The 72,089-nt window shown below is 44.1% G+C and overlaps 1 protein-coding gene across 1 annotated transcript; it reads left to right on the forward strand.

Moving 5' to 3' along the window:
- The first annotated feature begins 2,390 nt into the window (after window positions 1-2,390).
- LOC147423507 (aminoaldehyde dehydrogenase ALDH10A9, peroxisomal-like) lies at window positions 2,391-59,351 on the forward strand. The gene is made up of 15 exons (XM_086502345.1): window positions 2,391-2,607; window positions 31,321-31,463; window positions 31,672-31,752; window positions 50,658-50,806; window positions 50,881-50,973; window positions 51,073-51,196; window positions 51,270-51,335; window positions 57,775-57,841; window positions 57,928-58,004; window positions 58,098-58,211; window positions 58,329-58,406; window positions 58,494-58,645; window positions 58,795-58,855; window positions 58,935-59,041; window positions 59,116-59,351. The coding sequence occupies exons 1-15, from the start codon at window positions 2,490-2,492 to the stop codon at window positions 59,204-59,206; spliced, it is 1,521 nt and encodes a 506-aa protein (XP_086358471.1). The 5' UTR covers window positions 2,391-2,489; the 3' UTR covers window positions 59,207-59,351.
- The last annotated feature ends 12,738 nt before the right edge of the window (window positions 59,352-72,089 follow it).

Below are 72,089 nucleotides of genomic sequence, written 5' to 3' on the forward strand. Positions count from 1 at the left end.
CTCATTTGGTCAAACAAGGCTTTCGTAACAGTCCAACAAAAAGCACATTGTATGTAAAGCGTAAGGGTGATGTACTTCTCATTGTGGTTCTCTATGTGGATGATTTGCTGATCACTGGGCCAAATGAAAGAAATATTTCTAAATTTAAGATTGATTTGAATGCTACTTTCAAGATGAAAAATTTGTAGCTGTTGGTATCATTACTTGGGTATACAATTTAAGGAGCGATGATGGTATTGCCTTGTGTTAGAAAAGTTACATAGAAACATTGCTATGTAAGTTTGGACTTGAGGATTGCAAACCTATTTCCACTCTCGTGGAAACAGGCTTGAAATTGAGTCTTCATGATGCTCGTGATTTTGCAGATGTCACTCTTTACCAAACTTCTGGTGGATGCCTCATTTATGTATGCAACACGAGGCCGAATATTCAGTTTGTAGTCTCAAGGTCATCAAATTTATGCATAGCCTAGGGTCTAAGTATTGGCAGGCTATTAAGAGGATTTTTCGCAACTCGAGTAGCACTTTACATCTTGGCTTGTTTTATCCCAAGGGGGGGTTATTTTCGCTAGCTTTACATGTTTTTTCGAACTCAAATTGGGTTGGCTGTTTTGACACGCAAGTGTCCACAAGTGGTTTTTGTTTCATGCTTGGTAGTTCATGTATCTCATGGTTGAGCAAGAAGCAACCTATTGTGGCCATTTCCAGTTGTGAGGCTGAGTATAGGGAAGTCTTCACAGCTACAATTGAGTGTATATGGCTCAAACGCCTTATGGCTAATTTGGGTGTTGGACAGAACACTTCCAACACTATCTACACTGACATTCAGAGCGCATTGGCAGTTGCGAGGAACCCAATTTTTCATGCTCGCACAAAGCACATTGAGGTGCATTACCACTATGTCAAGGAGAGGCTCTCAGTAGGAGAGATTAACTTGGCTTATGTGCCAACACAAGACAACCTTGCATATCTTTTCACAAAGGCATTGTCTCGTGAGAAGTTCGAAGCTTTCCACAAAGCTTTGGGCTTACTCCCCTTTGTGGATTGATCAAATCCTCAAGGCATGGAACTTCCCTATACTTTATGTGCGAGCTCTTGTCCACCACATCACTTCCAAGGGGGATTTGTTACCATATACATGTGGTAGTGGTGTGTGTGAACACACTTAGGACCTCCGGGGCATTTTCCCCCTCACTAGGAGGTTTTTCCCCCCGTGCATTTCATATACGTCCATCACTCTAGGGCTATTATATCTTTCCATTACACACTAAGTAATACACTCTTTGTTGTGTGCCTTGAGCTTCTTTCGTTTTCTCCAAGCTGTGCGTGTTTTCCTGCAACACTTATTCCAACAATATATATATGTGTGTGTGTATGTGGTTGTTTGTTTGTTTTTTAATCCATAACTTTTTTTATTTTCCCTTAAATTAATCCTATCCTTATATTGTCAAAAGGTAATTTACCTTCTCTCACTTTGCATATACTTAAAAAACCTTATAGGTTCCGTTTCTTCTAGGTTTCCAAAACCCACATAAATTTCAATAGGTAAATCTCAAAATTTGTAGGTGGGATTACACGGGTTTTCTTCGAGAACTGGTTTCAAGAAATGAGTGCAAAATCAAAGAGAGTTTTCTTGATTTTATAAATCTCAAGATTTATCATTAAAGAACAAAGAATGATTTGAAGGTATCCACTTACAACGTGGTTCCCATATCTTCGAAGCTTAAAACCAACCAAACAGTAAGGCTAAGTTTAGATGAAGTGGCGGGAGAAAAAAGAAATTTGCCTTTTGCCACATGCCGAATACCCATAGGGGCAACAAACTTCCGCCCTACTCCCAAACCTTTTGGACCCTTCCCTCCCCCCTTGAAAGACTTCATATGCCACCTAGAACTTTGTAAAAGGTCTGCAAGTCAGATTTGATCCATTGCTCAACCATTCATGAATTGTCATGTCCTCTAAGCCACGTGATCTGTGTGAGCCAATTGCTCACTATTGTCGCGTTGTGTAAACTGTAGCACACAGATGATAGTTAAAGGAGACCCCCTTCAGTCATTGTCGTTTGTACCTACCTAAGAGCTGCGTCTCACATAGCTCATGCAGGGGTTCCCATGCTCTACAAGCACGTAGATTCATGGTCTCACAGAGGATGTACAGTTCGTAGAGGGGCTCTGCTTATGCTCCGAAACCCCTCCAAAAGCTCCAAACCAATTTTAATCACGGAGAACCCTGGGATCATCTCAAAGCGCTTAAGTCACATGAATGGAGCTACCACATGTCTTCAAGTTCCAACCGCTAGGGGGGACGCAGCTCTAAAGCACTCCCTGCCAAGTGTGATACATCGGGTCCCGCACTCGTGGGATATACATCAGGCAAAAAAACATTTACACTTGACAGAACAGAGGCTGCACTATAGGTGACGGCACTCACGTATTCGCGCGCGCACACACACACAGAGAGAGAGAGAGAGAGAGAGAGAGAGAGAGCGCCATGGCCATCAACCCTCCTCAGGTTCCTCTACGCCAGCTCTTCATTGGTGGTGAGTGGCGAGAGTCATCGCGTGGAAATCGCCTTCCAGTCGTGAATCCTGCCACAGAAGACTCCATAGGTCGGTTGCACATGTTTTCGCTCAATTTTTCAACATCTTCCCCTGCCCCCTGCTGATCGACCTGTGCTTCCTTTTATCACTCTGTTTTCATTTTTCTTCATGCAATCGAGCTGAAAATGATTTCTACCTCGAACTGGCTATGGCTTCAAAATTATTTATTTTGTACTTGTCTTTGAAGGGTTATTAAAGTAGCTAGACATATGACTAATTTGAGGAAGTAAGAACGGGGCTGCCTCTATTGCACTGTGATCGCATGTCAAGAGACAGAGGGGAGTGTCTCTTACAATAGGTTGCGTCGCCTGTGATGCATTGCATGCTGAGACAATGTTCTACCTTACTTTTCCGAGGGTATTATCCCAGACAGTACGATTGCATGCTGAGAAAATTAGTACCTTAGCTTTCAGAGGGTACTATGGCCTTCCAGTCTTTGCAGAAAATTTTTCATTGTGGGCTCAGAGGGCCTTTTGGGAGAATATTGCGCTGAAGTATATGGACAACCAATCGACCGACGGTTGTCCTCGCCACATGCAAATCTTAGGTTCTGTGTTTCTTTTTTTCTGGGGCCTTATCTTTTTGTCCTTGGTACCGCTGCTCTTGGACTTCTGGCAGCGTAGAGAAGATCCATGACTTTGGGCTTCCTTAGGCTTGGATTTCTTTTTCTGAATCTGACAATTACTTAAAGATGTGGCATGAAGGATGGCCTTCCAAGACCATCCTTGTTTCTCATTTCCAGAAGACACTTTTATCTTGACCATCTATGAGGTCTGGCTGCTACTTGTCAGTCGATCAGAAGATACTATGTCAATACCATAAATTCCCACAATCAGCGTGTGGTATGCTGTCATGGTTAGGCTTCTTGTTTTACTTTGTTTTAACTTTTTGTAAGGGTATGTGAATTGTTGTGCTACATTTTGACAAGTACTTCTGCTAATTGCTGTATACTCAAAGAACCAAAGATCTTTTGTTTTGAAGGGCTTTGGTATGGCACTTTGGCTGAGTGATACTGCCTTTACCATTGGCGGAGTGGTTTGGGAGCTGTCACGTGTGCATTGTACTTGAGCCATGTGCATAATCTACTGCTGCAGGTTAACATCAATCTTAGTTAGCTTAGATTCTAGCTTGGCACCTTGTAACCCTCTAGAAGAATGGGCATGATCAGGTCATAGTTGCATTCCCTCACTTGCAGTGAACAATCACTAAGCATATCCATTTGGAGCATCAGAAGATCAATACTACCAAGTACTTAGTAACAAGTACCCAAATGAGCAGATCAGCCCTAGCGAATTTGCCTCAGCATCAGCATAGCACTTAGTATTCATTATTTAGCTATTGTATCAACATTTGTGCAAGTAATTAAATCTCTTTCATTGTGTTTATTTTAGTTCTCTCAAGTGCAGTAAAGTAACCTTGTGTTTGTGCAAAGTTTTAGATCTGAGTTAAAATCCCTAAACCCTTCTGTTGCACCCGACATTGGTATCAGAGCTCTGGATGTGCTTTGGCTTAGCAAATGCAAGGAAAGAACCAAGAACCCAAGCTGAACCAAGAACCTAAAGAATCTCTCTCATTTTTTTTAAACAAACAAAGAAGTTTTGTGTCCCCGTCGTGGACTAGTACCTGTTGCCTATAGATATTAGCCACTTCCACCCCTTAGTCCATTGTGCATCGGGCGCGCTCTTGTATTATGTCTTGAATTACCATGAAGGCATAATCTCCTCAGCATGAACGAAGATTGTCATCAATACACAAAGATCCACATCTTGAGTACCAAGATCTGCTTACCTCTTATGCGGATATGGAAGGAGTTGGAGATAGGATTCCTGACCCTCTTCTGCATTCGCATTCACAGGAGAGGGTTAGAGATTAGCCCTAGCGATTTTGCGTCAACATTAGCATAACACTCGGTATTCAGCATTTAGCAATTGTATCCACATTTGTGCAAGTAATTAAATCTCTTCCATTGGGTTTAGTTCAATTCTCTTAAGTGAAGTAAAGTAACCTTGTGTTTGTGCGAAGTTCTAGATCCGAGTTAAAATCCTTAAACCCTTCCATTGCACTTGACATTGGTATTAGAGCTCTGGACGTGCTTTGGCTTCGCGAACTCAAGGGAAGAATCAAGAACCCAAGCAGAACCAAGAACTCAAGGAATCTCTCTCAGATTAAAAAAAAAGGACAAAGAAGTTTCGTGTGCCTGTCGTGGACTTATACCTGTTGCCTATAGATATTAGCCACTTCCACCCTTAGTCCATTGTGCATCGCGTGTTCCCGTTTTTATCGTTATGCCTTGAATTACCATTAAGGCATAATCTCCTCATCATGAACGGAGATCATCATCGAATACACAAAGATCGAGATCTTGTCACATGCACTTCTACCCCTATGTGCATGTGGACAAGCTAATTCGTATTTCTAGGATTTAGGACAACCTAGGAAGTGTTCAGGCACCCTTGTGAGCCTGTACGCAGGACGTGCATGTCCAGGCACTTCAGAGTAGTTGCATACCCTCTGATTGCACATGAGCACATGTCACAAGACGGGCACTACGTGCCAATAGAAAAGAATAGACTGAATAGACTTTTAGCACTTCAATAACAACTGAATTGAGAGAGAGAGAGAGACGACACGCGACATGGAGTGGCGGAATTCCACCCCAGAAGAGAGTATTGGCCCCAAACCTTGGCGCCCCTTTCGGTATTTCTTTATATTGCATCAACACAGTACAAGCTGGTACTCCAGACTCTGCACCTTCTTTAGGAAGCATGGCAGAGAATGAGCCCTAACCTCATATTTAAAGGCCCTTGGCTTGAAAAGCAATTACAGTGAAAAGCCTTCAAAACTCAAAAGCTTCTGGTCCAAAAGCAATACCAAAAAGCTGCCAACGTAAATCACGGAAATCCGTACAGTGTTGCCACGTCAACACTGCCAACGTAAAAAGCGGAAATCCGTACAATGTTGCCACATCAACAGTCAGCAGAATTTTCTTACTATCTGTGCAGGTGTGCCACGTCAGCAAACCGGTGCGTATCTTTTGTGTGTGTGTGATGGTCCTGCTTCATCTTCTGCTGCTCTGCCTCTTCACTTAGGGTTTAGGCCCCTCGGCCCACATTTGCAAGTTGGCTCCCTTCCATAGCAGCTAAAATACGCGTATTTTATTTAGAATACACGAGGTCCCGTATTGAAACGTACAATACGTCTCATAACATTTTCTATTCTAACGTTTTTTCGCTCAAAACGTATGTCTTTTTCTAGTTGATCAATTGTATTTTAGAGCTTCATGGTGCTTGTTTATGTATGTTATGGTTAAATATTGAAGAGTCATTGAGGAGGTCCATGAACCACTTCATTTGTTCTTACTAAAGTATCATATTTAAAAAAGTCGACGTATTTTATTTTTGATTCTCAAAAATATGTCTAGTACGCGTATTGTACATCGCGTGTTAAACGTCTTGTCCCGTACCGTAGCTGCTATGCTCCCTTCTTCAGGGCTTTGACACGTTAGCAGTTTGTGACATCTCCCCTTCTTGAAAGAGAGTAATCGTCCGCGATTATAGCATATCTGCAAAACAACATAAGTTAGCACAAAAATTTCCGAGGGGCATTCCGAGGGACAATCAGTTTGCTCTTTTTGTTGAGGAATTAGCTTCTCCTTTCGGCTCTTTTGATCAAGGAGTTAGCTTCTTCTTTCGTCCAGATTGGAACTCTTGATATTCCGATGTAGTAAAATTAGCCATCACACCCAGACCGTACTGATCTTCCGTGGGTGTCTTGATTCACTAAAATTACATACCCAGGCAATCTCATCCAATTAGGAATATTCAGTGGTTGGCACATCACAATGCAACACAAATGCTCACATATGTATTTTACAAGACATAGAAACATAAAGCCGCCGATGAACACTCCCTTCGCAAATAACCATCCAGGTCCGGGCCATGAGCTGTTCAACGACTCCCTCATCACTCCTCCCGCAAATAACCTAAAAAGGTTCGGGCCATGAGATATAGAGGCCTTTTACAACCGAGTGTCCCCCAGACCGCAGCCTGCGTCGTTTGGAGGTGCTGAGAGTAACCATTGCTCATACTTCTTAATACTCCTCCCGCATAACCATCAGGTCCGGGCCGGGAGTCACAACAACAATACTCTCCTCGTAAATAACCACAAGGGTCCGGGCCATGAGTAAAAACAACACTTTACAATCATTCAATACTCCCCCCGCAATTAACCACAAGGGTCCGGGCCATTAGTATGAACAAGCATTCTCAAACATCATTTCTCACTACTTCACCCGGGAGTAAAGTCACCAATCATTGAAACGAGTATTACAACCAGAGTCAAACAATTCAAATCGGCACCAAGACAGGTTCAAAACAGATACCATCCATTTCAAACAAATTCCAAACAGGATCACCAAACAAGTTCTCAAACAGATTTCAAAACTTAAAAAGCAATCTCGATATCAGTCGAGCTCGAAAAGTCGATTGACTTTTCATTTTGAAACCTGCACCAAAAGATTAGGGTTAGGTTCATTCCATAGCTCGTAGCCGAGCACAGCATGGTCCATCAGCTCTTGGACAAACAGTGTTTCTTTGGCGGCGATGGTAATCCCAAAATAGCAATCGCACTGGACCTCCAAGGTCATCTGCTTGTGAAGAGACATCTACTCGGAGATGTTGAGAAATTTCAAGTTATAATCTGCTAGGGTTTCCATGGCAAGCATTTCAGGATACCCCACTCTGCCAGAAGTTGCACTCTGAAGGAAGATGTCAGAAACCATATAACTTCGGGCAAAATTTTTCTTAAAAGCTTGCCAAGTCCTTGGAGTGTGCGGCTTGGTAGCTGTAGACATCAACATCTGCATGGCATTGCTTTTGAGAAAAACAGTGACTTGAAACAAATCTTGGATCCTTCTCTTGCAATTGATCTTAATGGCTTATTGTAAGACATGAGCGGTGAAGACGGGAGCGCGCCCGATGCGCGATGTAGTAAGGGTGGGAGTTTCTAGTGAGTCCGGGGTTGGAGCACGAAGCCAAAATTTCCAATGAACTTTGGAAGTGCGATGTTGCTCTGTCTCCTCTTTGGTAGGACCGGTATGCTTTCAGAAAAGCACATGCCTGATGCTCTGATACCACTGTAACAAGACGGGCACCACGTGCCAATAGAAAAGAACAGACTGAATAGACTTTTTAGCAGTTCAATAACAATTGAATTGAGATAGAGAGAGAGAGACGACACGGAGTGGCGGAATTCCACCCCAGAGAGTATTGGACCCAAACCTTGGCGCCCCTTTCGGTATTTCTTTATATTGCATCAACACAGTACAAGCTGGTACTCCAGACTCTGCACCTTCTCCAGGAAGCATGACAGAGAATGAGCCCTAACCTCATATTTAGAGCCCCTTGGCTTGAAAAGCAGTTACAATGAAAAGCCTTCAAAACTCAAAAGCTTATGGTCCAAAAGCAATGCCAGCGTAAATCACGGAAATCCGTACAGTCCTACCACGTCAGCACTGCCAATGTAAAAAAGCGGAAATCCGTACAGTTCTGGCACGTCAGCTGTCAACAAAATTTTCGGAATGTTCGTACAGGTGTGCCACGTCAAGAAACCAACGCGTATCTGTTGTGTGTGTGTGTGTGTGATGGTCCTGCTTCATCTTCTGCTGCTCTGCCTCTTCACTTAGGGTTTAGGCCCCTCGGCCCACATTTGCAAGTTGGCTCCCTTCTTCAGGGCTTTGACACGTCAGCAGTTTGTGACATCACAACCAGTGTCTGCTAGGTGTAGGCAATGGGGAGTGTTCCATACAGCACCAATAGCACCAAGCCTAGGTTAAACTGCATACGAAGCACCTCTTATTAGTAGGTCCTCAACTGATTAATAAGTGACATTTTGCATCATTTTCAGAAGATTGTGGGGGCAAAATAGTATTGCCCGACCCAGTTTTTGAATGCCTTTATAAGCGACCCTAAGGGGGTCACTTCTAGGCAAGAAGAGAAGTACCTACAGAACCCGCAACACAAGGACTTGTAGTATCAATGCTTTCAACTAGAAGTACTAGCGTTTTCCAGCACCTCATCGCCAACATCTTCAGTACCTCATTGCCAACTTTTCCAGCCCCTCATCGCAAGCGTTTCCAGCCAGCATCCTTTAGCGTTTCCAGCCAGCATTCTTTAGTGTTTTCAGCAACACCATCATCGTGGATCAAGACCAGCCCTAACGTTTTCAGCCATAGCAGATTTCAGCCTTTATTACCAGAAAATTGCCGAGTTCAGCCTGAGTTCCCTAGCGCTTTCAGTATCGAGCCTTAGCCTCGCCGCACCTAGCATTTACCGCAAGTACCCATCAAGCATCTCAGCATGTATTAGCAGTTGTGTAATGTCACAAGACGGGCACCACATGCCAATAGAAAAGAACAGACTGAACATACTTATAACAAACCCATCAAGCATCTCAGCATGTATTAGCAGTTGTGTAATGTCACAAGACGGGCACCACGTGCCAATAGAAAAGAACAGACTGAACATACTTATAACACTTCAATAACAACTGAATTGAGAGAGAGAGAGAGACGACACGCGACACGGAGTGGCTGAATTCCACCCCAGAGGGTATTGGCCCCAAACCTTGGCGCCCCTTTCGGTATTTCTTTATATTGCATCAACACAGTACAAGCTGGTACTCCAGACTCTGCACCTTCTCCAGGAAGCATGCCAGAGAATGAGCCCTAACCTCATATTTAAAGGCCCTTGGCCTAGAAAGCAATTACAGTGAAAAGCCTTCAAAACTCAAAAGCTTTTGGTCCAAAAAGCAATACCAAAAGCTGCCAGCTTTTAGTAAATCGCGCTTGTGTCCGTACAACTGGCCATGTGTCAGCCTGCCACGTCAGCAAATTAGGGTTAGGGTTAGGGTTTTTGATTTTAGGGTTAGGGTTTTAGCAGAATTAGGGTTTCATATATAATTAGGGTTTTTGATTTTAGGGTTAGGGTTTCAGCAGAATTAGGGTTTTGGGCAAAATTAGGGTTTTTGATTTTAGGGTTAGGGTTTAAGCAGTTTATTACATGTAATCTAAAGCAAATACCTCTCTAGAGATAGAGAGGGGGCCCTTGGAGGGTGTTTGGGATCTCATCTGGTGTCAGTCTTCTCTCTCTATCACTCACAGAACCTTCACTCACATCATCACTCTCTTTTCTCTCTAGTCGATTGCACCATAGTTATGTGGAATGGGAACGGGGAACGGGAATGGGAATGGTAGGGTCCGGAACGGGACGGGAACGGGGTCGGAACGATCGACTAAAGTAAGACTTCAACTACTTCCATTCAACTTAGTCCCAAATCAACTCCTAAACAACCCCAAAACTACCCCCAAATTTGCCCCCAAACCTGTCCCAAATATGTCTTCTTAACAGCCCCAAATATGCCCCCAAATGCCTACTTTTGTCCATTCCGCCCCGCGATCCGTTGTTCTGCCTCACGTTCCCCCCCGTTTCAGAACGTCATTCCGTTCCCGACTCCGTTTCGAGAACGGGACTTGTCCGGAACGCCGTTTCGGAATGTATGGGTTGTGCCGTTCCCTGTTACAGTGGATTACACAACTCTGATGAAGCAAAAGGAACTCTCTCTCATTCAGAAAAAGGAACCTTGAGTACGCACTGAGCACTCATCTTAAGCATACACCATCATTCACTTCCGTTGCACATTACATTGGTATTAGGGCTCTTTGGTAGTGTTCAGTATCATCATTCAAGAAAAGGGCCATAGAGAACCACAGAGAAATTTTTGCTTGTTTGAGATTGCACGTAACCCAAGACCACTTGGGTGTGTCGATCTCTCTAACTTGCGTTTTTGAAGAGTGACAGATAATGTCACAAAATGATGACGTGGCAGGACCCTATGGACAGAACGGATGACGTGGTTGTTGACGTGGACATACTGCTGACATGGCACTGTACGGATTGCTGACGTGGCCACTGTACGGATTGTTGACGTGGCTGTAGCACAGTCGTCGGCTTATTGCGCTGACATGCTGACGTGGTAGACTGTATGGATTTTCGTGAATTGTGTTGGCTGCTTTTTGGCAGTTTTTGGAACCAGTTTCTTTTTGGGTTGAATGCTTTTGAGTTACGAGCTTTTGGGGCTCTGCTTTTGGCATCCCTTGTAATGTTAGGTGCAGCGGAATGAATGTTTGCGCTTTGCTCAAGATGAGTGCTCCGAACTGTGCTCAAGGTTCCTTTTGTTCTTATGGAAGGTAGAGCCTTCCGTTCTTAATGAGAGTGTAATGATCACAAACAAAGTGAATGGACACTGTGCGTGAAAGTGTATGAGACTGAGAGATAGAGAGAGAAGAGAAATACGACACCGGAGATGTTGTAAAACCCTCCTCCGAAGGCCCCACTCTCGTCGGCGAGAGTGGTCTACTATTGATTGCACAAATTGGTACAAACTGAATGCATGTGACTGATGCAAGTCAAGGCTAGATCGACGACGACGATGGGGATGGTGAGACCGATCTAAGGGCTGAAATCTGCTACTCTTTATCTGCTATCCAAAAACGCTAATGGGCTGAAATCTGCTGCGGCTGAAAACGCAGGAGAAAACGCTGCCCTTGCTGGTCTTTATGGCTGAAAACTGTCGGTGCTTATCTGCTGAAATCTGATGGTTCTTAGGGCTGAAAACTGATGATCTTTACGTGCTGAAAATCGCCATGGTTGAGGGCGATTTGACATGCTGAAAACGCTAAGGCTGCAGATCTGGAAAACGCTAGAGCTCTCCAAAAACGCCAGGGCTGCAACTCTTCTTGGAGGAAAAACGCTAGGGCTGGGACTGTCTGGGCGACGAGTATTTGCTGAAGAAATCGCCTATGGCTGAGGTTTATGAAAAACGCTAGGAAAGGGATTCTTTTGCTTGGAGGGAAATCGCCACCAAGGATTCTTGCTGAGAAGTTGCCTGTTGAGCGATGGAGCTCCTGCTGCCTCTTCTGCCCATTAGTGCTAGTCTAGGTTTGCTTATATACAAACTTACTCATTTTGCCCTACCTACTTTCCAACAAAAGTCACTTAAAAATAATAAGTGAAAAATGTCAAAAATAGGCTAAATGCACTGGAAAATTCCCCTGAAGGATTCTGATGCGAATGCTTATGATCATGCTGTGTGCAACCGGAGGATATGCATCTAATTTAAGTGTCTGGTCATGCACGGTCTGCGAACAGACTTATAAAAGTGCTAGATCACTTCTAAATCTAGATTGACTGGACTGACTGAACCCTTGTCGTGCTGTAGCTTGTCCATGGACACATAGGGTTGGATGTGTCACGTGACATCCCCTCCTTTTCAAAGTGAGGTACTGGTATCGAACTGTATGGCGTCGAGGGAGATCGCCAATAGCATCCGGAATCCTGGAAGGGACTCTTCGCCGGCCCACTCTGATGTGTTGGTCGTACGGTACTTGAACTTCATAAAGGTCTGCGACGCTTGCTTCTTTGGGCCGCGCCGAAAGCGACACAAAGTCTCCTGTGGCTCTTTCAATGCTTCAACTTCGTCTTTAGTCATGCTTCTTTCTTCAAGAATCTTCATGGCTGAAAATTCCTAAAACCATTTCCAACACAAAACCATGAACATACCTATTCCATGTAAAGTGATTGGAAAATTCTTGTCTTCCTCAAAGATTGTGCATGCAATGTAGATGAACAATTAGACGGAGTGCCAAACCGTTCACCACACACACGCAAACAATGAGATCGAATCTTTCTCTTATGATCTAAAGCAATCAACTATGACAATTTGCAACGGAAATGCCCATGCTTGGTGCTCATACTTTCATGTACGCTTTCTACAAATGTGTCATGCCAAGGAAGAGACATGGAATGTGACTTCCTTACATACATACTTTTCAGCTTTTCATGAACAATCCGCATACATTCGTGCTCATTCATGAGTGGAACGTGCTCAACGTACAATATTTCATGCCTAGGAAAAGGGATCACATAAAGACACTGACTAAAATACAGGAAACGATCACGAATGAAACACTCGTGCGTACTTCCTGTGAGGGTTCTGTGGACCTAGGCTCGAGAGCCAAGATTGGTTCTTCCTGAGGGGGTGCTTTGGACCTCGGCTCGAGAGCCAAGATCGATCCTTCGTGATTGATCGAATCTGCAACGAGGTTAGCTTCGCTAGAAAAAGCATCAACTAACACATCATCCTTGTGAACAATCACATCATCTTCATGCAACTCATCATGCTTGTGAGAAATCACATCTTGATCATGCAAATCATCATGCTCATCATTAACATCCAAATCATCATGCATATCATTGTCATTCAAATCATCGTGCAAATCATTGTCATTCAAATCATCATGCAAATTCTGTGTGTCATGCTTGGGAGAAGAAGAGACTGAGAGAGTCTTTGTTTGTCTCCTGAATCTCTTGCATCTGTGCCTTCACTTGAGATAAGAGTCGCAAGAACTCTTGCATGTGTCGGTCGTTAGGTTCTTGTCTTGCTTTGACTGCTTGTCTTTCTGCTTTGCTTTTTGCGTGTCTGCGATCCATTTTTGCTTTTCTTTCTGCGTGTCTTGCTTCGCGTTCTAACTTCATGTCCATCACCATCTTGTCGATAGCCTCCATAGGAGTTAGTGCAATCCTTGACGTAGATGGGGAAGGGGGAGGGTTGGAAAAACCTACTGGTGGGGAAAATTCTTCTTCGCCTCTCTCATGCGCATCACCTCCAAGCGAAGTATCCGTTCCGCTTCGAGTGATGACCATTCTGAAGTCGTGGGTTCTTGTGGTCTTGGGTTCTTAAGTTCACGAGGAACTTGGGTTCTTGGGGGTCTTGGTTCTTGGGTTCTTGAGTTTCTTCTTTCACTTGCAATTTGTTTTAGAGAAGGATCTTCTCTTCACCTGAGTTCTACTCTTTTCCGCGGGCGCACCGCTTCGCGGCCTTGCGCTCACACCAAGGTTGCTTTTTCCCACCTCACGTTGATTGGCGGGCCGCTAAGTGCACGGTCCGCTCTCAATGAGTGAAAAGAGGCACAAGGGGGGTTGGACAAGCCCTTCTTTCTTGGGTTTCTTGTCACTCTTCAAAAACACGATTAGGAATCGACACGCCCAAGCGAACTTGGGTTCGTGTGACCGCAACAAGCAAGAAAAATTCTTGTGATTCTTTCCTTGAGTGATACAGAACACTGCCAAAGCTCCGATACCAATGTTAGGTGCAACGGAATGAATGTTTGCGCTTTGCTCAAGATGAGTGCTCCGAACTGTGATCAAGGTTCCTTTTGTTCTTATGGAAGGTAGAGCCTTCCGTTCTTAATGAGAGAGTGCAATGATCACAAACAAAGTGAATGGACACTGTGCGTGAAAGTGTATGAGATTGAGAGATAGAGAGAGAAGAGAAATACGACACCAGAGACGTTGTAAAACCCTCCTCCGAAGGCCCCACTCTCGTCGGCGAGAGTGGTCTACTATTGATTGCACAAACTGGTACAAACTGAATGCATGTGACTGATGCAAGACAATGCTAGATCAATGACGACGACGGGGATGGCGAGACCGATCTAAGGGCTGAAATCTGCTACTCTTTATTTGTTGTGCAAAAACGCTAATGGGCTGAAATCTGCTGCGGCTGAAAACGCAGGAGAAAACGCTGCCCTTGCTGGTCGTTATGGCTGAAAATTGTCGGTGCTTATCTGCTGAAATCTGATGGTTCTTAGGGCTGAAAACTGATGATCTTTACCTGCTGAAAATCGCCATGGTTGAGGGCGATTCTGACATGCTGAAAACGCTAAGGCTGCAGATATGGAAAACGCTAGAGCTCTCCAAAACGCAAGGGTTGCAAATCTTCTTGGAGGAAAAACGCTAGGACTGGGACTGTCTGGGCCACGGGTATTTGCTGAAGAAATCGCCTATGGCTGAGGTTTATGAAAAACGCTAGAAAAGGAATTCTATTGCTTGGAGGGAAATCGCCACCAAGGGTTCTTGCTGAGAAGTTGCCTTTTGAGCGATGGAGCTCTTGCTGCCTCTTCTGCCCATTAGTGCTAGTCAAATTCTGTCGGATTTTTCCCAGAATCTTGACTTGGAGTGTCCAAGTTTGTTACATTTTCCACCAAGAATCTGTCCAAATCTTCATTCTTTTCTTCAATTCCCGCGCCAGATTTTCAACTTTTCTTTGCCTTCCCACTGAGAGGTGTTATCTTTGTCAAATTCTCCACGAGAACCCATGAGTAATCTGGAATTCTTTATGGCTTATGCCCTATAGGACACCACGATGACGTAAGGGTGGAGTGGCTAATAAGTCCAGGGTCGGGACACGAAGATCCTTTCACAAAAACCTGCATGTGCTGCAAAAATGATCAGATCCTTCATAGAAGAAGAATCTTTTTGTGCTTTGATACCACTGTAACAGGACTAGACACTCCAAGCGAGAAATCAATAGCAACACACGACCAGAGACTTCATAACCATTGAACTTTAATAGACAGAGAGAGAGTCGACACGGCCGGGCGTAGTTCCGTGCCCAGAGGTATTGGCCCCAAAGTCTGGCGTCCCTTTCAGTATTTCTTTTTCATTAATAATTGCATAGTACTGCTCCCGAGGGACCTCTGCACTCACTCTGCATCCAGATGCTCTGCAGAGTGAGGCCCCAAGGGCTCCTTATAAACATTACATGTCACGTGACACATCCAACCCTATGTGTCCGTGGACAAGCTACAGCACGACAAGGGTTCAATCAATCCACTCAGTCTAGATTTAGAAGTGATTTGGCACTTTTGTGAGTCTGTTCACAGACCGTGCATGACCAGACACTTAGATTAGATGCATATCCTCCGGTTGCACACAGCATGATCATAAGCATTCCCATCAGTATCCTTCAGGGGAATTTTCCAGTGCATTTAGCCTAATTTACCTATTTTTGACATTTTTCACTTATTATTTTTAAGTGACTTCTGTTGGAAAGTAGGTAGGGCACAAATTCACTTCAAAACAGTTTACAATTGATTCGACATGGCCCGACGGAGTTCCGTATTGGCCCCAAAGATTGGCGCCCCTTTCGGTATTTCTTTTTATATTAATCTTCGAGCAAGGTACAACTCCCGCGAGTGCTCGCTCTCAGACTCTGCGTCCAGATGCTCTGCAGAGGGAGCGCCCTTGGGTTTCTTATAAAGGTTACATGGGATGCTAAAAGCAGAGCCCCAAAAGCTTCAAAATCAAAAGCCTGATTTAAAAACCACTTAAAATAAAGCAATGCTCCCCAAAAGCTTCTCAGCAATTTGCGTAGGATTTTTAACTGTTCTTTTTTTTCCCAGCGCAAAAAGATGTTGTCGTACAATCCCGCAAATCACGGAGGTCCGTACGCTCAGCTACATCTGCCTGCTGTCAGCGAAAATGGCGCCGCAAATCATTGGTTTCCGTACAGGCTATGTCAACAAATCAGCGAGATTTCCGGAACCTATTTTTTGGCCAGCCCGGGTGTGTTGTGTATCTGTTGCCCAATGGCCACGCCACGTCGCCGGTTTGTGACATACCCCCCTCTTGAAAGCATTGTAATCGCCCTCGATTACGCCTGCAAAACAGACGAGGCCATAAATTGTCTTAGCTGACACTGACTGTTAGTACCGACGCACTAGGAAAACACATCTAGCACATGTACCAATCGACAGTCACATCACAGGACATCATATGACAAATCACATTCAAAATTCATTCGGATCTCAGACCATGATTAATCGGAAACGTATTTAGCAATCACATCTAGATCCACTCGGGACCTCATAGATGCCCGATTAACTAATCATTATTGCAGTCATGTCTATCAAGATCTTTCAGACTGAAATGGTGCAGTCATTTCGTCTATTAGTTCCTGCACTTAAACAAGTCAAGTACAAATCAGTATCGGGATTCCAGTTCATAAAGTCATACAGCAGAATACTGCCAGCTCATAGTATCCCTGAAACTCAAAAGAGACATCAGTGACTTTAGTATCAAAAATCGGGGCAATCTGTTGACAAAGGAGTGGAGCGACTCCCCTCTTGTGCATACCTGCTGCGCCCAGCTGATTTCGAAGCTCAATTTGGAATAGACTATGCTAAACCAAATGCTTCAAGGTAAAGGTTCACAATCTGAGGAGTATCTGCCAGGTCCTCCTGCTCCATCCACTTCTCATCCAATGCGGGATAGTTCTTGAATTTAACCAAGAACCGCCTTATCATTTTACCTTTTACCTTACTATCTTTATGTGCCAAAATCTATTCTGGAACGAGTATCTCCTCGTTTTCCTCCACTTCGGGTTGCTCATCTGGCTGCCTATCATCGGGCACATCGCCTTTAAAAGGCTTTCGGAGACTCAAATGAAAAGCATTGTGAATCCTCCAAGTATCGGGCAGCTTCAATCTAAAGGAGACATCATTTATCTTTTCGGAAATCCGGAAAGGTCCATAGCATCTCATGCTGAGCTTTGGAAAAAAAACTGCTCCTTTCCCTTTTTGGTTCTCAGGAGTGCCTTCTCAAAATGTAAGAGCACCCAATCGTTCTCCTTTAATTTCAAATTGCGACGATGTCGATCTGTTGCCTTTTTTCTGTCTTTGCGGAGATTTCTCCAAAGCCTTTCGGACCAAGTCCAAGTCCCTCGTGAACTTGTCGGCTTCAAAAGAAAATCTAATTTTTCGTGCTTAGGAAGGGTGGAACCTTCGTAGCACCTTTAATAATCTCAAATGGCGCCTTCCCCATCAAAGAGTTGATCGTGTTATTGTAGGCATATTGCACCAAGGTAAAAAAAAACCTTTCCCATGTAGTTTTCTGATCCAACGAAGAAGACTTCAACAAATCCAGTACGACTGAATTTGCAATCTCAGATTGCTCATCTGTCTGCGGGTGGAAAGATGACGAGAGCAGCAACCGCGTGCCAATGTTCTCCCAAATAGCCTTCCAAAACAAACTCGTGAATCTGGGGTCTCTGTTGGGGACAATTGTCTCAGGCATGCCATGTAATCTGAAGATTTGGACCACAAACAGTCTCGCTAAGTGATCCGGCTCAACTGTTTTCTTCACTGGAATGAAATGAGCTTGCTTGCTAAATCTGACAATAACAGTCCAGATACCATCGTGCCCACTTTGTGTTCTGGGGAGATAAAAAATGAAATCCATTGCAATACTTTCCTAAGGGTGGGTGGGTATGGGTAAAGGCTTTAACAATCCCTGTGCTTTATGCCTGTCAAACTTGACCTTCTGGAATACCAAGCAACTGCGTACAAAATCATCCACGTCCTCCTTGAGTCTCGGCCAAAAGAAGTATCTCTCCACACCTTTTAAAGTGGTAGCAATGCCGCGGTGACCCGTAAATGGTGGACAGTGGCATTCGGTTAAAACCTTTTCCCTCAACGGCTGTGTAACGCACAACATCAATTTCTTCATCAAGTAGCCATTGCGAATGGAATATCCCGCTACTACCTCCCGATTCCGTATCCGAGTGAAAATATCTGCAAAATCTGTATCTATGGCATACTGATCGACCATATCCTTGAAGCTCCTATGATGTATCGCGGAAATAGCGAGAACCAACGGCTTCCGGGACAAAGCATCTGCTACCAAATTCTTCTGTCCCTGCACATGGACAATCTGGAAGTGAAATTGTGACAAGATGTTTGCCCACCGCATCTGTTTTTTCGATAGCTGCTTTTGTGAGAAGAAGTAGCGTAAACTCTGATGATCTGTGAAGACCGTAAAAATCGGCTCCGAGTAGGTAATGTCGCCACTGAGTAAGAACATGGATAACCGCCAAAAGCTCTTCCTCTTATATCTGTGTTGTCAATTCCGGCCTTGAAAACAATCGGCTCTCATAGGCAATGACATGGCCTTCTTGCATTAAGACTGCACCCAGACTATGACCACAAGCATCACAATATACTTCACATGACTTCTGCAAACCCGACAAAGTCAAAACTGGTCCTATAGTCAATTTCTCTTTCAATGTCTGAAAGGCAGTCACCTCTGTGGGTCCCCACAAGAAAGGGACTCTTTTCTGTGTCAAGATATGCAAAGGGGAAGCAACCTCTGCAAACTTTCTAAGGAACCGCTGGTAGTAAGAAGATAAGCCCAAGAAGCTTCTAACTTTATGGACATTCTTCAAATTGGGCCAATCACGGATAGTCTCTATCTTGGCCGGGTCCATCTGCACTCCTGCTGCTAGACGATGTCCCAAAAAGTGTATCTCGGGTAGGAAAAAATCACTTTTCTTTGGATTAATCACCAACTTGTGATCTCGTAATGCCTAAAAGACCTGTAGCAGATATTCTCTATGTTTTGCCTCATCCTTGGAGAAGACAATAATGTCATCAAAGAAAGTGCCCACAAAAGATCTGTACTCTCTGAAAATCTTGTCCATCATTTGGTTAGACGGACAAAGGTCGCTAGAGCATTGGTAAGCCCAAAAGGCATCACCAGAAACTCGAATAAACCGAAGGTCGTATGAAAAGCTGTCTTGTAGATATCTCCCGCCGTGATTCGGATCTCATGATATCCGCTTTTCTAATCGATCCTGCTGAAACACGAGGATCCCTGTAGTCGGTCAAGAATATCCTCGATCCTAGGAATCGGAAATTTGTTCTTGATGGTGATTTGATTGAGAGCTCTATAATCGATGCACAATCTCCAAGATCGTCTTTCTTCAAAACCAACAACACCGGAGAGCAGTAAGGTGAAGTACTCGGTTGGATAAGACCCTTTTCCAAGAGGTCTTTCGCTTGGTTCATAATCTCTTCATTCTGGGCTCGACTCACATTGTAAGGTGGTCGGTTCGGTGGTGTGCTTCCAGGTATCAGATCAATGGTATGATCCTCAGGACGAGCTGGTGGCAACTAGCCTGGCAGGCCCTTACAAAAGCAATCGGCATGAGTGTGGAGAAAATCTTGACGTTCTTTTTCTAGGTCAAAACACAATCATCATTCAAATCTCTCTAGAAAATTGAGGAAAGGAGCTGAATTTCATCAAGTACAATCTTTGTGCCCTTCATTTGTCAAAGTCGCTTTCTCAGCTTGAGAGTCAACCACGGCATTATTCGTATGGTACCAAGGGATTTCGAGGAGGACGTCACAACCTCCCAAGGGCATTACGTAGAAGTCCTCGTGCCCTAAACACCCCTGACATTGCAAACGAAGTTTGCCAATGATCGGTGTAATGGCATCATCCCGTCCGGGTGCCGCTAGAACTACCTCCGCCTCTGACCTCAGCCTGTCAGGCGTAATCCCAAATCGAGCCGCCAATTCAAGTGAAAAGAAGTTGGCCTTGGCTCCTCCATCAAAGAAAATGAGGGCTTCCTGTTCTTTGTCACAAAGTGATGACGTGGCTACCCGTCTCCAGAAACCCTAAAAACCTGCAAACCCTAATTTTGGAAACCCTAACCCTAAAACCTGCAAACCCTAATTCTGCTGCCAAAAACCCTAAACTGTAGAAACCTCAACTCTAACCCTAAAGGCAGCAGGGGAAGATCCCGGAAAATGCGCAGCCATGATGATGTGGTAGCCCGTGATTTGCGGCGAGATTTCCAACAGCAGGGCAGTTTTTGTGCCAGCTGTTGGTTTTGCTTTTTGGCCATGCTAGAGTTTTATTGAAATTGCTTTAGAAGGCTAAAGTTGACTTGCTTTATTTCTTTTAAAGTATAAGTGAAAGAGAAAGAAAGAACTCCTGCTTTATTCTAAAAAGAGGGCTTTTGATTTTCAACTTTTGGGGCTCTGCTTTTGGCAACCTTGTAACTCTTTATAAGTGAAGTTGGTCTCTCACTTCTCAGAGCATATGGACGCAGAGTCTGAGAGTGAGACCCAACCGCACTCTTGTACTTGAACTCAGATTAATACAAAAAAAAAACCGAAAGGGGCGCCAGTCTTTGGGGCCAATATCTCTAGGAACGGAACTCCACCGGGCGAGTGTGAATCTATTGTGAACTGTGAACTGTTTTGAAGTGGTTATATTGTGATTCTTGTCGTTGTAGTCTGGGTGCGGTCTTAATGCAAGAAGGCCATGTCATTGCTTACGAGAGCCGATTGTTCTCAACGCCGGAAATGACAGCATAGATTTATGAGAAAGAGCTTTTGGTGGTTATCCATGCTCTTACTCAGTGGCGGCACTACCTACTTGGAGCGGATTTTATTGTCTTTACAGACCATCAGAGTTTGTGCTACTTCTTGTCACAGAAGCAGCTATCAGAAAAGCAGATGCGGTAGGCGAACATCTTGTCACAGTTTCGCTTCCAGATTGTCCATGTACAGGGACAGAAGAATGTGGTGGCAGATGCTTTGTCTCGGATGCCGTTGGTTCTGGCTATTTCGCGATACATCATAGGAGCTTCGAGGATATGGTCGACCAATATGCCACAAATACAAATTTTGCAGACGTTTTCACACGGATACGGGATGGGGAGACAGTAGCGAGATATTCCATTCGGGATGGCTACTTGATGAGAAAAACCATGTTGTGCATTACACAGCCGTTGAGGGAAAAGGTTACGATTAAATGCCACTGTCCACCTTTTTCGGGTCACCGCGGCATTACTACCACCATGAAAGGGATAGAGAGATACTTCTTTTGGCAGAGACTTAAGAAGGATGTGGAAGAGTTTGTGCGCAGTTGCTTGGTATGCCAGAAGGTCAAGTTTGACAGGCATAAAGCACAGGGATTGTTACAGCCTTTGCCCATACCCACCCGCCCCTGGGAAAGTATTGCAATGGATTTTATTTTTGATCTCCCGAGAACACAGAGTGGTCACGATGGTATCTGGACTGTTATTGACAGATTTAGCAAGCAGGCTCATTTCATTCCAGTGAAGAAAACAGTCAAGCCGGATCACTTAGCGAGACTGTTTGTGACCCAGATCTTCGGATAACATGGCATGCCTAAGACGATTATCTCCGACAGGGACCCCAGATTTACGAGTTTGTTTTGGAAGGCAATTTGGGAGAACATTGGCACGCGGTTGCAGTTCTCGTCATCGTTCCACTCGCAGACTGACGGGCAATCTTAGATTGCCAATTCAGTGGTTTTAGATTTATTGAAGTCTTATATCTCGGATTAGAAGACTCAATGGGAAAAGTATCTACCTTTGGTGGAATTTGCCTACGATAACACGATACACTCTTCAGCGGGGAAGGCGCCATTTGAGATTGTTGAAGGTGTTGCGAAGGTTCCACCCTTCCTAAGCACGAAAGATAAGATTTTTGAAGTGGATGAGTATACGCGCGACTTAGACACGGCTTTTGCCAAGGTCCGCGAGGCTTTGCAAAATCTCAAGAACGACAGAAAAAGGCAGCGGATCGCCATCGTTGCGATTTGAAATTGAAGGAGGATGATTTGGTGCTCTTACGTTTTGAGAGGGCACGCCTGAGAAAGAAGAAGGGAAAGGAGAGGCTTTTTCCAAAGCTTAGTATGAGATACTACGGACCTTTTCAGATCTCCAAAAAGATCAATGATGTCTCCTTCCGACTGAAACTGCCCGACACTTGGAGGATTCACAATGCATTTCATGTGAGTCTCTTGAAACCTTTTAAAGGTGATGTGCCTGACGATGGGGAGCCTGATAAGCAACCCAAAGTGGAAGAAAACGAGGAGATCCTTGTTCCTGAACAGATTTTGGCACATAAGGACACGAAGAATAAAGGTAAAGTCCGAGGCGGTTCTTGGTTAAGTTCAAGAACTATTCTGCATTGGATGCGAAGTGGATGGAGGAGGACCTAGCAGATACTCCTTAGATTGTGAAACTTTACCTCGAAGCTTTTGGTTTAGCATAGTCTACTCCAAATGGAACCCAGAATACAGCTTGGTCGGAGATCTGGTGCAGTGGGATGCACAAGAGGGGAGTTACTCCGCTCCTTTGTCAACAGATGCCTCGATTTTGATACTAGAGTCACTGATGTCTCTTTGAGCTTCAGGGATACTGAGAGCTGACAGTATTCTGCTGTATGACTTTATGAAATGGAATTCTTGAATATGATATTGATTTGTTCTTGACTTCTTTTTAAGTGCAGGAACTGATAGACGAAATGACTGTAGCATTTTGGTCTACTTGATCTCGAATAGACATGGTTGCAATAGGGGTTAGTCAATCGGGCATCGATGATGTCCCGACTGGATCTAGATGCGATTGCTAGCTACATTGCCAATAAATCATGGTCTAAGATCCGAATGAATGTCGAGTGACGTCCTGTGATGTGACTGTCGATCGGTACATGTGCTAGATGTGTGTTCCTAGTGCGTAGGTACTAACAGTCAGTGTCTACTAAGACGGGTTATGGCCTCTGTTTGTTTTGCAGGCTAGGGCGATGACAATGCTTTCAAGAGGGGGGTATGTCACAAAGTGATGACGTGGCTACCCGTTTGCAAAAACCCTAAAAACCTGCAAACCCTAATTTTGGAAACCCTAACCCTAAAACCTGCAAACCCTAATTTTGTTGCCAAAAATCCTAAACTGCAGAAACCCTAACCCTAACCCTAACCCTAAAGGCAGCAGGGGAAGATCCCGGAAAATGCGCAGCCATGATGACGTGGCAGCCCGCGATCTGCGACGAGATTTCCAATAGCAAGGCAGTTTTTGCGCCAGTTTTTGGTCTTGCTTTTTGGCTACGCTGGAGTTTTATTGAAATTGCTTTAGAAGGCTAAAATTGACTTGCTTTATTTCTTTTAAAGTATAAGTGAAAGAGAAAGAAAGAACTCTTGCTTTATTGTAAAAGAGGGCTTTTGATTTTCAGCTTTTGGGGCTCTGCTTTTGGCAACCCTTGTAACTCTTTATAAGTGAAGTTGGTCTCTCACTTCTCAGAGCATCTGGACGCAGAGTCTGAGAGTGAGACGCAACCGCACTCTTGTACTTGAACTCAGATTAATACAAAAAGAAATACCGAAAGGGGCGCCAGTCTTTGGGGCCAATATCTCTAGGCATGGAACTCCGTCGGGCCAGTGTGAAGCTATTGTGAATTGTGAACCGTTTTGAAGTGGTTATTTGGTGCTGTCGTGGTCGATTCTTGACTTGGAGTGTCCAAGTCTTTACATCTTTCACTTTGCCCTAGATGCGGCAAAGTTTGTACTTGCATTCATCCGATTCGGTTCGGGCCCCATGCAATGTGGTACGAGTTCTGTTTTCATCTGCCTTTTTTGCCACATTCCTCTGCTGCTGTCTGCAGGCTGTTCTTGCTGTGCCTTTTTGGGGCACTTTGCGGAGATGTGCCCATGTTCCCCGCATCCAAAACACTTCCCCTCTTTGAGATAGATAACCCTTCCTCTAAGAGTCTGTCGGGGACGTGTATCATTCTTTTCTTTGTTTTGGGAACTGTTTCTCTTTCTACTTCCATTGTGAAAGGTCTGTTGGGTTCTCTTTTCTACTTTCATTGTGAAAGGTTTGTTGGGTTCTTTGAGTCAAGATCTCATCCGCGGGTAAGTCAAAGTTCCCGAATGTATCGCAAAAACCCCGTTCCACATGACCCATCAATTCTTCAAAAGAATGCAACCTTGTTCCAAGCAGTATTCTCGGATCTCTGTAGGAAGTCCGCAGCAAAACCGCTCAATCTGTTCATTAAACAAGACCTTCGTAAATGAAGATGCTGGTAGAAAAGAGTTCCAAAATCTCTCGCAATAAGCATCCAAAGAATCTCCCTTGGTCATCCGAAGATGATTCCAAACAGTTCGTATATCTCTTTCGTACTCCTGAGTCAGCCAAGAAGAAATAAAAAGGATAAAAAGGTTTGTGACAGAAAATTTTACCAGAGCGGAGTACAAATGTCAACTGCAGGTTGACACATCTGTAAAAAGATTGATCAAGTACTCCATAGACCCAAGACTTGCGAAACACTTGAAGCATCACCTGATGGATAAGATTTACTCGAAATGGCGTATGGCCATTGCTTCTCCTCTCAGGTCGGGAGGAAAGCCGAAAGGACAAACGGGTGCAAAAAAGCGGAACTTGTACTCGCAGAAAGAGATGGACAAGAACTCTTGAAAAGAAGACTACAAGAAGATAAACTTGAGAGTTATAGAGCAGCAGCCGAGTGCGGAAGAAAAGGAAAGATGAAAGCAGAACTGGTACCACATTGCGTGGGGACCGACCCAAATTAGATGAACGAAAGCACAAAACTTTGCCGCACATGGGGCAAAGTGTAAGTGTGAGTGCAAGTGCAATGATTACAAAGAAAGTGAATGTTATTATGAATGAAAGTGCAGAGAGAGAGAGAGAGAGAGAGAGAGAGAGAGAGAGAGAGAGAGAGAGAGAGAGAGAGAGAGAGAGAGAGAGAGAGAGAGAGAAGAATACGACACCATGCGGTTCTCAAACCCTCCTCCAAGGGCCCCCCTCTCTATGGCGAGAGGGGTCTATGCTATAGATTGCACAAATCTGGTACAATGGTCTAGATGCAATGGACTTGTCGATGATGATGGCGACAACGAGGACGGGCTGAAAACTGAAAACTTAAGGGCTGATATGTTGAAATCTGAAATCTGCTGGCTGATTTGGAAAACGTTGGCTGAACTGAAGGGATGATGCGGATCTGCTATGGGAAGGGTGAGATCGGCGAAGCTATGGGATGATTTGCAAGTGTCAATGGCTGGAAACCAAAAACACCAGCAAGTTTTACTGGGTTGGAATGCTAGTTTTACTGGGTTGGAATGCTGGAGACTGAAAACACTAGGCAATTCTGCAAGTTTGCAAAACGCTAGGCTGCAAAAAGGCCAAGTGCTGGATTTGAAAACGTTGGCTGATCTAGGAGATTTCAAAACGCTAGGTGTCTTGTTGGTAAAAACGCTAGGCTCTCTGCCGGTCTGCTGAGGAGAAGCACTGCAAGTTGTGAACTTCTTCTGCTGTCTCTTCTGCCTGTAGTGAGCGCCCCCCCTTTGCTTATAAATGTTCATCTGGTTGGCTCGAGGAGTCCCCCCTACAACCCCACGACCTTGGAAATGGATAAATTAAATAAATAAAATCATAAAAATGCCTGCAATTGAACTGCCCCCAAACTGTGATGGAATTTGGGTGTACTGCTTGGACAATGCAAATGTTGGGTGATATTGGGTTGTGCAATCAGAGGATATGCAACTACTTTAAGTGCTTGGACATACATGGCCTGCGCACAGGCTCACAAGGGTGCTAGAACACTTCCTAGGCTAACCTGAACCCTAGACATGAGATAGCTTGTCAACATGCACATAGGGTTAGATGTGCATGTGACCCGGGGGGGGGGGGGGGGGGGGGGGGGGGGGGGGGGGCAATGGGGAGGGGCAGCGAACAGTGCAGGTTGAGGGCAGCAGGACGTGAGGGCGGGAGCAACACGTTGCTGCAAGGCAGCGCGAAAAGAGGGGGGGGGGGGGGGGGGGGGGATGGCGAGCAGAGGAAGCAGGAGTAGCGAGCGCGATTCTCCTCCAGAGAAGTTGACTTTTAGTAAGTATGATGGTAAGATGGATGCTTCTGTGATTTATTCTTGGTTGCATCAATTTAATGCTTAGTTTGCGACCAACAAGAATTACGGTAATAGTAAAGTTTTGACTATGGCCATGTATTTGTCGGGTTATGCCATTAATTGGTATCAAGCCTGGCAAGAAGCACAATTGGCTGAACATCTTGAGCATGCCGCGGATGACGCACTACAGTCTTACCATTGGGCTGACTCCTAAGACAAGCTTAGAGGCTCGTTTTATGCCATCGTAGAACCTTGATCGGGTGAAAGAGGATTGGAGAGGCCTCAAGCAAAATGGCAGTCCCGTTATGTCTTTCTAATCGTATTTTGCAGATAGGTGTTCAATTGCGTAAGTCGGATGAGGATCGCAATGATACCTATGTTAATCCCTCGCTAGATCCATCTTACGTCTATGACATAACACAAGCCAAACTCACAACATAGAGAACGGCACAACATAAAGAAGGTGTCACAAAGTGATGATGTGGCATGCGAACTTCAGTGGAAGTGTACAAGATTCCAACTTTGGGGGTCTCGTCCGCCCTAGGGGATGCTAGGAAAAATAAAAGCCCAGGTTGCGTGGACTCTTGACGTGGCAGTATGGTACGGAAATCTCGGAATTTGCGGACAGTGTTGATGTGGCACATGCGTACAGATTTCCGCAAGATCCGCCGCAAAACGCGTTGGTAGCTTGGGCCAAGCTTTGACACTTGATGCTTTTGAGTTTCAAGCTTTTCATGTACTACTTTTGTAGAGCCCTTGGGGCCTTTAAATTGAAAACCAAGGCCACTCTCTGGCTCAATCTGGCTGATGAGCAGGGCAGAGGAGACCCTCGGGCCTTGTAACTTTGCTCAAGCATTAATACAAAAATAAATACCAAAAGGGGCGCTAGTCTTTGGGGCCAATCTCTCTGGGCACGGAACTACGCCGGGCCGTGTCGACTCAATTGAATTGTGATTAAAGTTGTATAGTGGTTTTTAAGTGATTTTCTCGCGTGTCATACTAGATTCTCGACTTGGGGTGTCTTAAGTCTGTTACAGAATGGGCATTCAGAGCCAATGCGGGCTCACTCCTCGAGCTTGATAGCTTGTAGCCTACTGGTGAAGGCTCTAGCACAAAGCCTGGCATCCCACCAAGCCCACACCAATATGGGATGCAAGGCTTTTTGCTAGAGGCTTCGCCAGTAGGCTACAAGCTATTAAGAGCCTAGAGTCCAAGTGTCGTGATCACACAATGATGCTTACAAATGTTTTCAAGGTTCTATTTATAGCTCCTTAACCGTCCTATCCAAAGGGCCAAGTTCACACTAGCTAGACATATCGGAGGCACCCATCTTGATGTGTGGGTACGTAATAGGTTCGGTTACCTTGACCACCTTCCTCGTTCCATGTTACTATAATTCCATTAGGCATCATTCTGAGAGTGCGCGCGTGCGGAAGCGTGAGAGAGGAGAGACAGAGAACACAAAACGCTTTTAGGGTGTGGGGAGGGGGCGATTAGCCGTGAGATCAGCTGCGAATGACACTCTATATTAGACGTAACCAATATACATGATAGATTCACCCCAAGCAGCCTATATATAGGGCTCTTGGGTGAGGTCGGGCAAAACAACCACGATTAGCCACAATAAAAACCCACGACCATAAATATGGGTTTGTACCTGTGTAGGGCGCTTGAAAAGGCGGCCGGCCCAGAAGTGGGCGGCCTGTAATGTAGCCTACATGCATATGCTATGGGTGGCCAGCCCGGAGGCACACTAGCCGTACATGCATGCCCTAGACCTGTGAAGCAACAGAGTGGTGTAAGTCTTAACACCCCCTCTTAGCACCGGATGCTGAACAAACCGCATGAAGTCGAAGATGTGAGGGTAATGATAAAGATGTCTGCTGCGATGTCCATTGAAGGATACTCCATGAGTGTAGCAGCAGTTTGGGGTGTCCCAACCTCCGAGAGATCTCCATGGTAAAGTGCCGTCACAAGCAGTGTATCAAACTGCTATACTCCGCTAATGCAGTGTGAAGATCCTACGTGAAGGTCCCGAACTAAGTGTGAAAACAACTTCTTGTCAGAAAAGAAGTGCCAATAGACTTGGTTGTCTTGCCCAATAAGATCTGTGGTGTCTGTAGTCAAACCGTTTGGAGAAAATAGGGAAGCCCATGAACCGTCATGAGAATGACTGGAAGCCTGGCAATGCATGAACCTGTAACCCAGTATGGCCAGGTGGCTAAGCTATGAAAAACTCCAGGAAGGCTAGATGTAGCAATCTGCGTCGTAAACGTCCTCCGAAACAAGGAAAGCCAGACTAAACAGTCTGCACTGTAGAAGCTACCGTAAGCTGCAGCAGTCACCGATAGACCGCACGGACCACCACGGGATGGTGTCTTCAGGAGGTGGGGTAATCCAAGATGAGAGGAAAGCCAGACTCAACAATCTGCGCTATGTAGAACCTCTGAGAAGAGGTGTGGTTAGACCAAGCTGTCTGCACCGTGATCATCCTGTAGAAGTAGGGAAGCCAGATTGAGCAGTCTGCACTGTGAAGAACCTATGAGAAGAGGAAAGGCCAAACCAATCTGTCTGCGCTGTCTTGCCTGTATCTCTTGCCTCCAATCCTCCAATGTCAACCAAAACAAAATTTGCGCCGCCAACGCCACCAAACCGCATCTCGGTGTGGCTCTCAATGTGAATGAGCTGGGAGTGGCCTACTGCCCAGGTCGGGGGATAAGTCTGCTGTTTAGGTTACCGAGAGCGAGTGTAAGCAACTCTTAAGGCAACAATCCAAATGATCAGGAGTGTAGAAAAGCAACTGCACTACCATCCAAGCCAAGCTCCAGGTAACTAAGGATGTAGTCGCGGGATGCCTGATCTGCTGCATCTTGTGGGTAAACTCTTCAAGAGAGTCCAAAGAACTGAAGTCGCACTCCAGAGTGTAGATCCAAGCAATGAACCCGTCCAAGAAGAGATCCAAGATCCTCTTCCTAAGTCCATGTAGATGCTCTTGTGTAAGCAAGTGATCTGACGTGTCGAGGTCAAGTGGTAAGTGTCTGTCCACCCAAGATGGTGGTATCTTCTCTGGGAATGTTGGAATCCCATATGCCATGAGCATGGCCATATCTCGTGTGAACTCCTCTGATGAGTGCATAGGTGTGTCCATAGCAGACCACAAGTCACCACCCCCTCTCGAGTGTGCAACCGCCGAATGATGGTTGGAATGAATGGATCTCCCAAGGATCGTACGCCCGTGTATGATCAAGCCGATGTCGAAGATATTGTGTATGCAGCAGTCACTGAGAGACCACATGGACCACCATCGGACGGTCTCTTGGCAGTAGGTAACCTCATTCTCGGTAAAAAACTCAAAACTGTGGCTGCTGTCCACCCATGAACACAAGTGCAAGGTGATGAAAACGCTGCTGTCCAGCGATTTTCAGCATGCTCGTATGCTCCCGGCAGGGCGTGGAGCGGTGCAGCGAGTGTATAATGGCTGAAAACTGATGGAAATGAAGAGGAATGTCGCCGGCAAAGCATTGGATACCGGGGGTTGGGTGTAGGCATGATCCAAGATGGGTGTGGCCAAGCTCTGCCCTTCTCTTGCTGAAAACGCTGGTGTATCTGCCCAAAAACACAGGGCTTCTCAAAAATGCAGGTGGGGCAGAAAACGCAGATGGCAAAGAAGGGTAGTTCCGGCGATGGAAAGACCTGAGGAGGCCAGCGTTGGGTGCCAGATGACTGATTGCCAGGTGTGGGGGCAAAAACGTAGGCGGCAGAGAAGTTCTCCACGACGGAAACACTCCATGTTCCTTTGCTTGCTTGGCTATTGCAAACGTTGGCTGATCCAGCCCTTGGGAGGAGAACCTCATGCCGGAAGGTAATGCACCCAGACCATGAAGAGCTGTGCTGCTGATACCATGTGAGAGTGCATGCGTGCGAAAGCGGGAGAGAGAGAGAGAGAGAGAGAGAGAGAGAGAGAGAGAGAGAGAGAGAGAGAGAGAGAGAGAGAGAGAGAGAGAGAGAGAGAGAGAGAGAGAGAACACAAAACGCTGGTAGGGTGCGGGGAGGGGGCGATCAGCCCTCAATGACTCTATATATCAGTTGTAAGTTGTTACCAATATACATGATAAGACTCACCCCAGGCAGCCTATATAAAGGGCTCCTGGGTGAGGTTGGGCAAAACAACCATGACCAGCCACAATAAACAACCTACGACCATAAGTATGGGTCTGTACCTGTGTAGGGCGCCTGGACAAAAGAGAAGGTGGCCGGCCCAGAAGTGGGCGGCTGGACAATGAAGCCCACGTGCATATGCTATGGGTGGCCAGCCCGGAGGCACACTAGCCGTACATGCATGCCCTAGACCTGTGAAGCAACAGAGTGGTGTAAGTCTGACAATCATAACAAATCAAAATGTCAAAAATGCACCTGGCCAAATCAAAGGACATCATTTTGTTGCTGCTGTCAAGCAGAAAGGTCGATAATGTTCCATCAAGGAATTTGTCGGAGATGCAGTTTTCTTTAATCAGTCATTTACATTGGAAATGGCCAAGGCTCTGGACAGTAGGGAGTTGGCTGTTTGATGAGGATTCGATGGTTTCCAAGAAGATTCATCTCGTCAAGAGGTGACCAAGATTGGTCTGGTTGGCTAGTGTTTGCATCATGCCACTGTTGAGTGACAAATCTCAATGATAGTGTTCTTGAACCATAGCAACCCTGTCAAAGACATGTACACCATCATCAACCCTAAGCACCTCTTGAAATAGAATCCATATTTGAGCAAGCATGACTACATGGGTAAGGTGAACATGAAAGGCCAGAATTGTGGATTTTAATGCACAAACATTATTTCTGATGCCTTTCGAAATTGTTGCAAAAGTTTCTGACAGAAAACATCAACAACAATCGGATAATTTCAGTAATGAAACACATGAAGTTGATATAAAATTTGGCTTTCTGGTGTAAGGGAATGTAGAGTTTGTTTTGTTATGCTGAATATGCACGTTTGCATGAAAGTGTGCAACATAGAAGCTCGAGCAAATGACTCTTATCTCTATCTCTAGTTTGCTAGAGAGCAGCCACAACAGTGTAGGGTCAGACAGAGATAGGGGGCTAGCAGGCTACTCTATCTAGTAAGACTATACAACTCAAGTGACTACATGTTCACCATCTGCATGAGGGCTGGAGTATCACAGTATTTTGTCAATGTATACGTTCAGTCAAGCACTTTATAGCTTCTGATTCTTATATAATGTGTTGTATCAACCATTTTTATGCTTTTCCAGGCTTTAACAATTCAGCTTTCTTGCATTTTATTCTCATAGGTACCATCCCTGCAGCAACTGCAGAGGATGTGGAGATTGCTGTTAAGGCTGCCAAAGATGCCTTTACAAGAAACAAGGGTAAGGATTGGCCACGCACATCTGGGGCATCACGAGCCAAGTATTTGCGGGCTATTGCAGCAAAGGTAGCTCTGCTGCTCTGCTTCTTGTTTTAAAAAGTCACACATGATCACAATGTCTCTAGATATCTGTGATTATCAGAGCCGTTTAATGCTGAATGCATGCTTGAATCACAGGATGCGCTTTTCACACCTCTCCTGCTATTATTTTGTCATCAATGAAACCGCAAGATTTTAAAGTGATCAGAGAATCATGATCATATTATGGTGACAGGTTCTAGAGAAAAAGGACAAACTTGCTAAGCTAGAGGCCATGGATTGTGGAAAGCCTTTTGATGAAGCTGCTTGGGACATCGTAAGTATCCTATCACACTTCATGATAAGGGCGTCTCTTCTCTTCAGCCTTTACTTCCCAGTTAACAGGAATGAGAGCTTGTAACTTTTTCGTGGTTGCTACTTGTCCATTATCGCCTCGAAAACTTTTTCTCCAGCCTCTACTGTTTTTATAAGATCCATGTAGTATATGAAGCAGTACATAATGAAACTGTCATTAAGAGAGTGTGCAATCTCTAGGAGTTACTAAGCCATATTTTTGAAAAACATTTTTGACTTTCCTTGATTGATGGGTCCAACCATTCCAAAGAGACACCAAAATCCACACGCAGCAGCTCTCAAACACTGTTCCTATCGTGATGAGAGCTGTGTTTGGAACCTGTTAATGTTGTATGTTGCCAAGCAATGTTTCATTAGTGTGAAGCTCTAGGCTTGATCTTTCTTATTATAAATAAAGAATCATGGTTCTTTAATCTACGTGAAGAGAAGCTTCAAGGGAGGAGAGTCTCTGAGTGTGCTGCTACACAAGATATTCAGAGCTAGAACGCACTTTAATGTTGTCCCGTTGTGCATATGGAAGTTCAAGAACTGAAAGCAAAGGCTATCTGAGTTGTCCTAGTAGAGGTTATAGGCACTTGGGCCTTGCAACCAAAAGTTATTTAAAGATCAATAACTGCAGTCAAAAGCCCATTACATAGGCATAACCTGCACTGGCACACCCAGTGGGTACCGCTTGCCCCCAAACACTGCTGAGGACCACATCCTGTGATGAAAGCCCAAAAAGCAAAGATTTCCAAAACATCAGGTTTATCACATGTTTTCCTGGTTTTCTTCCTGATTTCCATGCTCCACTAGCTGTTCTGCTTCTCAGCCTTTCCTCTGCATTTTCAGCAGCCCTCTTCAGACCAACTTCCTTCACTGTCTTGCATCACTACAAGTTCCTTGCCCTCATTTGTGTTCTTAACATAATGCAGGTAGTGTGGACATCAAGCGTCCATTCTCTTACGTAGCCTGGAAGTGGATTTTTTGACATGGGATCTGGGCTTCGAACCCACCCTCTTCTTGAACATGATGGCCCCCCTCTTCTTGAACATGATGGCATGTGTATACTCTTACAGACATGTATCTTTAACTGTCATGCGATTGGAACTTGTATCTGCCAGTGCTCTCTCTCTCTCTCTCTCACACACACACACACACACACACACACACACATTTCACACTTCATTTGCAGTTTTCATTTTTTACATTCAGTACTTTTTGTACTTGTACTTCAGAGATTGTATTAGATTCACCACTTTGTATCTGATGGTCTCGTAGGTCATTTTGGCCTTTTGAAGACGTTAATATATCATTTCATTTCATTTCATTTTTTTTCTCTCTCTCTCTCTCTCTCTCTCTCTCTCTCTCACTCATTGTACACCTCATTAGCCCTCATGTGATTGTACCCCTCCCCATATGTTTTCAGATGATGTATTATGTGATGATGATGATGATGATGAGGATGAGGATGTAGGGTAGGCTTACATACCTACCCTCATTTATTTTGATTTTATGTTCCCTAGCATTTTACCAAAGCCACAAATGGATGGAAGCTTTTGGTCTCATAGGTCATTTTGGCCTTTTGAAGACGTTCATATAACATCTCATTTCTTTTCACATCTCTCTCTCTCTCTCTCTCTCTCTCTCTCTCTCTCTCTCTCTCTCTCTCTCTCTCTCTCTCTCTCTCTCTCTCTCATGAGCACTCCCCCCCTCCTCGTCTTGAGTTCAACCCTCCTTGTCGGCTAGGTCTTTAAGGTCTCTTTGGATAGTATCCTACGACGTTAAAACTCTCTTCTTCTTCTTCTTCTTCTTCTCTCTCTCTTATGAGCACACCCTCCCTCCTGGCATTACTTCTACAGAGGCCTGGGGCTAGTATGCATCATCTCTGTACATAGTTCATGGACAGCCGCCTCTTCCCAACCCCCCCCCCGAGCCATGCCCACACATGTGCTTTTTTCACGGTTGAGATGGTGAAGAAGGCCATTGATAGGATGAGGACTCAGATCATGATGGCTTAGTGGATGAGCATTTTATACATGCTAAGATTTGCTCGCCGAGCTTCTAGCAATGATGTTCAACCGTGCCATGTGTGAGTGCCTGCCTGATACTTGGAGTTTATCTACTATTGTACCTATCTTCAAGTCAGGAGACCCTATGGAGCTTGGGAATTATCGCACTATCATGATTGGACACACATTGGCACGGTTGTACGCATCCATTCTTGTGCTGCAGCTGAGTAGATGGAGAGAGGGAGGGTATACGCGCATTCGGACAGACAGGGTTCAAGAGAGGTTTTTCTACTCTTGACCACATTCTGACACTCAAAGCCATTATTGAGGAGGGCAAATCACATGGGAGACGGATCTATTGTAGCTTTGTGGACTTCCGTAAAGCATTTGACACAGTGCCCAGAGTTAGATTGGTGCGCAAACTACAGGAGATGGGAGTACCCATAGAGCTGATTTGGGGATCATGGCATTACACAGGTCGGTAGTGGGGCATGTACGCACTCTAGAGGGGTTATCTACATTTGTTCACTCCACTATCGGAGTGAAGTAGGGCTGCCCGCTCTCTTCTACTCTATTTGGTTTGTATGTGGATGAGGTTTCTAACTATATTGAGAGAGAGGATGATAGAGGTGCACATCTGACAAGGACATGGATTCCACTATTGCTATATGCTGATGATATTGTGTTGATCTTCGACTCTTCGGAGGGGATGCAATGTCACTTGGACGCTTTGAATAGGTTTGCCCATGACAGTGGTTTGTTTGTCAACCTTGGTAAAACCAAGGTTATGGTGTTTAACACCACCCCACAGTGGACCAAGAGATCAACACCCACATTCACATACGGCCATGAGATAGTGGAGTATACAGATGCTTACACCTACCTTGAGGTGGTCTTTAGTGGACCACCATTTTCATTGAGGAGAGCAGCAGAGGCTAGAATGACGAGAGAATATGCATCATTGGGTGGATTGGAGAGGATGTGTTCAAACTTCACAGATTAAGTTTTAGGAGCCTTGGATGAAGCTCTGGCTTTTTGACACTCTGGTGGCTTCCGTATTGCTCTATGGAGTTCAGATATGGGGGCCTTCATTGAACTATCACGGGAGGTCGGGTCGCACTGATGGATGGGAAGACATGGAGAAGCCTCGGGTCTCTATGATCTTGCGGCTTATTAGAGCCAAGGCTTTAGTACCACATGGCATTATTCAAGCAGAGCTAGCTGCCCTCCCACTAGTAGTTGAGCCGCTTACTAGATCAGTCTCCTTTATACACCGCTTGTGGGACCTCCCCATAGATAGATATGCCCGCCTAGCACTTGAGTCCTCTCGATAGTTAACTATGGAGGGAGCTTCAAGATGGTGGTATGGGGAGATGACATCATGGTTTCAGGTACATGGGTTCAGCATGGACAGATTGCCCCCCTTCCAGTACTCATTGGGTGCACCCTCTCTGACTCAGTTCGAGATTACCAGGCTAATTTGCCAGGACCTGACTCAGCTAGATACCAGGAGGACCTGGATACAGTCGGCACAAGAGCTCGGCACAAAGATGGCTTTCTGTAGAGAGCATGTTCTCCAGCTTACTGACAAAGGTTTTGTAACGAGACCCAAATACATGGACACCCTCTTATCTCATGGGATAAGATGTGCTATTGGCCAGATACACAGATCTTCACACCAGCTTCGGGTCGAGACAGGGTAGATGCAGTGGAGTACCAGCAGAGGCCAGAACATGTCCCCTATGTCGTATGGAGCCTGAGACAGAGTTGCACTACACATGCCACTGCCCAGTTTACTATGAGATACCAGGCCGCTTTCATTGCCTGTTCGGAGAGGGCTTTGGACCACCCTCTAGAGTCATGGGATATGAGGACCAGAGATGTCTGGGACTGTTTTTGCTCGAGCTGCGTAGACACAGAGAGAGCCTGATGAGACGAGAGGCTAGCCAGTCTCAATTAGAGATGGATCACAGACTTCTTTAGAGCGGACACCGGGTAGCGGGAGGAGCAGCTACCACTGCAGGGCTCACATTCTCCTCACATCAGAGGCACGTTGATTGATCAAGCGACCGAGCTAGGGAGATCAAGACGCCCATGACTGCAGATGACTACACAACGTCGATGGAGGTTGGATCAAAGGATTCGGATCACTTTGGTCTGACATGCACGACGCTCGGTGAGACTACTGACCATGGAGGAGATTAATGAGAGTCCGCCAACGACCGATGATGGATCTCGTGTGATTTAGCTCACTTGTGGATTGTACGCCTTGCTCATCTTGTACTAGCCTTTGTATCAACTCTTACCGATTAATCCCCACACCCACACCCACACCCACACCCACATTGTGTTGTATTAGCCCTCAGTCACTACTTTCACCCCTCTACTCATATCCTGCACAGTTCTAGCTAGCTGCTTAGTTCACATCTAGCAGTTTAGGATTCTATAGTACCCCTTGTTGAGATAGGCATGTCCTTCTTCAGCGACTATGGGAAACACCTCTACATGTGCATACCTTTTGCTATTGACATTTAGCCTATGAGTTGTAAGCTTCTAAGAAGGGCTACATGGAGAGTCATCAACCGGATAGCCACTTCAGCTTTGTACATAAATAAAGCCCAAGCCTATGTTGTAAATACACTATGCAAAAGTATTATTAGCCCCTTTTTGTGTATTGAGTCTAACTTTTCAAAGGTGTGTGTACTTCTCTCTCTAACTGTATAAGCTATGTTTGCACACACACATACAAGCTTCCTTGAGCACACACATGCACACCATCAGCCCCAACAAGTGGTATCAGAGCCAGTGAGCATCACGACAAGCTTAGCAATCCTATTAGCATCACAGAGAAGCCCAATTTGTTGATTTTCAAGTGCATTAATCAGTGATCAAAAGGTGATAAAGAAGCCCAAATCAGCCCCTTAATCGAAGAAAATCGAGAGCATGGCTTGAAGTTGATTCGATCCAAGCTCGCGGATGTTTTTCCCCTCACTAAGGCGCTCTCTCCTGCAACTTTGGATCATGCAAAGCTGAAAATTTCAGCTTATCACCTCATTCAACGGCTTCGGCTTCGCTTCGGAATCTCTTCCCGGCCTTGGAGTTTCGCCGATCAGCCCCTACGGATGTAGTCGCAGCTCAAAAACGACCCCTCTTGCAATACCTGATCGCGGAATGGCTTCAAGATCAGCCCACCTCGCTTTGGACGGCAACTGCTCATCTCAGCAACTCTCAGGTCTTGTTTTCTATGTACATAATGCCTTTTTTTGAATTATAGTAGCCTTTTGAGCCTTTGATTGGCTAGTGGAGCTTCACACCAACATATTACACAGCTCCAACAATTTGCAAAGCTCCCATTATAATCTTTTTGTTGATTAAAACCCGCAAGTTTACGCACACTTGAAGTGGCAACCAAGCTCGACATCGACAACACGCTCGACTTCGTCACCAAGCTCGACATAGTCAATATTTTATGGTCGATTTGTATTCGATCAAGCTTCCAAGCTGTTCGAACTTCAAAGCGTGCTTTTCCAAGGCACACGCACACTTCCACACACGTAATTTAATCACCACTTGTGAAGAGGGGCTTCACGCACGTGAAGAGTGACTTCACAATTTCGGCTTCCGATCATTGTGTACGGGGCAAGACACTGCCATAGAGAGAGTCCCTCTACTGGTAAGACCAAGTCCCTTCGTGTGTATAACCATTATGGGAGAAAAAGGGATTGAAAAATTTAGGGGGGACGGTTTCCATACATGGCAGACAAAGTTACGTGGATACCTCATGAAAAAACGGCTATGGTCTGTTGTAAAACCGAGAGTAAGCGAACCATTCACTTCTGTTAAAGGCACTCTCACTAGGGCCCAAATCGCACAAGCACAAGCTAAAGATGAACAAGCACTCGGCATAATTATCACATCACTCCACGATAATTATGTGCACTTTACAGATTGCTGCACCACTGCAATCCAAGCATGGGATACTCTGGAACATAACTTTGGTGCTAAACAAAAGCAAAGTAAGATTAGCTTAAAGAAAAATCTTTATAAACTTTCTATGCTTCAAGAGGAGGATGTTCCAAGCCTCGTTAAGAGACTAATGAGCATAATCACGCAACTCACTTACATTCAGAGCCAAGTCCCGGAAGAAGATCAAGTCGCTGTGCTCCTGAGTGCTCTACCTGAAAGTTTTGACAACATAGTCACAATCTTAGAGCAAAAGGAACCCATACCTTCTCTACAATATGTTACAGGGGCAATCCATGAAGAAGAAAAGAAACATAAGAAGAAATCTGAATCAGTGGGAGGAGCTTATTTTACATCATCATCATCATCATCATCTTCATCTAGGGCGTCATCATCATCACCTAGATTAAATAACAAGAAGTGTTATGAGTGTGGTAAGCCTGGACACTTCTCCAAGGATTGCTACAAGGACAAGTATTGTAGCAATTGCGGCATCAAAGGTCATCCACCGTCAAAATGCCAAGGAAGCAACAAGAAAGACAAAAGTAGAGTCAATTTTGCAGAAGAAGAGGACAGAGATGCAACTCAACAGGTAGAGAATTGTCTCCATGTGTGTGCCGTCCCCAACTACTTTTGCGAGTATACTGATGTAATGTAAAATGGATGGTCTTTAGCAATTGCGGCATCAAAGGTCATCCACCATCAAAATGCCAAGGAAGCAACAAGAAAGACAAAAGTAGAGTCAATTTTGCAGAAGAAGAGGACAAAGATGCAACTCAACATGCAGAGAATTGTCTCCATGTGTGTGCCGTCCCCAACTACTTTTGCGAGTATAGTGATGTAATGTAAAATGGATGGTCTTCCACTTTCTTTGTTTAAGGGGAGTTTTTCTAGTCTGTGTGACACCATGTGATGAGAGTCGAGACCACTCAGTTTGTGTGACTACCTCGGTCTGTGTGACTATTAGCCTGTGTGGCTTTAGGTCTTGATCCAGCTTCATTCAATATAGTCCATGCCTAAGGGGAGGATTGTTGAGATAGGCACGTCCTTCTTTAGTGACTATGGGAAACACCTCTACATGTGCATACCTTTTGCTATTGACATTTAGCCTATGAGTTGTAAGCTTCTAAGAAGGGCTACATGGAGAGTCATCAGCCGGATAGCCACTCTAGCTTTGTACATAAATAAAGCCCAAGCCTATGTTGTACATACACTATGCAAAAGTATTATTAGCCCCTTTTTGTGTATTGAGTCTACCTTTTCAAAAGTGTGTATACTTCTCTCTCTAACTGTGTAAGCTATGTCTGCACACATAGACAAACCTCCTTGAGCACACACATGCACACCATCAGCCCCAACACCCCTTTTCAAATACCTTTTTATTTTTGGTACTCAGACATTGTATCAGATTCACTGCGTTGTAACTTTTTGGTATCATAGGTCATTTGGGCCTTTTGAAGACGTTAATATAACATTTCATTTCATCTCTCTCTCTCTCTCTCTCTCTCTCTCTCTCTCTCTCTCTCTATGTGTGTGTGCACGCATGCGTGCAATCGGGTGCACCTTGTGTCTTTCAACAATCGAAGAGCTGTACCTTTTTTGGACGATTCGGACGCTCTACAAAAGTTGTCCTTGACGTCGGACGAGAATGGCCGAGGAGATATCAAAATCTCCCGGAGAAGATTCTATTGTTGACTTCTACGAAGTAGTCTTTAGATCTTGGATACACAACAATCTAGGGGTTTGGGCATAAAGAGTGATGAAGGAATTTGATAGTTGAGTCACTAACAACAAAGACCGCGAAAACATCAAACACACCATCTCTAAAGAGTACTAGGGAATACAATCTTGTCCACCAACGCCAAATATATAGGGCCCTTAGAGTCTGTAAGCTTGTGTCAGGTGTACAGGCTAGAGTTCTGTTGCGTGTACAATGTGCCATGAGTGTATCTGATCAATAGTAATACTTTTCATGAAGTAAAGTAGAAGATCATCCGTGTCTCCTTTGAGAACAAGTCGAGCAAACCTGCTCCACAAATTGGCTCTCAATGCGAGAAGCCAATAAATGTGTCACAAAGTGCTGACGTGTCAAGCCATTGAAGAACGGAGCTGACTTGCAGATCTCGTTCGAGGGGCCTAAACCCTAGAAGAAGTAGAAGAGAAGTAGTAGAAGAACTAGAAGCAACAACAGAATAATTTTACCAACTTGCAAAGTCTTGCCAAGTGGCCTAATTTTAAAGACGAGTTCCCACCAAATTACGAGACCTCGTTCGATGGGGCCGAGGGGACCTAAAGCCATTTAAATAAAGTGGGACCAACATACACACTCAAATCGCGTTGGAGCATGATGATGTGGCAGTTGTACAGACATCCTGCAATTTGTGCTGATATACTAACGTGGCAACTGTACGAATTTTCCCAAAACACGTTGACAGCTTTTGGCTCTAGTGTTTATGGGAACAAATGCTTTGAGTTTGAAGCTTTTCATGTAACTGCTTCTCATAGGCCAAGGGCCTTTAAATATGTGCCATGGGCTCATTCTCTGGCACGCTTTCGGGTGAAGTTGCAGAGCGTGGAGTACCGGCTTGTATTGAGTTGAAGCAATATAAAGAAATACCGAAAGGGGCGCCAAGGTTTGGGGCCAGTGCTCTCTTGGGGTGGAACACCGCTACTCCCGGTCTCGTGTGTCGTGCATCTCTTTCAGATCAGTTATTGTTTGAAGTGCTTAAAGTTATTCAGTCTGTTCTTTTCCGTTGGCTTGTGGTGCCGTCCTCGTGACAGTGGAGGTATCCAACTAAAACTGATCTTGTCGTATAAGTCTAGTGACCTCCTTTCGTGTCGGGGCATCTAGAGAATACTCAAAGGGGGGGACCTTGTCCGTAGAGAAACCACACTCGCGTGTCAAAATAGCCAGACCACTTTGAGATTGAAAAAGCATGTAAATCTGGTGGCAATGATCCCCCCTTGGGATAAAACAAGCCAAGATGTAAAGTGCCACTCAAGTAGCAAAAAATCCTCTTGACAGCCTGCCAATACTTAGACCCTAGGCTATGCACAAATCTGTTGCCTGGGAGACTGCAAACTGATTATCCGGTCTCGTGTTGCATACATAAATAAGACAACCAACAACAGTTTAATAAAGAATGACATCGGCAATGTCTCTATGTAACTAGTCTGACACAAGGTAATACGACCATCACACTGCTTAAACTGTATACCCAAGTAATGACGCAACAGCTCCAAATCTTTCATCTTGAAAGTAGCATTCAAATCAGCCTTAAATTCAGTAATATGTCTCTCATTTGGTCCAGTGATCAACAAATCATCCACATAGAGAACGACAATGTGAGGGTGCGCTTTACATACACTGTGCTTTCCGTTGGACTGTTAGGAAAGCCTTGTTTGACCAAATGAGTGTCAGCCTTCTCATACCAAGCACGAGTAGATTGCTTCATCCCATACAAAGCTTTCTTGCATTTGCACACTTTTGCCTCTTGTCTTTTCTTGACAAAACCGCAAGGCTCCGTTGCTTAAACTTCTTCAAATATGTCACCATTCAAGAAAGCAGTAATAATGTTTGACTGATGTACATCCCAACCAAAATGAGATGCCAATGCACATAGAAAACGCATAGTAGTCATGCGACAAGTGGGAGCAAAAGTCTCTTCATAAGCTATGCCTTTTTGTTGTACATAACCCTTTGTAACAAGTCGAGCCGTATAGCAATCAATCTCACCATCCGGCTTGCGTTTCAACTTGTAAACCCACTTCGTACCAATGGCCTTTTTGCCAGGAGACAAATCACATAAAGTCCATGTGTCATTTTCTATAAGTGCATCATATTCAAATTGCATGGCAGCCATTCAATTTTTTGAATTGTGTGCTTCATCAAAAGACAGGTTCCTCAACATCACATAAGCTAGACTCAGCCAAAGCATAACAATCTGATGCATAAGATGCATGCTGAGAACCAGAACGAGTACGACTAGACAAAGGTGCATCCAATTTAGTGTCACGCAAAGTATGTTGTCACGGGGATGTGGCAACTGTTAACTATGTCACGAGGACGTGGCAACTGCTAACTTTAGTTGTTGGTTTCTTTCCAATGGGTTTTGTTTTATTTTTGAGACCCTCTTCTTGAAGTAGCAAACGGTCGGACATTGTATGGCCAATGTGAACGGTAGTTTCACCCGTAGATGGGTAGTGGTCGGCACTGGAATTCGTATGGTAAGAGGATGTCTAGGCTCAGAGCAAGATCATGTAGGTCCCCCCGTCGCACTTAGCAAGTTGGTGGATACTAGGAAGTGAACTCAATAAAGGCCTAAATTCAAGGTGTGACTGCCAACTAAAAGTATCCGATAGTTGGGCCACATTGCATTTTTGGATGCGGTCCCAATGAGGACAGATGGTCAGAAGACCAGTGGGAGCCCAACGGAAGCATCTCCTAGAATTTAGGGAACTGCTATTTTGGGCCGAGAAATGTGTTCGCGTCATTACCTTCGGTATGACTAGGGGAACATTTTATAACTCTGCCGCGAAGTCAACTGACGCGTCGGTTGAGATATTTTTAAGCGGCGAACCCGAAACGGGAAAATGCTTGTAAATGCGCCAAGTGTCATTTTCTCATGGACTTTCCTCTTGCAGAAGAAGTGGCGCTGAATTTTATGCTGGGAGAGACTTCATTTCAGCTTTTGTCACAGGTTAAGAGCTATGGAGTGCTTCCTTTCCCTCTTATGTACAGTGCGGTGCCAAGAGTGATGCCCTGTACGCTACGCACTGCTCTCTCTCTCCCCTACGAGCAGTATGTTATGCCCCACTAGTGGGCTTTTCATTTGACCAATGTACAGTTATGTGGGTTCATGCGCGATTGCCGAGGCAAGAGCCTCTTGCACATGTATTGGATTAGCTAGTGGCTAATCCCCCGCAGGTACAAGTGAATTCGGAGAGGTCTCACGCCAGAAATCTCCTTTGATTCAAAGGGCAAGTAGCCCTACAGGTGCGGGAGCTCGAGGTCTTGCTACAGATGCGACCGGTACGCGAAACGGAGCCCAAAACAGGGAATTACAGCCCGCTGTGTATTTTTGCAGGTTTAGGGTTTCGGCCCTAAACGGACCCTAATACCCCCAGGAGGTTCGGGGACGCGAGGGGACCGCTGTACAGGTGAACTGGCGCATTTTCGGGGCAGAAAACAGAGAATTCAGCATGCTGCAGATTCTCGCCAGGTTTTGCAAAGTGTTCGTATGCGTTGGGAAAGTCACCTATTGCGTGGGTATACTGAGTGTGAAGCGTCCTAGTACAGTTATGTTGCCGAAATCGGGCCAGAACAGGTGTTTCTTAGCCTAGATTGTGCGGGTCAGCTTGTAGGAGATCACAGGTTTTATTCCCTCTGTTAAAGAATAAAGAAATACCGAAAGGGGCGCCAATTTTGAGGCCTACAGGTTGTTGGTGTCTGCTCAGAGCATTCTAGCTTCCGCGCCGTGTGTGTACTTAGGTATTAATCCTCGTTACAGGTTACCTTTGCAAAGTGCTCTGTGTGTGTCTCTAAAGTAAAGAATTTCGGGTGAAAGCCAACGCCTACCGCCCTACGGGCGGGTTTCATATGTACTAACCATACCTTTAGCTTGCTCATTCTCAACCCTTTCCTCATCAAGTGCATCATGTACATCTGCATCAGTAATAGGCTGCTCTGTCACACTTTCAAAAACCCCCATAGGCTGTAGATTTACGTCATTGGAATTTACATTCGAACTTCCACCACTGAAAAGAGGCAACAAGGTGTCATAAACGTCCTGTGGGCTTACATTACTGTCTCTAGTACATAACAGCAAGGGCTAAACAGAATCTTCCACAAACAGAACATCCCGTGAGACGAAGATACGCTTTGTTTGCGGATGATACAACCTGTAACCTTTGCTTTCAGCACTATAACCAACAAAAATACATTTGACAGTCTTATCATCCAATTTCCTGCGATGCGTTTGTGGCACCAAAGCATATGCCAAACAACCAAAAACATGCATGCGCTCAATACAAGGCTTTCTATCATGCCATGCTTCATATGGAGTCATAGACTTCAAAGCTTTTGTAGGACACTTGTTAAGTACATAAGTGGCACACATGATGGCCTCATGCCAAAACGAATGCGGCAAAGCTTGACTTTTGACCACATCGTACCATTCCGTAAGTAACCTATTTTTCCTCTCAGCAACACCATTTGATTGAGGCGTATAAGGCATTATACATTGGTGTTTTATCCCACGACTGGCCAAAAATGCATTAAATTCATGAGACATATACTCCCCCCCCCTCAATCGGAACAGAGAGTACCCATAGTACATTTCGAGACATTTTCAGCCATAGCCAAAATTTGCTTGAAGCACATAAACACTTCGGACTTCGCTTTAAGCGGATACACCCATGCATACCTGGAGTAATCATCAATGAAAGTCACGAAGTAAAGGTAATTGCCCAAGGACGGAGTTTGCATGGGCCCACAAACATCACTTGTCACAAACTGCTAACGTGTCAAAGCCATGAAGAAGGGAGCCAACTTGCAAATGTCGGCAGAGGGGCCAAACCCTAAGAAGAACAAGTAACAAAAGAAGAAGTCCTACCAACTTATGGGGACCCTGTCCGATGGGGCCCCAAGTGACATAAAGGATTAAAATAAAGCTGGATCCACACGCACATAAGAAAAGCTAGCAGAGCAGCTGGTGACGTGGTAGCTGTACGGACGCTCCGGATTTTCCGCTGACTGATGCAGGCCGTACGGATTTCCGCATTTGCGTTGACATGATGACATGGCATGCTGTACGGATTTTCGTAAATTACGTTGGCAGCTTTTTGGCTTTGCTTTGGACCATATGCTTTTGAGTTTGAAGGCTTTTATTGTAAACTGCTTTTGGGGCCTAGGGCTTTTAAATATGAGGCTAGGGCTCATTCTTTGGCATGCTTCCTGGAGAAGGTGCAGAGTCTGGAGTACCGGCTTGTACTGTGTTGATGCAATATAAAGAAATACCGAAAGGGGTGCCAAGGTGAAACGAACGAGGAGAGTGGATCTCCCGGCCACACGGACCGCCTACAGATATGCGTCGGACGAACCACCCGACCATAGCCACCATCCGGCAGCTCCCCCGTGCTAGGGCCAACGTACGAGGACGTAGGCGTGCACCTGTAAGACCCAGCGTCCCATACCACCCGGCCTCACCTCCTCGAGGTGACCTCGCGCACTCTTAGCCTCGCGGGCTAACCACTGGCACTCTGCCAATGGGGGTCGATAACTGAAAATGAGGCCTTGGCCCCCCTTTTATAATAATGGCCGGCCACACTGGCCGTGTTCACACTACGTCCGTCTGGATACTGGACGTCCATCTCGACGGCATCTGGGCTAGATCCCCCCTCCTATGAGCGGGACATAACATACTTCCCCCCTTAAGAACCTTTGATGTCCTCATCAATGAAGTGGGGAAATTGAGCCTTCAAAGCTCTAACAGGTTTCCAAGTAGCAAACCTTTTAGATTGACCCTTCCATTTAATTAAGTACTCGTCATAAGCCTTTTGGCGCGAATGACGGGTACGATGATCTAAAACTGCTTTTGGTTCTCGAGGAATATACTCAGTTTTCATATCTTGCCATACATGTTCCTCGATAGGCACAACAACGTCGGCTTCGCCCAATTTCATTTCAAGGCGGTTGACATGAAACACTGGATGTACACTAACATCCGAAGAAAGAGCCAGTTTGTAGGCAACTTGGCCAATTTTCTTTGTGATCAAGAACGGACCACAGTATCTAGCTGAAAGCTTATAATGCTTTCTTGTTCGCATAGTCTTGGAATCCTTGGGTATCTTCAGATAGACCCATTGTCCCACATCTAGAGTCCTTGGAGACCTCTTTTGATTAGCATAAGTAGTAACTCGGTCACGAGCCGTTCTTATACTATCCTTAGCCAGTTCGAGCATTTCCTGCATGTCATACAAGAAATCACGAGCTTGGCGTTCCTTGACTTTCTCTAAGCCAATAGCAATCGGGGATTTAGGCTCGAATCCATACATCAGCATGAATGGGCTAAATCCAGTAGCAGAATGCTTGCTACTATTATAGGCAAACTCTAACTATGGAAGATACCTTTCCCAGTCAAACTGCCTATGAGAGACATAGGCTCTCAACATGTCCTCTAACGTCTGATTCATCCTCTCAGTTGGTCCGTTGGACTCAGGATGGTCAGAAGACGACATACTCAACTTCGTCTGAAGATGAGCGAACACATCTCGCCAAAATCGGCCAGTGAACTTAGTATCTCGATCACCGACGATATCCTCTCGGAGACCATACAGCTTATAAAGCTGATCGACAAATAAAACCGCCAACTCATGGCTTTTTACTGTCGACTTCGTTGATATAAACTTCGCCATTTTTGTGAGTCTATCGACCACAACCCAAATAGCGTCATTGCCTCGACTAGTATTAGGCAAACCAACGATGAAATCCATGGAAGTACTCTGCCACTTGGCATCTGGGATTTCCAATGGGTGTAGCAGGCTAGCTTTCCTAAGGCGCTCTGCCTTATTGATCTGACACTGAGCGCATCTCTTCACATAGCTCTCTATGTAAGAGCGCATTCTTGGCCAATAGAAATATCGCTTGACCAAAGCTAAAGTTCTCTGGATGCCTGGGTGCCAAGCGCTGGGAACATCGTGGCATTTGCACAAAATCCTTTGTCGAATCTCATAGATTTCCGGCACGCAGACTTTACCATTTCTGAACAATAGTCCACCTCTAATGGAATATTGTCGCTGTCTCCTCTCTCCAGCACGACTCACTTGGGTCTTCGGACTACCCAAGCTTGTATGCGAGTCATGCCCCGCTTTGACCTCGTTCCATATCTTGCCAAACTGGCCATCGGAACGACATAGCCCTCGGAGAGAGAGATAGAAATCCGTCAAGATTTCAGCCATAGACAAGGCATTAACCTCAGGAATCCTGCTGAGCACATCGGCAACTCGATTGCTGGATCCTTTTCTATAACGGATCTCAAAGTCAAACTCTTGCATAAGCTCAACCCATCTGGCCCTCCGGCCTCTGAGATCACCCTGATCACAAATATAGCGCAAGGAATGATGATCTGTCCATGCAACAAACGTAGAGCCATACAAGTAGTGCCACCATTTTCTTAGGGCGTGGACTACGGCGTAAAGCTCCTTTTCATACGTTGGATAATGGATCTCAGCGTCAGAAAGCTTCTTACTTTCAAACACAACAGGACGTCCATCCTGATATAATGCTGCACCAATAGCATAATCACTAGCATCCGTTTCAACCACAAACGGTTTGCTAGGATCCACAATGTGTAATATTGGCGCAGTAGTCACTAAGTGCTTTAGTGTCCGAAAGCTCTCGTCGAGACGCTCATTCCAGACAACAGGGGGATTACCTTTACGATGAGGACCCGAAGTCTTCGGCCCTTTCACCCCTCCTTTTAGAAGTTGCGTAAGCGGAGCAACAACTTTAGAGTAATCCTTGATAAACTTGCGAAAGAATCCAGTAAAGCCTAAAAAGGACTTTACTTGGCGTACATTCTTCAGAATGGGCCAATTTCGCACTCAACTTTTCAGGGTCGACGCGAATTCCATCGTGAGTAATGATGTGACCCAAGTACAGAAGCTCTTAGTTAAAGAATTCACACTTAGAAGCCTTAGCATAAAGCTTCTCAGTTCTCAGTACTTCGAGAACAGTGCGTATATCCACTAGGTGCTCAGACAAACTTCGGCTGTAGATCAAGATATCATCGAGAAATACAACAACGAAGTTGCCTAAAAATGGTCTCAGCAGATCATTCATCATGTGCTGGAACGTAGCTGGAGCATTGGTCAAACCAAAAGGCAAGACCAAAAACTCGTAGTGACCATAACGCGTATGGAAGCCTATCGTAGGAATATCTTCCAGTTTGATCCGTATTTGATGATAGCCTGATCGCAGGACTATCTTCGTAAAATACAACGCTCCATGGAGCCGATCTATCACATCGTCCATACGCGGGAGCGGATACTTGTTCTTGACAGTGAGCTTATTCAACCCCTTGTAATCCACGCAGAAGCGCATAGTGTTATCCTTCTTTCGAGAAAGTAACTTACTTGGCCGAACAAAACCCCTGTCGAGATAGTCTTTCAGCTGCCGCTGAATCTCGTCCTCTTTGGTTTTACTAAACCGATAGGGTTGCTTTGAGAAGGGTTGGCTTCCAGCTACCAACTCAATGCTATGAGTTGGTAGCTGGAAGAGAGAGAGAGAGAGAGAGAGAGAGAGAGAGAGAGAGAGAGAGAGAGAGAGAGAGTGAGTGGACAGAGTAAGTGAGTGAGTGAGTGAGTGGACAAAGAGTGAGCGAGTGAGTGAGTGAGTGGACACAACATGGCGGAGTTCTGCGCCCAGAAGCATTGGCCCCAAAAACTGGCGTCCCTTTCGGTATCTTTATTGATGGATCACAACAAGGTACAACTCTTGAGGGTCCTCCGTTCTCAGACTCTACGTTCAGATGTCTGTAGAGTGAGGCCCTAGGGGCTCTTTTGTTCTTACAAGGGATGCCTCAAAAGTAGAGTCCCAAAAGCAATCAGTCCAAAAGCACTTAACTCCCAAAAGCATCTGCTCTCAAAAGCTAGCATTGGGGACTCCCAAAAGCAACCAACGTAATTTTCAAAAATCAGTACAACTTGCCACGTCAGCACATCAACGCAAATTCGAAAAGTCCGTACAGTCTTGCCACGTCACCATCCGAATGGACTGCCACATCAGCCTGTCGCATTTTATGGAAATTTCCTTCAGGGTTCAAGCTACTGACTTTTAGGGTTTCGGGTCCCACGGCCGGTGCTTCATCCATTCAATTTCTCTAGGGTGGTTTGTCCGACCACATGCCACGTCATCACTTTGTGACACAAGAGCTACCGAAAATTTCATCCATCCAGAATTCTTGAACTAGATAGACTTTGATTATGATTCACATGAACACAAAATTGAAGCCGAGTTAGCCACTGGTCTAACTTAGAAAGTGGTGCCGCTAATTGGGGCGCTTCCAGTGGATACCATGGGAAAGCCGATTTCCACATCATGAAGTTAGGCAATTGCGATGTTCTCTTGGGCGTGCCTTGGCACGACAAGAATGAGGCGACACTTCAGATCCGGAACCGTACGATTACCCTCCGGAACAGTACGATTACCCTGATGCAGAAGGACAAGCCTATCATCCTCAAAGTTCAACTGTCCGAACAAAAACGTGAATGAATTTTCTAGATGTTATGTATTTAGAAATTTTTGAACTTGTCTAAGAAAGTATTTTTTGAAATTTCAAATTTACCTAGATGAATCCACGATAAGCCTAGATTCACCCTTAAGGAAAGTGCAAGGTATAGACCCATGGTAGTCACCCACAAGACAATATAACCATCAACTCCATCATGCGTAGTATTGACTAAATACCACGACATCCCCACTAACGTCGTCAGTGCCCAATAGTGGGTTTAGAACTAGGTACTAACATATGCTCCCAAACACAACACACACCACACCCACACACACATGAGCATACATCAACACATAGATCAACATACCGAGTTTCTATCTTGACTCCGGAGATCAAAGAAATTTCAAATTTGTTTGAAATGGATTCTATCTGTTTTAAACCTGTCTTGGTGCCGATTGACGTGTTTGACTCTAGTTTTAATACAAGTTTCAATGATTGGTGATTTACTCGTGGGTGACTGTGAGAAATGTTGTTTGATAATGTCTGAACCTCGAAACGACGCAAATGGAATGTCTCGGGAGGGTTTTGTTGTATGCTTGAAAACTTGGAACTAAACAGACATGATGTCTGGGGAGCGTTTCGTTGTACGCTAGAAAACCTCTGAATGATGAAGACGAAACGTTTGGGGAGCGTTTAGTTGTATGCTTGAAACCTCCAAGCAATGCAAGTTGCGATATGGGGAGCGTTTGGTTGTACCAGTCGTCTGAGCTCATGGCCCAGACCTTTTTAGGTTATTTGCGGGGGGCGTGACAAGGTAGTGATTGAGTAGCTGCATACCGCAGATCGTCAGTCTCGAGACTCGGGGGACTACGGCGTTGTTCATTGTGTCTTGTAACATGCATATGTGAGCATTTGTGTTGCATTGTGATGTGCCAACCACTGAATATTCCTAATTGGGTGAGATTGCTTGGGTATGCAATTTTAGTGCATCGAGTCACCCGTTCTAGATCAGCGCGGTGGTCTGGGTGTGATGGCTAATTTTGCTACGCTAGAATATCAAGAGCTCCGATCTCGAATGAAAAAACTAATTGTCTATCGGAACGACCTTCGGAAATTTTGAGCTAATAGGTCCATAAATATGAGAGGACCTAGACAACAATAGTTGAAGGATTGAAATGAGGCACTCTTTGCACTCATAATTGCACAATCCGTGATTTGTTCTGCCTGTGTCAGTGTTGCACTGAATTGCTGTATTTCCATCACATTTTTAACTGTTCAACACAAGCTGCATAATGGATAAAAGTGCGATTTGTAATATTGGATCTCAATGAGGTATATGCACCAACTGAGCCAACATTTTCTAGAGTACTAGCAAGGATTCAGAGGGTGAGCTGTAGTGTCAATGATTAAGCGCTGTCCTGCATAAAAGGCTTTATGTTACTGATTGGTGACTAGATAGTTTTGCATAAGTGTTTACTTGGAAAGTATCTGAAGCTAGTACAATTAGACAGTGCTTTCTTGTATTGGGGTGTGGCCTGTCAGGCTAGAGGGGAAGAGTAGTGTATCGGAAAAGTATCTGAAGCCAGTACAATTAGACAGTGCTTTCTTGTATTGGGGTGTGGCTTGTCAGGCTAGAGGGGACGAGGGTATGTTCAACAGGTTTTGACGGGTGTTTATTGCAGGATGATGTTGCAGGATGCTTTGAATACTATGCAGACCTTGCAGAAGCATTGGATAAACAACAGTATTCACCCATTCAGCTCCCAATGGATACATTCAAGTCAAGTGTAGTGAAGGAACCAATTGGGGTAGTTGGTCTGATCACACCTTGGTATGTCATGCTGACAGCATCCTTGTCAATATAATTTAGAGATACGGTTGAGACTTACTTGAACATTCTGCCAGGAACTACCCTTTGCTGATGGCAACCTGGAAAGTTGCTCCTGCTCTAGCTGCGGGATGCACGGCTATATTGAAGCCATCAGAGCTAGCTTCTGTGTATGTAATTGCTATCCTTGTCTTGTTGGTCGGTTTTTTCTTTTGTGAGAATTTGTAAGTGGTGTTTCAAGGCTTTGGATTGATTGATCTATAATACAGAACGTGTCTTGAGCTTGCATCTATATGCAAGGAAATTGGTCTCCCTGCGGGAGTTTTGAATATAATAACTGGGCTTGGTCAAGATGCAGGCGCACCCCTAGCAGCACATCCTACTCTTGATAAGGTTGGTCTAAGGTATTATGGTTTCCAATGAAGTTTATAAACTTATTGACTAACCAAGATTTTGTCATCTGCAGGTAGCCTTCACTGGCAGTGCAGCGACGGGTCGATCTGTCATGCTGGCAGCTGCACAAAATACAAAGGTATTTGTTAGTCTTTCTCTACTTAAGCCCCTTTCAGGAGGCTTGGAACCCATCATAGTACTGGAGTCCGAAGGTAAATAATACAACAAAATAGGTTGAATTACAAGATATGTTAGCATGAAAATAAGCTAGAGATATTCAGGAATACAAACCTTAGGTGAAAAACTGCCAGTGATAAAACAGAAGCTACATTTAGAAGGCTAGCCAGTGACTGCACGTCTGAGATTGAAAGCCTTCCACCAAGCTCCAAGCCAAAGCCTCTGCAATATACCTCGAAATTTGCATCAAAATATCGCCAGAAAGAGAGAAAGAGATGAGAAAGAAAGATCTTTTCACGTCTATTAGAGGCTGAAGTCGGCCTATGAGACAAATCAAATATACATGGGTATGCCCTCCATCTATCGGGAAAGGAAAAAAGTACAAAGATCATGAAGGGTGGTAATCCAGCGATGTTTCCTCCATGTGCTCCAAACCACTTTGTCACGTGCGAGTAGCAAGAATCTTGCTCACTTGACTCTGAAATCTATCTAGAGGCCTCAAAGGCTTTGCGTGTGAGCCTCTTTGATGGCATCTCTCTCATCCTTTGAATGAGGAGCATGGGTGGAGTAGCTACTCTACTTGAATAATGTCGTGTGGAACTGACCGCTTACTGTGGAACAAGCACGATATCATACATATCTATGGTCTGTCAGTCTATGTCCATGAGGTGTCTTGAAAGGCACAACGGTGACACGGACATGTACAGTGTGGGTGCATGCATGTGTGCGGTGAGGGAGACATGTTGTGTAGGTGGAGTAGAGGGCTAGAGCACCTCACTCCTTATTCGCTATATGTACTAAAGAATAAGGGGTAGTCAGTGGGCGACCGGACATCGGACGTCCTGCTAGAGCCAAGGCACATACCGCCTTTACCCCAACATACTCCCACTTAAAGAAGAATGTGCTGATAATTGTGTCCTACTAGCTAACTACTAGTATATACAAGAAATATAGGCGAGAGACTCTCTTAGCCTACACCCACTGACTTGCTCACTCGATCTACATGCAACTGTCGGTTCTAGTGATAGGCGAGCGTATGTATCCACTCTAGAGCCCGCATGTAAACCCTGTACACATCCCTGTATGGTCTACGTGGCTCCACAATGCATCATGGTACACACATCCTTGTAAGGTCTGCACGACTCCACAATGCATCATGCTAGTGTCAATTATTGTACGACTGCTGCAAATGCTCCCTGTGTAGCTGCTAGGTTGGGCCTCGACACTAGTAGGTCGTGGATGAGACGCCCGAATGTTGACGAAATTTGCGCAATCCCAACACTATCTTCATTCACTTCATCATGAGGACTACTCATCACCTATGGATGTGTCATTGCTTATAATGGGATGGCTTCGTCTTTGTCACGCATAGCTGGAATTATGTGTTGCAGACATTGGCTGTGCTCATGTGCAATCGGAGGGTATGCAACTAAGATAAAGTGCTTGGTCATGCATGTCCTTCGTATAGGCTCACAAGGGTGCCAAAACACTTACTAGGCTATTCTAAAACCTAGAAGTAGGAATTACAGCTCGTCCATATGTACATAGGATTAGATGTGCATGTGGCAGCCTACCCTTCTTATCCACATCTTGGACTTGCACTGAAGCAGCCCAAAGACTTGAAACGTGGTGGATCTACAATAAAATCTTCAACCTTGTTGGGAATGAAAGATACAAAGAAAGCTTCATAGTTACTGTAGCAATTTGACAATATTTATGCCTTGGGGAACTACACCGAAGATTTTAAGATCTCTTCAGCCGCCACTTTTCTCAAAGACAACGTGATGCAGTGGTGGAGTTCTATAGCTATCAAGCCTCCGGCTCCAAGGACTTGGCAAGCTCTGAAGAATATTTTTGCCGGGAGTTACATGATATCCTTTGTAATCAATTCCAGTGAATGATCGAATGGGAACACAGAGATAAGTGCAAACTTCAGACTCGGTAACACCTTTAGTACTTCAAAACAATTGGAAAAGAGAAAAGAGAGAGAAGACAATACGGCGCGGCGGAGTTCCGAGCCAAGATGCATTGGCCCCAAAGATTGACGCCCCTTTTGATATGTCTTTATTATTGATTTGCAAAGGTACAACTCCCATTGGGTCCAGATCTTCCAGCTCTGCGTCCAGATGCTTGAAAGAATGGCCCTAGGGGCACTTATAAAGAGCATAAGGGATGCCAAAAGCATCTGCCTCAAAAGCTTGCACAAAGCTGCCAAAGTCTGCTAGCGAAAATTGCAGGAAAATCCGTACGCGTGGCATCCATCAACGCAATTTGTGCAACAATCCATATAGTGAGCCACGTGTCATATTCAACGCAAATAGCGGGGGTCCGTACTACTGTGCCATGTCATTAATCCTTACGCAAGTCTAGTGTGTGTCCCTTCACTTATTTAGGCCCATCGGCAAAAACCCATAAGTTTGGTGTTTCTTTTGCACCTTCTTCTTCAGATCTTCTAGGTTTTAGGTCTCTCGACGGTTTCCTACAAAACTCAGTCAAGTTAGCTCAAGACCCAAAGGTCACTTAGATGTCCTAATGCCACGCAGATGATCATGGATGCAAATACCATATAGAGAAAACTGTTTATGACACTGGCAGAATGGGGCAACCTGAAAATGGCCTTGGAAACCATGGAAGACTACAGCCAGAAGGTCCTAGATATCTACGTTCCGGTGTCTTTTCTGAGGTTGATAATTTTGGAGGACTAGTGTGAGCGCTATAGCATCAACAGAGTTCCATCACCTCCTCTATAGGAATATTGTTTGTCCAAGCAAGTTTCGACAATCCAAGAGCTTCTGGACCATGTGTGGTCGGTTGCAAACTTAAGAAGGGGAGATTGCAATTTATTATCGATGGTCAATCGACAACCACTTAGAATCCTCGACAACAGTGCACAAATCCTTGGGATTTCCACAACAATTCGACTCAACCTGCATGACCTCGTTTGACAATTCACTAACGAGAAACTGTGCAACAAGAAGGCCAATGCTTCGAATGCTTCCAAATGGGACACACGTCCCATGTATGTCCCAATAAAGGTAAATTCCAGATATTTACGGCATCTCTGTACTGGATGCTTCCAAGGAATTGTGCAGAGCCTACGGATAGATCGGGCCGTAAGGCACTTACCTTCTTTGATCGAGGAACCATCAAGAATTTCATCCATCTAGAGTTCCTCAAGCAGATGGACTTTGAATATGATCAGTTTACTAGAGAACTAGAGGCCGAGTTGGCTACAGGGCTTATTGGTGCTCTTCTGGTCACCATTCAAGGATACCATGGCAAGGCTGACTTCCACATCGTGAAGCTAGGGCATTGTAACGCTCTTTTGGGCATGCCTTGGCACGACAAGAACGATACTACCATTCAGATTCGGAATTGCACCTCTCTCTCTCTCTCTCTCTCTCTCTCTCTCAGTTCAGTTATTTTGAAATTGCTAAAGGTCTGTTTCGATGTGTTCTTTCAATTGGCACGTGGTGCCCTCTCGTTACTCTTCTTCTTCTTCACTCTCTCAGTTCAGTTGTTTTGAAATGTTAAAGGTCTATTTCAATGTGTTCTTTCAGTTGGCACCACAATTACACCCTTCTAGTGGCATGATATAGAAGTCTACATATTATTGACAAGTGCAAGCGAAGCTTGCCTATTAAGGGTGTCACTGCAAGCTCGTGCCCCATTGCTGCTAGAAGTTAGAACTGCATCTATTTGTTGGCCCATCTCTTCAAGGTTCACTCCCACTTGAGCTGGCATCTCTGGTGAAATAAAGTTGTTTATGGCTCTGTTGTCTATGAAAATCCACGGTTCTTGATTATGTACCATGCCCCAAGCTCTCTAGTGCTCACTGCCCTCAATCTCTTATCTTGTGGGATCCCCATAAAATCAGAAATTAATCCTGCTTTAGTCTTTCTCTTCTTTGCTTGCCACTCCTTAGCAGCCTTCAATGTCTCTGGCTTGTTCACTCGACTTTTTTCCTTGGGACAATTGTCTCTCCACAAGCATAGCTCTTCCCTTGCTTGTATCACTCTGCCTTTTGTTCTGGTGTCAAGTGAGGGTTGCTAGACCGCTTCCTCTTCAAGAAATAGTTGACCTTATTCTTTCCCTTCTTTGACTCTTTATCTGATGGCTTGTCCTTAGACTCCCTACGTCACAAAGTGATGACTTGGAGTAGAGAAATTGCATGTCTGCATAGACTTAGTGTCTATTGAGTTGGTTTACTATTTATTGGCAAGGGGTAATCAAGGATGATTACTCTTCTTCTTTTTTTCTTTTTTTTTGGGGGGGGGGGGGGGGGGTGTTATATGGCACAAAGTGATGACTTGGTGACCAACTGGCCTGACAAAGGAGAAACAAAAGAAGTAGCTATCTGCTGTTGTTGACATCTGGGTTTTCTGCCACAAATTGCATCGCGATTCGCGGGTGGTGATGTGGCAACTGAGGCTGGCTTTTCTGCATCATTATGAAAGCACTTGGCTTGCAACGCTTTTGGGCCTCCTCTTTTTAGCAGATAGAGATTTTGGGGGCCCTAGTGTTTTTGGATGTGGTTTTAGTGCCTATTAAAGACTGCCTTGGGGGTCCTCCTTGGCAGATTATTGCATGGTTGCACATCTGCAGAGCAGTTCGCCCGTAATTGTACTGTGAGGATTATTAATATTAAAAGAAGTATTGAAAGGGGCGCCTGACTTAGGGGCCAGTGCATTTGGATAGAGAACTATGCTCTACCGTGTCTCAACTCGAGTTGTTTTAAGTTCCAAGTGTTAACAATTTTCAAGTTTCGTTGTGTGTTTGCTATTGATTCACCGCCTTGCTAGTGGCTTGCCGGTTACAACTCTTTTGGAAAACTTGGTGATCCTGTGAGCGAAAAGCATGCCTGTCTTGTGCATGGGCCATTATCCTGTGCAATGGTGCATGCTGGTAGCCTTTTGCTTCAAGCAATAACTGTGTGTAAAGTGTAGCATAAGTGATTTATGTTGATAACTCAGGATGAGTGGTCAATGTGTACTCAAGGTTCCTTTCATTTCATGATAGAGATGTGCAATAGACTAGAGAGAGAAGAGAGATACTGTGAATGAAGGTTTTGTGAGTGATAGACGAGAAAGAAGACTAACACTGGATGGGCTCTCAAACCCCTCTTCAAGGGCCCCTCTATCTATCGCTAGAGAGGTATTTGTTTAGATTGCATAAATGCTGATACAATGGTCCTATATGTCGAGATGCTATGGGTAGATGCTTGGATTTGCGAGGCTAAGGGCTGAAAATGCAAAATGCTAGGAACGTCGTTTGAGATTTGCAATTTGACGAGGCTATGGGCTGATCTGGTATGGCTGATGTCGAGGATGCTGATGAGGATGACGATGCTGATGCTGAATGCTGTAAACGCTGGCTAATCTGTAACACTTGCCTCAAAACTGCTGACGCTAGGGATCTAGGGCTAAATCTGCATATTGATGGGGATAAGGGCTGAAGTCTGCTGGTGAGGAGGTGCTTCAAAACACTAGGGTGTTTGCTACTTGGGGCTGATGTAGGGTTGAAGCTGAGGAAAGAAAACACCAGCCATGGGGAAAACACGAGGCTGAGGTTGAGGGTACTGTACTGGGTACTGATTTCTGATCTGATGGGTGACCCCTAGGGCCACTTACATAGAGATTTTATGGTGGGTTGAGCATGGCTCTACAGAACACCCCTTGACTAGGTTGATGCTGGGCTAAAATGTCACTTATTAATAATTGGGTTACTATTAATAAGAGGTACTTTGTATGCAGATACTACATAGGCTTGGTACTAAGGCTACTGTATGGAAACACTCCTCAGTGTGTCTACACCTAGCAGACATTGGCTGTGCTCATGTGCAATCAGAGGGTCTGCAACTACTCTTTAAGTGTCTGGACATGCAGACCTTGCATACAGCCAGAACACCTCCTGGGCTGTCCTAAACCCTAGAAGTAGGAGTCAACTTGTCCACACATAGGCTTAGATGTGCAGGTGACACTGTGCAAGTCCTCGGGCAAGTATCAACAATAGCGCCCCATCTGCCCCTCAAGTGGGACCACTTGAAATGAAGCCACTAAAGAAAAGTACCCAAACGTCTTGTTGTAAGTCATCCGCAAGTGGTTTCAAGTTGTGAGAATCCTAGCTTCGTAAGTAGGTATCATCCAAACGGGAACTGTTTGAACTTTGAACCCAACCCAAGTCCTCGACGTTTTTTTGTGCCTCCCAAGGCGTCAAATGATAAACATGGTCGGTCGCATAAGATGGTTGCCCTCAGTCCTAAAAGTCGTCCAAAGGTTGTAGGCATTCCCCTGTCATGTGTCCCAATCATCCTCCTGTGGGGTATCCATAAGGGTATCCAAGGGGCTAGCAAGGAGACGGAGAGATTTACTGGTGGCTTATTATGTTCATCTTCTTTGCAGCCTGTTACGATGGAGCTCGGTGGGAAGAGTCCTATTGTTGTCTTTGATGATGTGGACATTCCAAAAGGTGTTTGTTTTTCAGCCAAGTATTGCTGATTCTATCTTGATTTCTTGGATCCTATGAGCTAAATGGGCTTGTGAACTGATGGTTAGCTGTGGAGTGGGTCATGTTTGGCTGCTTTTGGACAAATGGCCAGATTTGTAGCGCAACATCGCGCCTTCTAGTACAGGTCCGCACCTCCTTATACTGATTTTTCCTGATTGAATTTGTAATCCAAGCAGTGCTCTAAAGGTAGTGAAAGATGCATTGAATCATTTCGCAGGAAAATATTGCAAACAAGTTTGTTGATGAGCTTGTGAGCTGGACAAAGACCATAAAGATTTCAAATCCTTTAGAGGATGGGTGTAGGTTGGGACCTGTTGTGAGCGAGGGACAAGTAAGTTAAAGTGGCACCTGCTGTTTAGGGTTTCTGCTTCTCAACAAAGTAGAAAATAAAGTTTTCAGAAGTTTCATTTCCAAAATCTGCATTCACAAGGTGTGCTGTTTGTTTCAGTACAAAAAGATTCTGAACTTCATTTCAAGGGCTAAGGAAGAGGGGGCAACTGTAGTGTGTGGAGGTGGCCGGCCAGATGTAGGCCTTTTTGTTTATGCTGAGTGCTTTTTCGACATCGAAGGTTTTTAGTAGAGCTGGACACTAACTGTGTGTTGAGTTTATCAGCATCTCAAAAAGGGCTTTTATATTGCTCCTACTGTCTTTGGGAATGTAAAACCCTCCATGGAGATATGGAAGGAAGAAATTTTTGGCCCCGTCCTAGCAGTCGCAACTTTCAAGACGGAGGAAGAAGCTATTGAGCTTGCAAATGATTCAACGTATGTATTTTTTCCTTATTGAAGATCGTACTTGCTAACCTTTGTTTTAATATTGAATAATAGGTGATAACCCATAAACAAACGTTAGTCCTGTACTAGATTTATTTCTTTTTGCCTTGTAAGCATCTGTTTTATTGCACTGTTTGTAGGTATGGGTTGGCAGGTGCGGTAATGTCAAAGGATGAGGAACGTTGCAAGCGTGTTTCTGAGGTGCCATTTGTCTGTATGCATTTTGAATCATATTACAACATGTATATTTGGTGATTAATCTGAGTTTTTCTGCAAGCAGGCTCTGGAAGCCGGCATTGTTTGGATAAACTGTGCCCAGCCCACCTTTTGTCAAGCACCTTGGGGAGGAAGGAAGCGCAGTGGTTTTGGACGAGAGTTGGGCCAATGGTATGAATCATCACTAGCTTTTGTTTGCTCTGTCTGAGGTTTTGGATGGAGTACTTATGATGTTGGTTTGACAGGGGTCTCGAAAATTATCTGCATGTGAAACAAATTACCACTTATATATCAGAGGATCAGTGGAATTGGTACCCATCTCCTTCAAAGTTGTAAGCAAGTTTCCCTTCATTAAATGGTTTGTGCCAAAGCGTCAGTACCAACTAGCAACAAGTTGCAATTTTCCTGATGTAATAACCCACTGACAATACTCCTTTCTGCGGACACACAAATAATAAGCAAAAACTTCTCTTCAATCAAACTGTTTACATTGCTCTATTGTCATTTAAAATTTATATTTTTACACTATCGTAATCTTTTCAGCTTACGCACTGCCTTTTTTTTATATAATAAAAGTCGTTGGCTTCTTTGTTCTTATTTTTTAAAGACTATTTATATACAATAGGGAAAACCCCCGTCATAGTCCTTACCTCATTTCAAATTAATTTTCCCTTAATTCTATGCATTGAAAACAACCATTGCTTCCTGGCCTTGGCTATGTGTTGGGCATATCTTGCAATTGATGCATTCCAAGGGACAACATATCAAAAATGAAGATCACATAGCTACTTCATATCTTTGCAAATAGCTCCAGCATTGTGAATTACCAGCCTGCCTGTCAAGAGGGCCAAGCATCGCGAACTCATACCGTGCCAGTCCGGAGGATGGGTCAGACAATATCACAGCAAAGATGAAGTGCCTTCTTCTTTGCGTTTTGACTACAATATTCATCGAGCATTGAATTATAGAGAATGTCAATGGAACCATGCTGCTTTTAGTGATAAAGGTCTTAAGAACAGAATATCGCACGATAGATATGCGAATTGGTAGCCTATCTAGAAAAGAGTGTGAAGTAACAAAAAGGCCATACATATAACAGCATATCAAGTATACCACCCCCAACAACAAGGAGGTGAATATGGATTTACTTCGTCGCAGAAGGAAGATGATGGGTCATGCGGTTACAGTTTAGCTATCTTGAGGGAAGAAGATGATGTTAGGCTCTTTGAGTCACCATAGATGGTTGGCAACTTTTCAGTGACTCCCTTACTAGAGATTTGGTGACTCGCTTACTAGAGATTGAGTCACCATATTTGGTTGTCAGCTGTTCACAGTGACTTCTGTACTAGAGATGGAATATTGGCCCTGAATTGGAATTTTTACTTCCAGCTAAGCGAGAGGGATAAAGCTATCAGCATAGCTAGAGGTTTGCCCCCCAAGTTGGAGAGATGGAATGCCAATGAGCTTATTTATCCATGCCCAATGGAAGTAACTTTTTTCTCAGTTATACAAGGAGCAAGTTGTTATTAACAATGTGCAGACATTTTTGAGATATATATATATATATATATATATATATATATCTAAGAGAGAGAGAGAGAGAGAGAGAGAGAGAGAGAGAGAGAGAGAGAGACGTGTGTGATCCACATTCCCTCTCTCCTAAGATTGTTAAATCTTATCTCCTTTGGTAAACACGAGCTCTCACATCTCGAATCAAGTTATCAAAGCCATCTCGGTCCGATGTCCTCTAACCCTCCAAGGTAATTATCTTGGTTAACTCTCTTGTTTCTATATCCAACAGGCCTCTATATTTATATTATATATATATATATATATATATATATATATATATATATATATATATATATATATATATATATATATATATAGAGAGAGAGAGAGAGAGAGAGAGAGAGAGAGAGAGAGAGAGAGAGAGACGTGTGTGATCCACATTCCCTCTCTCCTAAGATTGTTAAAATCTTATCTCCTTTGGTAAACACGAGCTCTCAAGTCTCGAATCAAGTTATCAAAGCCATCTCGGTCCGATGTCCTCTAACCCTTCAAGGCAATTATCTTAGTTAACTCTCTTGTTTCTATATCCAACAGGCCCTCTTTGGTAATCTTGTCCCCTTGAGACACTAGTTGTGCTTGAGGTTCTTTGAACTTTTTTTGGAGAGTTGATATAACATCTTGATTCACAATTGTGCGCGTGGCAAAAAAAAGATTGTTAAAATCTCCATCATGTGTGTGTGTGTGTGTCAAAAGAGGAAACTCGAATTACCTTTATATGACTGAATCTCCCAATCTCTGTTGAGTAACAAGTCTTGAGTTCAACTCCTCGTCGGCTAGATCTTTAAGGTCTCTTGGGATAGTTTCCTAGGACGTTAAAACTCTCTTCTGCCTCTCTCTCTCTCTCTCTCTCTCTCTCTCTCTCTCTCATAGCCTTTCTATGACCCAATTGTGGTAGATTGGTTATCCCCTTGCCTTCTTGAATAATAGGTTTAGATTACAAGACTCGTGGAATAGATCTTTGGGGTCTTTTGGGACTATTCCTTCTTTGCCTTGTAGTAGATTGGCTATCCCATTTCTACAATGGTTATGGGTATAGCTCTTGAATGATTATGGTTTTAGAAGTTTTGTGAATAATTTTAGTTAAGGTTTTATTGAACGGTTCTCATTTTTGATATCAGTTATGGTTGTGTAAATGGTTAATCGCCATGTTTATTAACGAAGGCTATAATTATCCTTGTATTTTATAGTGAATTTGCTTTGACAACAAGTCACAGTGCTTTGTTTATGGCTTTGACAACCAGTCATGGTGCTTTGTTCATCAAAGGTGGAGTGGGTTGCAAATGGCTTTGGATTTCCCTTGCTTCCAAAGCCTCAGCTTATCTCACTTATTGTCATTTTATTGTTTTAGAACACCAACCTGACCCTTCACCTTGCATCTAATGATGCTCTATCCTCAACAAAAACCTTCTTTCAGATCAATTTTTGGCCTACTAAAAAAGGCCTTAAAGATGAGGGCATTAAACATTCATCCAAGTTGGCATTTGCCATAAATGTGATAGATGTCGAAAGCAAAATATTTCATTATATTATTGATTTATTTAGATTACAACATATTCCAAAAGTAAAAGAATTAATGACTGCAAACACAGTTGAAGCGTAACAAATTGGAAAAAAAAAGGTGTGATAAGATGAGATTGTGTGTGACACAATACTCAATGCTCCTCCTTTGAGAGAGAGGTACATAAATGTCAACACCCTCTCATAAGGGCCTCCAAGAACTAGTAAAAAATAAGTATTGTTGCCATGCTACACTGATAAGCAAGCTTTATCCAATGGTCCAGAATTGCACTCAAGATTCAGCTCTTTACTAAGGCTATATGCAATCCAAGAGAGGATTCCTTGTATGTGTAACAAGGCTTTCCAACAGTGTGTTTTACAAAGGAATACAAGAGGTTCTTTTCAATTTTTTGTGCATTCACATGGAGAATTTGGAGTAGTTAAAGAGGAAAAATAGGAGGTTTTTTTCCATAAACTTTTGCTGATTTCCCCTATTTTATGCTTCCTTTAGTGCTAGGCTTCTCTATGCCATATTCTCTCTCTCTCTCTCTGTCTCTCTCTCTCCAAAAGCATGCAAAGGCCTCATGTGGGTGCCTTGGATAGTAAATGTCTCCATGCCTCTCCTCTTTCCATGAATTTTGTAGGCCATCGTGAGTCCTCACCTTGTTTTAATAATGACGTGCAATGATCGACATCACAAAGTAAATTACAGGACCTTCAGGTGCATGACCCATGGATATGGGCGAGCCCCTTACAAGTAGAGACTTGTCCCGCGCAGAGAGAGAGAGAGAGAGAGAGAGAGAGAGAGAGAGAGCCTAAAGAAGATCATTGTGCTCTTGAGATTGTTCTTATACCCTGGTGAAGCGGCTACACCACGGTAGGCGAGAGCCTTTGTAGCAAGGGCAGAGCGTCTCTCAAACATCTCTCACACAAGTGTTCACTCATGACCTTGAGAGAGAGAGAGAGAGAGAGAGAGAGAGAGAGAGAGAGAGAGAGAGAGATGTTTTAATGGCAGAAGAACAATCTCAAGAGAGTCTCTCAAAATTCAATCTCAGAAGTGTTCACTCATGACCTTTCAAAAAAGAAGTTTCAACGGCGTTGGAACAATCCTAAAATAGTCCCTTAAAGATATTCGAGGAGTGTTCGACTTGAGACCATTCATTGAAGAGGGAACTAGGATAACCAACCGACCTTGCTTGGGTGATAGAGATAGTGCAAACTACTTTGCCAAACAAAGCGATGATGATGACCATTATAGGAGTATTGACACGGTGGTATACAAAGGTTGCACCAAGAGAACTCTTACATGCCTTTGATCTTAAAGTAGGTTGCATCTCTATGAAGGTTTTATAGGGAGTAAAGATTTAGCCAAGCAGTTATATGGGTAGAGACCTTGGTGGCTCTTGAAGAGGAGAGCCAGGCAATGGAGGCTCTGATAAACATCATGAAGAATGTGGTGCTCGTAAAGACTATAGAAGCCCAATCACAATGGTCACTTTTTTTGTGTGGAGAAAAGCATAAATGATCATTTATATGAGAAAATACAGGAAATGCAAAAATCCCGCAGGATGAGGATGAGATTGCCCCAAGGGTCACCTTTTTTGCTGGCACCAGTGCAAAGAACAAAGAAAGGATATAGTGGTTTCCAATTTCCCATGCCATCCATCTTATGATCACTTTTTGCATGTAATCATTGTGTAAATAAAAATCGCATTTTCCATGGAGAGACAGAGAGAGATCACACTAGGTGGAAAAATTGCTCCTCTATTCTCACTAGTGAGGAAAGAGAGAACAATGCCGATGGTAGGAAACCTCCTCTATTCACTCATTTCACTTAGAAATACAACCTTTTATAAGCTATTTTGAGTTCTGAATAAGAGGTGGCATGAAGGCTACTATGTTGGGTGTATCAATAGGATTGTGTTGGTAAAATGTGACCCTATGGTTTGATTCAAAGACTACTTGAGCACAAAGGCTCTCTCTCTCTCTCTCTCTCTCTCTCTCAAGCATGCAAGAGAGCCATTGATCATTTAATTTTTGCTTTGCTTTTTAACAAGGAACAATAATCAATACTATTAGCACACAAAAATACCTTGTGAATAAATCTTGATTTTTATATTGCTGGTCTTTTGAAGGCTTAAAACAACGCAAGCAAAAGGTTGGTATGTCCATGTATGCACATTATGTGTGTGTGTGCGTGTGTGTGTGTGTGTGCGCGCGCGCATGTCTATATATATATATATATATATATCACACACACACACACACACACACACACACACACACACACACACACACACACACACACACACATATATATATATATATATATATATATATATATATGGAGAGAGAGAGAGAGAGAGAGAGAGAGAGAGAGAGAGAGAGAGATAGAGAGAGAGAGATCCTCTTGATGTACACTATGAATACTTCTAGAAAGGCTTCAATCTTATGGACATCTATAGCTATGAGATAATGTATTCTCATTTTTATTCCAACAGCAACGTGTGAATCGCAAACTAGATATTTTGTATTGTCTCAAGGATTTGCTTGCAAGCATGTCCTTGAGAAAAATGACTTTAGGTTGAGAATGAGAATGCTGAAAATTGAGAGCTCAAAACAAGGCCCAATTGAGATGAACATGGAGCTTAAGAGAGAGTGATGAAGGTAGGGCTGAGCAGCAGGAGTCTTGCCATCAATATCAGGTTGGCGCCTGCTGTTCTTGCTATCGCCATCTTAATCTTCAATACGTTGCGCTCGACTTACTTATAAGAGAACCAGCCATGCTTTTTTTTAATGGTTTCCCTTTTTGCTAATGAAAAAGAGAATAATTTATTTGAAATATATATATATATATATATATATATATATATATATTTGACCTGCCAAGAAATCCATAAATTTTTGATGGGCCAAGCACACAGAGGATACTGATTGCAAAGACAAGGTTGAAGGGTGAATCATGAAAAGGCATCATCCCTATTTTAGAATGTTGGGCTTTCAACTATTTCTATACCATGCCCCCTACTGCTGTTGCCACTGCATAGCATGAGCTCGCCATGGCTCTCGATCATATAGTAAGCATGCACGCAAGCCTCAAAGCCGGAACTCATCTCACATTCAACCTTCAACGCCTTTGCCTTGCCTTAGATAACACACACATACACACAGTGGATGGAAGCTCTCGATTTTGAAAAGGCTCACAACACGGAAAATGCCTGCTCCCCCATCATCAGACTGGCTGGCCAAGGAGGAGAAGAGATAGCACACAGAGAGAGAGAGAGAGAGAGAGAGAGAGAGAGAGAGAGAGAGAGAGAGAGAGAGAGAGAGCAGGGTATCGATTGAAAGAACACATACACGCAGGGTGTGTGACAACTAAGATGCGAGGCAATGGTTGCGACCATCAAGCTCTCTCTCTCTCTCTCTCTCTCTCTCTCAGTCTTGTCTTTAGCTGTATGCAGTTTGACAAGTGATCACCATAGATTGGCTTGTAGCCACAAGGAACTTTAACTTGTTTCCTATATAGAAAAACCATGTTTATGCAGGGAATCCTTTGTCGTTTGCTAGATAGGAGGAGACCATTTTCCTATGTATAACTAGGAAAAACCATATATCTAGAGAAAGCACGTTACCAACTAGGGAATCGAATAGTGCAACTAGGAAAATTGAGTTACCTACATAGAGAAAAGTTATTGTTGCCAAGGAAATTGACTATGCCACCAAGAAAAGTGAGTTCCCTAAATAGAGAAAGCAAATGCTAACTAGGAAATGAAATGAATGTATTCCTTAGATAGAAAATAAAATGTGCAACAAAGTGGCCTTCATATGTGAGCCTAAAAAGGTTTGATTGCAACATCTTTAGTTTGTGACCATAGATGTTGTCCCTATTTTCTCATCTGCACCACCCATCTAACGCGACAATGCCATTTGAGGAAATTGTGTCACTCTTACTTGCTCAAAATGGATGACGTTACCAATATAATAAAGAGCTTCATAAAATCATCCGAGTTTCCTTTTGAAACCTCTGTTGGCTATGACAACCCTCATCAGAGCGTCTATTCGACATATAAGCGGGTTACACTACAATTTAATATAAATAGTAAAGTTATTCCTTATCAAGAAAAGAAGAGCACTTTAACGAGAAAACAAAATTAGTTGACGAAATAATCTTCTTTACATCTGGACAACCGACAATTTCACAAAGAGCTATGTGCATTTCTACATTACTGGACTTTTCCCTTTAATGAGCTCTATGTAGACTAAGCCAACAATCATGAAACACTTATAGAAAGCTTGTATTCTCAATCCAAATTTGAATGAATATCATGCACATACGACCACAATGAAATGTATATACAAACAATTTCTAAGGGGCACGAGGTCTTAAATAAAGGCCCCGTGGCGGGATCAAAGGAGGGGAATTGGGGTGCAAAGGAGAGGGAACCGTGACCCTCCATGTGTATGCAAAAGTAAAATCAAAAATAAATTTTGAACTCGCATAGTGTTAAGTGTACTTGGGTGATATACAAACGAGGCACCAAAAGGACAATGTGACATGTTTGATGTTTGGAGGGGGTAGGGAGGAGGTCGTATTTGTAGCCACAACTCAAGGAACATCACTGCACTTCCGCATGGTCCATCACGAAATGCAATGAACAAACATATTGCTGATAAGTTGATCATTGTTACTTGTCAGAGTGTTCTTTGTTATCCTTCTTAAAAGGAGGATTGTTGTCTGATGTTGAGTTAGGTTGAGTAGTTGTTTGGCCGCCTTTAATCATCTTTATTGATTTAGTATGTCTTTTCCCCTTTGTATTGAGGCTTATCTTCAACAAAAACTACACAAGTTAATCATCTCTCTCTCTCTCTCTCTCTCTCTCTCTCTCTCTCTCTCTCTCTCTCTCTCTTCATGTTGCTTTGGGGTAACAAAAATGCTCTCCCGTGATAACATCTCTCGCTTTGGGAAAACAAAAACACTGTGAGAAAAAATTCCACAAATTAGACTGTCTTGCTACGGCCCGTCACCCCTCAATCACCTACAACCAGATCTCTAAAGAGTAACTACTTTACCATTAAAAATCATTAGGCCCCCCCTACCCTACTTGGCTAATTAGGATTTTTTAACTTACTATTTTTATTTAGGTTGAGACTTCCTTTGTTCCTGCCATGCTATTCTAGATGTGCCCGTTTAGCTCTCTTGGTTTGCTTCGTCCTTGCCCCAACAAAGAATAGTTTTCTTTCAAGTGCAATCTTCATAGAATAGTTGCTTGAGAGGTTTTTCGAGAGCTTTGGTATTGGCTGGTGGAAGTTTTGTACATTAGCTGGAACCACATAGTGAAGTGCCTAATTCCTCACAATAATCTATGTTTTGTTTATGGTTTAGGGTGTATTTTTATTAAAACATTGAATCATTTGAGTGCTTTGAAGATGATAAGCGTGTGAATGAGTGTGCAATGAAAGCGATCAAGGGTGCTGGTAGGGGGCGAAGACTTTTGCATGCAGTTCATGGCCATAAGAGACTCTTTCCCTAGGTTTTGTAGCTAGCTTCTCTTAGTTTTTAGGATTGTGGAGTGTGGATTTTGAGGGTTTTGACTACCATCTTCCCTTTGACAGGTGAGCCATCTCCAGTTTGTCGGTGCCCACTCCATCGATACCATCTACTATCTTGGTTGGGGGTGGGTTGCTGGCATGATACAAGTTGGGGGATAACTCATGGATTGTGATCCATCTCACAGATTGCGTCCCAAGTTGGCAGGGGTCAAGGTTTATCACTACGCCCACTAGCTCTACCTCAACCCAAGGATCACGATCCATTTGTGTGGCCTTCAATTTTGGTAACACTAAGATAACTCATTAGGCCTCCCTTGTGCTGCACGCGACTATTGGTGCATCTTTGGAGCGCCGAACTAACCCTTTTTATTTGTGCCCTTAGCATATTAAGTGCGCTGATCTATCTTAAGCGTCATTTTGCCTTTGTTGTTTTTCATCTCAGTGTTATATTATTTTTTTGCCCTTGTATCCCCTCCCATAGCGGTCGTTCCCCCCGAGATTATAGTCCCCCCTTCCCCTTACCTCCCCCCTGCCATTTTGTTCTCGTGCTGAGCACGACTACTGAGAGAATTTATGGCACTCTCCCGTGGTATTAACAATCGAGGTGGACATGCTTCCTATGGAGGAGGACATTGTTAAATTCTCGTACATACTCCTGGCTAGGAAACTCCCGTTGAATGAAGAAAGCATTCTTATGGAGGAAGGCGACGTGCCAACATCACGACCATAACGAAGCCTTGATGAAGGGTGGTGCTTCGATTACGGGCCCGACCCCGGTGGCTAATAAAGCGGAGTTGATTAAAAAGGTCCGCTTTGCTGAAGAAAAAGGAAGCATGGTTAACCAAAATTCTAAAAGATACAACTTTGAGATGAAAACCCTTAAGGCAAGTGAGACTCGGAGCATCATCTATGCAAATAAAAACAAGGTGTCAATGAGTTATGCAGCTCTCAGACCAGGAATATATTTTGCAAGAATCTTGAAAGGTCATGACTCTAAGATTTATGCTAAGTTTGCAACTGTTGATACTTCATGTGAGACTTGAGGTGATTCAAGAGCTTAAGGAAGTTAGCAAGTAGCTAGATACCGGCCGAAATGGTAACAAAAGAACTTGCCCACCACAGGTAGAAGGTAGTGGGGTACTCGAAGATGGGGGTTGGCGGATCGAGCCTTTAGTGCTCTAATAAAGTCGTTGCCACAACAACTGGAGGTCGTGGAGGCTGTCACTATTGTGATTTTACTGGCTCTTATTAAAAAACAACTAGCCATGCAAGCCCAATTGACGCTTGTGTTTGGTCTTAGTGGGAGAATTCCAAACAGATATGAGCTGATACAATGGATTTAGGGGCCGCAAATCCTTGGACATGAAGGAGGAATTGAAAATACTACTTACCTAGCCAAGGGGTTTTTCTCAATTAGATTCAAAGAGACGTTCGATGTTTCAAAGATCCTTGGGATTTGGGTTGCACCTCTATCAACTTATAGACACTTTGGGGGCGGGTAGCCAATCTGAGCTCTTATTCAATGATAGAATTGTGGGTAGCCAATCTGAGCTCTTATTCAATGATAGAATTGTGGGCTCCTCTGAAGCCAAAAGATTGATCAAGAAAGGATGCACCCTTGCCCCTCTTCTCTTTGCTATTGGGTCTCATCCTCTGATAATGATGCTCGAAGCTACTATTGAGCGAGGGAAAATACAATGGTTAACTTTACCCAGGAAACAACCAGCTCGTGGCCATCATGGTTATGAACTGCTCTCTCCTGTTCTTGAAAGCCTGCCCTCAGGTGCTCAGGAAGGCCCTTGAGATTGTGAAGATATTTGTTGTGGCTTCTAAGCTGAAGTGTACTATTGAGAAGTCTAGACTGATCCCCTGATGGAAAACAACTCATTTGACCCATCGGTCTGGTTAGGGGAGATTCATCTGGGGGGCCCCTTCGGGGTGGACATTACTCACAAGCAAAGGTTCCAATGGGTCCTTGAGAAGATTCAAAAGAAAAATGAGAAGGTGGGAGTATGTGTTGCTTCCCTTCCAAAGGCGGGTCACAATGATCAATTCATTTATGCTATCTTATATTGCCTTTACCAGCCCGCTTCTCAAAATAGCCAAATGTAACTAGAAGAAGTTTTTGAAACCATTTAAAAGATTCCTATGGAGGAACAACACTAAAGCCTTGACGTCGTGGCAATGGATAAAGTGGAAGGTATCGCTCGACCGTTGGTCCAAGGTGCCCTTGGAATTCTTAACCCTGTTGTTCATGTTAAGGCCTTGTGTGCCAAGTTTGTGCTCTCTCTCTCTCTCTCTCTCTCTCTCTCTCTCTCTCTGTGGTGCACACATAGGGGGGGTGCACTGTGGAGGGCTGCATAATGCTACGGAGGAGATGGAGCGTTCCAAAGGGCTATAGAAGGGCTGTAGACAATGGAAAGTTTTGCAGGTTGAGGGAGGAGCGAGAGAGAGCTATAGGCGATGGAGGGCTACAGGCGACTACGGAAGGGTTGTAGGCTATGGAGGGTTCTGCAGATCGACGAGGGCCATGCAAACAGAGGCGAAAGGGAGGAGAGGAGCGCCGAGGCGAATGAAAGTGAGGAACAGAGAATATTCTTGGCTAATGGATTTTATTTAATGTGAGCCAGAAGTAGTAGGTGAGCTTCCTGCCACCCAGAGACTCGAGAGGCGTGCACGACTTGAGAGAGAGAGAGAGAGAGAGAGAGAGAGAAGATCCCCCTGCGAAACTGCCAACATGCATGCAAGTGCTGCGCCAACAGCTCCACCTGCGACGATTGCGCGTCGGCCGCCTACGGCCTGTAGAGATCCGCCAGGTGCGCTTTCTTTTAACCTTTTTCTTTTTTTTGCTTTAAAATTACTCAACAGGAAGCTTCCTTACAAAATGACAAAAAGAAGAGGGCTAGAAAAATACATTTTCCTTAACCCTTGAAAATAAGGGCAAACTGGAAATTCCTCCGTTTTTTAGGTCAAAATGTGAAGCTTTTGTCGATAATTACACTAAAACTTGTATAAATTTTTAAGCTTTTTTAAAGACAATCTTAAAATCTAACCGGGATTAACTCACAGGTCCACGTTCCCTTAGTCCTCAACATTTTCTTTGTTATTTGTGAAAATTTCCAAAACACCCTCCAAATTTTAAGAATTCCCATATATTGCCGAGGTTTTCGTTCTAAAGACAGAATACTATCTACTCACAATTATGAGTTTCGAAAAAAAAAAAAAGAATTCCCGTATACTGCACCCCATCATACCAGGTAAAAAAAAATCCCAAAATGCCCTTCAACGTTGCCATAATTCTTAAAGTATGGTCGGCCGCCTTCGGCCGCCTCTCTCTCCCTCTTTAGTGCGTGCAAAGGGGCTTCTTTTTGTTTTGGACTTTAGCTTTCAGGTTACAGATTGCGACACGTGTAAAGGGCCTCCCCTTTCCGCCATATTATGTTAGTAGATTAACCTCACAGACATCTCCAAAAACAATTCATTTTGCGAGCTCTTCAAATGAAATTACTCATCTCTTTGTGAATGCAGATGCCACTATTTGTGAGCTAAAAGATATATCTCTTTGTCATAAACATGAGACTATGTAAAAATTGGAGAGAATTCATTTCAATGTCACTAAATTTCTAAAAATTTTGTAGGTTTTCTCACTTTCAAATTTAACATGTAGAGGTAAGTCTCACAATTTGTAGGTGGAACTACATTAAAGCTAGGGTTTTTTTCAAGCACGATTGTCCAGTGGTAATCTTTTGAGATTCCTTGTTTTGTCAAATTATAATTTTTGATATAATTCCTCCTGTTCACGATGTCAAAAAAAAACATTTCAAAACTTGAAAACCCTTCTCTAAATTTTGTTTGCAGAGATCAAGAACCTTCCTATCCATGGTATAGAGATGTTTATCGGAAGGTCAAGTATGTCTGAACGATTTTGATTTATTCTCAATTCTGAAAAAGTCGTTATTTATGCGCATCTAGAGACTGCCCTTTTTTTTTATTGGAAAGCAAAGGAGGAGCACCGTTCTACTTGGCGCATGGACCACGCCTAGGGGAACAGACGAAATGTGGCAGAGCTCTCTCTCTCTCTCTCTCTCTCTCTCTCTCTCTCTCAGCTTTGTCCAAGGCAGTTCTGACCCATAGCCAATTTTCACTATCTCTACTTACTTGAAAGAACTCCCACCATGGTCGACATATTTTCTAGGCCTTCTGGGGTAGGGTTGGAGGATGGCATGGATTATGGATTGTGCCTTGACATGTTGTTGTCAACACAGTTGGACTATGAAAAACATACAGAGACAAATGAAAGGGATGCCACAATTGCAGCAAAAACAAAAAGGCTTTATTGGGTGCTACACAAGAAATGGACCCAATGAAAGTTGTAAAATTTACATCATATTCTCAAGGAGAGAATTTTCAATTTTTTCTCTTTACAAAATGTTCTTAAGTAGATAGCTCAAGTAGAGATTATGTCAAGTAGAATATGTGCTGCTTTGCTATTCAAAAAATTCTGCTTAACACTTAAATTGGGGGTTTTGGGAGTCCTAGGAATCTTTCTTGTGCTAGGTTCCTCTGTTTTCTTTGGGCTTGGGATATTCTTCTTTCTTCT

This window comes from Adiantum capillus-veneris, chromosome 26 (assembly GCF_014529385.1).
Source record: "Adiantum capillus-veneris isolate H3 chromosome 26, ASM1452938v2, whole genome shotgun sequence".
NCBI classification, from domain to species: Eukaryota; Viridiplantae; Streptophyta; class Polypodiopsida; order Polypodiales; family Pteridaceae; genus Adiantum; species Adiantum capillus-veneris.

Excerpts from the sequence above, each read along its gene's own strand:
- LOC147423507 (XM_086502345.1), top strand. The coding sequence starts at position 2,490 with ATGGCCATCAACCCTCCTCAGGTTCCTCTACGCCAGCTCTTCATTGGT. Across the intron at positions 51,336-57,774 it reads CAGCTGCACAAAATACAAAG|CCTGTTACGATGGAGCTCGG; the intron begins GTATTTGTTAGT and ends TCTTCTTTGCAG. Across the intron at positions 57,842-57,927 it reads TGATGTGGACATTCCAAAAG|CTGTGGAGTGGGTCATGTTT; the intron begins GTGTTTGTTTTT and ends ACTGATGGTTAG.